Source organism: Eumetopias jubatus, unplaced genomic scaffold (assembly GCF_037043125.1).
Source record: "Eumetopias jubatus isolate StellerSeaLion01/CBP00866 unplaced genomic scaffold, mEumJub1_p1.0 scaffold_2, whole genome shotgun sequence".
Lineage (NCBI taxonomy): Eukaryota > Metazoa > Chordata > Mammalia > Carnivora > Otariidae > Eumetopias > Eumetopias jubatus.
Genome location: NW_028274808.1, coordinates 100,612,613 through 100,684,701, shown reverse-complemented (window position 1 = coordinate 100,684,701; position 72,089 = coordinate 100,612,613). Strand labels below are relative to the sequence as shown.

At 37.7% G+C, this 72,089-nt stretch overlaps 1 protein-coding gene and 1 pseudogene across 1 annotated transcript; one reads left to right on the top strand and one right to left on the bottom strand.

Annotated features, from left to right (window-relative positions):
* The first annotated feature begins 17,428 nt into the window (after nt 1-17,428).
* On the top strand, nt 17,429-22,355 carry SPRY1 (sprouty RTK signaling antagonist 1). Its single transcript, XM_028102273.2, has 2 exons — nt 17,429-17,520; nt 20,366-22,355. Exon 2 carries the CDS (start codon nt 20,421-20,423, stop codon nt 21,378-21,380), a length of 960 nt encoding a protein of 319 aa, XP_027958074.1. The 5' UTR covers nt 17,429-17,520; nt 20,366-20,420; the 3' UTR covers nt 21,381-22,355.
* Nucleotides 22,356-42,772: 20,417 nt separating this feature from the next.
* LOC148164872 (cytochrome c oxidase assembly protein COX20, mitochondrial pseudogene) lies at nt 42,773-67,141 on the bottom strand (annotated as a pseudogene).
* Nucleotides 67,142-72,089: the final 4,948 nt, after the last annotated feature.

Sequence of the window (72,089 nt, the reverse complement as noted above, 5' to 3'; positions counted from 1 at the left end):
AGTTGTTATAACATGAAGAACACAATCTATTATTTCTCCTGTCTTAGAGTTAAAATATTTTTGTTTTTAAAGTAAATATTTCTTTCTGTACAATTGATAGTTTAAAGAAAACTGATTTTCACATTTTAACAAAGACTTTAAGAAATTTCCTTATAACTCAGACTCAGCTAGGGTAACTGCAAATATACCCTGGTAGATTTGACAAAACTACCTCTTCTTATCTCAGTATTCGAAGAAGAGGCAAGATAGGCAACCAGCTTTGATGGTAGATGGAAATGAAGGAGATGGGACAAACTCCTATGTATTATACCGGTTTCTCCCCATCAGAACCCCACACATCTCCTTCTAAAACATGTAAACCTGATGTCAAAATAACATAATATGAACTGATTTGTGCAAATGATTGCAACTACTTTATAATTAAACATCTAGGGAATTATATATATGAAATAGATATCTCTACACATACCAGGGATTTAATTACATCCTGGATTAAAAGAAATTTTGACCCAAGATTGAAAACAGATGGTCAATCACCTCATGTCCCAATGGTTGCTTTGTAAGCAAGTGACACTGGATTCTGGGCCTCAAGAACATTTTCCCCCACCTCATTGTTTTTGCCAAATACTCATTAAATAAGAAACACAAAGCACTCCACTGTTAGATTTCTCCTGGGTTTCTTGAATGGTAGAAATCAACAGGATTAGCAATGTTTGATTGGAAAATTGTCTTAAGCATTTACCCTTGTGATTTGTCTCTAATCTGAAAGGAAACAGCAGACTTATTAAATCACCATGTTACATTTTGTTCTTCCTTCTTGGGAAAACCCCGTATCTGGAATTTAGATTGTGGTTTGTCTCATTTTCTACCTTTGTTTTTAACGTTATGCAAATGAGCAAATAATGTGAGAAGGGGATATAGTAGATATACTCCCGATTTTGTTGATGGTACAATGAGTCCCATCTCCCACAAAAGATGCAAAATGTATTTGAACAGAGAAATATACAAAAAATTCTTGTTAATAGTTTGTTGATTTCATTGTTATAAAAAAACAGAAGTAATTGGAATTTTGCTCCTTAGTCAATGAATTAGATTTTTCCTGTGAGTGGGAGATTCTTTGTTTAATTGCACAAATACATGGATTGAGCCTCGGGCACTATATGGGTGCTGGGGATATAATGGTGAACACAATAGGCACATCCTGCAGCCTCACAGTCTAGAAAGAAAGATTTTAAACAAATTATTCAAAATAAAAAAATAATTACAACTGTGCAAAATTATGCAAAAAAGTACAGTGTGCTGGAGCATCATATAACTGAAGGAAAAATAATGTGCAAAGCTTCTGAGGTTAGAAATACTTTGGCACATTCAAGAAACTTACATAAGTCCAGGGCGACTGCAGCATAGAGGACCAGGGTGTGAGTGAAGAGAGAGGCAGGGCCAGGGCACAGAGTGACCTGAGGCCATGTTACAAGTTGAGACAGGGGGCTGTGGACAATAAGAAGCAATTGAAACATTTTTATGTAAAGACATAAGTAATCAGATTTGTGTTTTATTGCTGTAGTTTTTTAACGTAGGTGAGGTTTGGTGGGGTCCAGAGCCCGCCGCCAAGAATGAAGTCTTGAGATACCTTCAGTACAAAATGGTGGTTTTATTAAAGCACAGGGACAGGGGAGAGGATGGGTGGGCAGAAAGGGCTGCTGCCCTGGGGCTGTGAGGAGCAACTGATTATATACTTTGGGGTTGGGGGAAGTAAAGATAAGGGAAGTGCCAAAAAGATTTTCATATGCTAAAGAAGACTCCTGGAAACCTGAGGCCTTACTATTGTCAAACCAAGGTTGTTTTCCCCCCCTAGCAAGGCATTAACATTAAGACAGGAGCTTCCTGGAGGAATATTCTACTCTGCCTGCCTCAAGTATTTGTCAACAGGCTGCAGGTTATAAGGACATTTAATTTTATTTACCTTTCCTCCTGCCTTCGTTTTCCCCAGCATTGTGAAGATTGCACCGGCTGCAGCCAAGAAGCTCGTTGGGGTAAGTGTTGATATAACAGGTTCTGGGGTGACAATAGTGTTGCTGGAGGGAAGTGGAGGGCTCAAGGTGGGTATAGGAAATAGAACTGCCAGAACTTGGTGATTAAGTGGATGTGAGTGGGCAGAAAAGGCTTTTGATTTGAGCAAGCAGATGGATAGAGCTGCGTTTTTACAGAGATAGGAAATGCTAGAAGAGGAGCGAATTTGAGTATGAATGTGAAGAGAGGATATTGTTTGTTCTCTTCTGGAGTTAATGAGTTACAAGGGCCTGTAAGATATCCCAGTGGAATAAACCTTTATCTTTATGGGTCTGATGCTCAGAAGTGAAGTTCAGGCTGAAGATATTTGGCATCATTTGGATAAATATGATAAAGAAGCCACTGGAGTGGTTGAGATCACTTGGGAAGAGCGTGTGGAGTGAGAAAAGAAGACCGGCCCAGGAATTGGATGACCATCAATCCCAATTTGCCTAGGATGGTCCCGGTTAACACCCATTGCCCCAAGATAATTATTAATTGCAGTCCTTTCATTCTCAAAAGTTGACCCAGTTTGGAAATAAATATATAGTCATTCTATTTAAGGCAGAACCAGAAGAATGCCAACATTTAGAGCTTGAGTGAAGCAAAGCCAAAAGAGAGAAAGAAGGAAAGAAGCCAAAAGGAAGTAAACAAGGGCAAAACGCTGCTGCTGAAGCCAAGGGAAGACAATGTCTCAAAAAATTTTGCATATGGAATTGCACAGTGTTTTCTCTTGGATTCCATGAGGATGGAATTGTATGACAGTCAAGAGCTCTGAGAGGAAACTAGAGAGGAACAAATGTTAGTTCTGGAATTAAGGCAGAGGTGGGGGCAGTGGTGATCATTACTGGAGCAAGATAAGTGCCATTGGTACTGAAAGAAAAATGTGTAGAGCTTAGACACTAAAAATACAAAGTACTTTTCTCATCTTGGCAAATACACTGGGGAGACTGTTCAGAATGTTAACATCAGTTGACAAGAATAGTACTTAACTGCTTCTAGTTCCTCACTCAAGCCATGCCATTTCTTATCTACATGACTTTGTTGTGATTTTAATCCAGGCTGAAAATCCGCCCCCCCCCCATCTTCTTCTTTACTCTCAAGATAAGGTACTAGTGCTCCAGGCATCTTCCTTACCTAAGCATTCCACTGTGACTGGGTTCCCTCCTCTGGCCCAGCTCTGGCCCCACAGCTCTGTTAAGGTCCCTGCTACTTTACAGCGAAATTTGTCTCTCTTCTTTACCAGACTGTAAATTCTCATTCTTAGACTTTAAATTCCTTAAAGTCAGGGACAGAGTCTTATTTTTGTATCCTTGGCCACTACATAGGGTTTTTATGTAGTAGAAACTCAATAAATGTTGAATTAAAGAAAGACAGAGGAGAGAAGTCAGAATCCTTTTACTGAGGATAATCTATTGAGGATAATCTGTTCTATTCCCGAGATCATGACCCAAGCGCAAGGCAGAAGCTTAACCGACTGAGCCACCCAGGTGCCCCCTATAGTGCTTTTGTGTCCTCTCTATGAGAGTATTGCTTTTCTCAAGATCATGAAGATACTCTATGCTTTCTTCTAGAAGCATTATAGTGTTAGCTTTCATATTTAGGTCTATGAGCCATCTTGATAAAATTGAAATTAGAGACCTTTTTAATAACTTAAAAAGTGCAATGGAAGACACCTGGGTGGCTCGGTCGATTAAGCATCTGCCTTCAGCTCAGGTCATGATCTCGGGGTCCTGGGATCGAGCCCCACATCGGGCTCTGCTCAGCAGGGAGTTTGCTTCTCCCTGTCCCTCTGTGATATCTCTCGCTCTTCCTCGCTCTCAAATAAATAAAAATAAATCTTTTTTTTAAAAAGTGCAACGGAATCACACTCCATTTGGTTGACCTTAGGAAAAAAGAAATGCCATTCTCTTATGAAGAGACTCTGGTCATCATTTTGAATATTGTGGGGCTCTACATGATAAAATATAATTTTTCCACTTTGTGAAAAAATATTAATAGGCCTGGGCAGAGAAGCAACAGACTGGAAGCTCAATCACTGTTTTTTTTTTCTTTTAACCTTTTGTATTAGTTAAGACTAAGTTCACCTTGATTTTTATATCTGAGTTTTTAAGTAAAATGTAATGTTATAATCAGCTTACTTCACAGCACTGGAATGAGCATATAAAATGGTCATAAAGCTTTCCTAAAATATTGAATTATGTTATAAATCTGCCTCAGGTAGTGAAGATAAGTTGTGAACTGTATAGAAGTTGCTTAAGTTACAGACTATTCATAAATGTCCACAAAAACCCCAGTTTTGTGCTTAGGTATCTCTTAGACTCCAACATAGATGAAACTAACATCTTTTAAACCAACAAAACTGCATAAACTTTCTATGGCATGGCTACATAATGAGCAGTTTCAACCCAGAGTCTCCTCTAACGAATAAGGATTGCTACAGTGATGTATGCTTATGATCTTTACTGTCACAATGAACTGAGAGGGAGCCCGATTGGTGATGTTTGCACAGGGCCTTATAAAAATACACCCATCAAATGGCACATTGTCATGGAGTGCAGGGCCACTCATTAATAACACTCTTACTCCAGGATCGAATTCCCTGTGTAGTATAAAAAACTCTCATTAATCTCATTAATTCAGAACCCACTTTGTAATAATTCAGACCTGGTATATGTGATTCTTATTCAGTAGAAAGGTCACAGTTAAAAATAGAAGGTGGAATTCAGAATGACTGTATTAAATAATTATGGGACAAGAAACTACTGTGAGTTACTCTTTTCGGATCTTTAGTTTTTAATATGGAATGTACAAGACATAAGCATAAATTTATTCTTAATTGTAATTTACTGGTTAGCCTTTTTACTAGAAACCTGATTGTTTTTCCTGTATTGGGTCTCACAAAAATAGTATTTTTTTTAAAGATTTTTTTTATTTGTTTATTTGAGAGAGAGAGAATGAGAGATAGAGAGCATGAGAGGGAAGAGGGTCAGAGGGAGAAGCAGACTCCCTGCTGAGCAGGGAGCCTGATGTGGGACTCGATCCCGGGACTCCAGGATCATGACCTGAGCCGAAGGCAGTCGCTTAACCAACTGAGCCACCCAGGCGCCCTCACAAAAATAGTATTGAATTGAATGGTCAATTTGGGATATTAAGAATAATACTTTAGCCACTAACATGGTGCATGAGAGGTCTTAAAGAGGAATAAGATATCTTCAGAAGTGTGGGTTGTGCTTGTGATCTGCCTCACAGGCACAATTCCCTATGATGGGCAAGGCAAAAGAAATAGGTACCTAGGAAAAATCCAAGGAACCAGAGCCTCAGGTAGGTGCTCTTTGATGTGAGAAATTTGCTATTCCCAATGACATCATTGTTTCCACTCCTCTGGCTCAGCAAGCAGGGTTGTGGGATGGCATGAGGTAAGAAAGTGAAAATCAGTCTCATGAAATCTTGGTATCAGAGTTGAGATCCAGCACCATGGAAATTTGTGCTTTTTCTTCTTCAAATTCGAAACTGGAATATTTTGGTAAATTGTAATATATTACAATATATCAGTGGAATATCAGTATTTAGTGTTTTTGGAAGGTTTTTAAATAATAGCATAAAGAGCTGGTGTTTGGGGTACATTTTTTAATCTCAGAGGATCAGCGTCTTCCTCTATAAATTATAACACTTAACTAATATGATTTTTGTATGGATTAAAAGAGATGATACATATAAAATTCTTAGCAAAAGGACTGTCACACAAGAAACTTATAGATGTAATCTATATGATGTTAATGGATTATCATAATTTTATAACAATACAGCAGGAAACAAACTCATATATCCATTTTCATCTCATTACATAAACATCAGAAAACGTTCACAGAAAAAAGAAAAGGACATCTACCGTCATTCTGTGTTCCTGCACTTCTGCTTTGTGTAGAGCTAATTGTACTTTGTTTTCTGTCCTCAGGTATCTGTGGTCATCTACTGTACTTGTATAAGAAATCCCTCTTCCCCTAAACTTCTCTTGCAGTCTAACAGTGCATACCATGTGGCATTCCTCACTTCTCAGTCTCGTCCCCGATGGTTGTGGTGGCTTCCTAGTGACAGAGAACAACGATCTCCTCTGCCCCTCCATCCTCCTTACCACTGACAAGACGCTCTTTCTCTGGACATGCATTTCTACCTCTAGAAATGAATTTATTTATTTTTTAAAGATTTTTTATTTATTTATTTGAGAGAGAGAGAATGAGAGAGATAGAGAGCACGAGAGGGAAGAGGGTCAGAGGGAGAAGCCGACTCCCTGCTGAGCCGGGAGCCCGATGTGGGACTTGATCCTGGGACTCCAGGATCATGACCTGAGCCTAAGGCAGTCGCTAAACCAACTGAGCCACCCAGGAGCCCTAGAAATGGATTTAAAGCTGTGTTGTGTGGAGCTGCCTTTGGAGAGTCATCTTCGCCCACTCCATCCTTGTTGCTTTAGTGCAGTGCCACCTTATCTCTTACATATTTTGGAGTTTCATCTGGCATTATTTTTGAAACAATAGGTCACTGCTAAAATAAGTTTGAGAGTCACTCTTTTCCTGGATAGCATGCAGTTTCTTTCCATGACACAGAGTCCCCGTGTGTTCTGACCCCTGCTTTCCTACCCAGCCTTCTCTTGATCTTTTCCACCCCCTTACTTTCTACTTTAACAACTTTGAACTCCTTAAGATATTACTGGATTATTTTGCCCTTTGTACTTTTGCACACACACTTAGCTCTTCTAGAATGTCCTACCTGTGTTTCCTCCTCTCCCTCACACCCCAATTTTGTCTCCTACCCAACAAATCTAAGCTCAGTGTGCCCTTTGTGCAACATTCCCAATTCTCCCAGGCATATATCCGTGTTTATATTTATTAAGATTATTGGCTGTAAAGAGCAGATAACTGAGTAAGGCCACCCCGATCAAATACGGTAAAAAGAGAAATAGGAAGCTCATGGGAATCCAAGAAAAGAAACCACTGTATAGCTGCGCTGCCTTAAGAGCCAAGGAGCTTTGAGAACATCAACAGTAGGTGGGCGGCAGATCATCAGTGAAATGCCTTCTTATTACAGCAATTCAGCTATTCTCTTCTGTCTCCTTTTCTTTCTACCAACTAACTTCCTCACCCTATATATATTTGGGTTCAAATCCTTGTTCCACTACTTGTCAACTACGTAATGTTGGTCAAAATACCGAACTTCTTTGTGCATCATATGTACAAAGGTTAGATAAGGAAAGCCTAAGATTACTGTAAAGATAAAATGCCAGCCACTGCATTTCATCAATTCCAAGAGGCACATTATCATCCACATTGTAATACTTCTGAAATTTGCTTGCATTTTATAATTACTGCCTACCAGACAGGAGTCAAGTCATGAGGTAGTTATTGCCTACCCATGTGCAAACTTGGTTGTTATTCCTGGCTGCATGATTGGACCACCGCAACCTCTCCACGTTTGATTGGGAAACTATTTAGGGACCATTTGAGGCAAGGCTATGAGTTCTGGCTGTTGTCTGAAAACCTTCTGTTGGCACTTGTGATAAGGTAAAAAAAATACTACAGTATCAAAACTTGCAGAGTAAGTGTTAGTGGCTTGGAAGACATCCTAAAAATGGTGGAGAGCTCTTTTAAGAACTGTTGCATCTTTGAAAACTCCTGCCAGTGTTCTTGGTGGCCAGAGCATTATGTTGTATACAAAAACACTAGCACTGATGACTGAGTCAAAAGTGATTCAGAAGAATTAGACTATGAGGCAGTTTTAGGAACCCTAATCAACTTATATTGCACATATTTTCTTTTCCATGTGTGCACAAGAGTGATATATGATAAAAATCTATGTATAAGCCAGCCTTAAAAGCCCTTTTGATAAATATAAAACTCTAAGTGATAAGCATTGTGCCTTAGGTTAATCTGCAGCATTTTTTCTTTCATAGCAGTCCATAAAATAAAAGGGTATCATACAAGTATTGACATCTTAGATTTGATTAGATGCAGTATGTTGGTTATTATTACCTAATAATATTCATTTGCTAACAAATTTTATTCACTCATTGTCCTTTGTTGCCTTTTTCATGAATCTGTAGCTTTATTTCATAAAATAACTGCCTTACTCTCTCTGTGATTATCAGACTGGCCCAGCTCATTCTTTTTACTTCTTCTTTCTGTTTTTTCAACTGCGTTTAGGTCCTGAGTCCACCCATAATCCAATCAACTGTGGGGCATAGAGTTAATGGTTGAGACTGGGACTGTTAGGGCTTCTCCAGGAATTTGTTGTCATCTCTGCATCACCAGCACTTAGCACAGCACCGAGCACACTACTAATACATCCTTGCTGAATGAATGCATAAACTAAAATGGTCTTGCAGGAAAGGAAAGTCATGACTTATTTATTGCATACAGTTTGACAGTGAATTATAAAGTTTTAAATGATTTTAAAAAATCATAATAGCATCTCTAATTAACTTGCTATTGTAAGTATTTGATCTCAGTTTTTTATAAATATAGTATTCCAAGATCTTTCATGGATTGTTTCTCCAGTATTTACACAATATCCTGACTTGGGGGACTTTTTCGGTAATCTTTTCTATGCCTTAATTGATTAATTCTGTAGTGGAGCATGCATACTGCTTGATGTCTCTGAGATAGCATAATATAATCAACATTTTATTCCTTGGGTTGGTCTGTCTTGCATATCAATACTGTATATGAGGCAGTGTATATATTATAAATAATACCAGTATTAGAAAAATATTTCCCTTTTGAAGATGGATTTGGATTTTGTTAACCCATAAATCAATAAGAGCCACTATATTGAGTAAGATGAGTGCTCAAGCTGAGTAAAAGTCTGAGAAGAAAAATAAAATAACAAAACTGTTCAAAAATCTTAGAGGATCACTTACTGTGGTGGGGAGAATCAACAGTGAAAGGAACATAACATAAAATATGTATTGCTATAAAATATAAGGTACTGATTATTATGGAAAGAAGAACTTGAATCTCATTCTAGAATAAATAGGATTCATAAGAGAGGAAAAGAAAAGACAATCTCTTCAGGGCATGGCAGAAGGAAACACCAGAAGGAGAAAATAGGCAATAGGGCCATTATGATCACAACTGTTTTACAAGACTGGCATGACTGAAAGGAAGGCTTCTTTTGTGAAATCATAACTGTCAAAATTGGAAAAGTAAAGTAAGGACAAATTACAGAGGGATTTTAATGCCACGGTGAGGATTTGGACTTGATCTCAAGGAAATCAAGAGCAAAGGAATTACCTGACAAAAGAGTCTCTTCCTAGAAGATTCGTCTATGTGGATTGCCCCAAGAAAAGGCTGGTGTCAGATAACTGCCTTAGAGGTGAGTCAGTAATCTAATAAGTGGTAAACAGAACTTGGATTAGGGTGGCAGTGGAAAAGAGGAGAAAGGGCCAGATCTAGCTTAAGAAGATGATTCATTACCTGCCTAATCATTAAATGATGTGATAGCAATAGGCTGAAGATTTGCCCACAAGGCTTTAACAAAACCTTAAAGAATGGTAAAATACACCTGATTTGGTCAGTTATACTAAGGACACTTATTCTGAAAATAAACCAGTCATGGGGCAGCTGGTTGGCTCAGTCGGTGGTGTGACTCTTGATCTTGGGGTCATGAGTTCAAGCCCCACATTGGGTGTAGAGCTTCCTCAAATAAGTAAGTAAGTAAATAAATAAATAAATAAACCAAACCAGTCCTAAGGACACTTGAGCACATGAAGTTTACAGAATTTCCCCAATGTTATGAACCTTCAGAGTGAAGGAATGCATAATTCATCAGAAAAGTTAGAGAGGTATTATATACGCATCCCTTCCATCTTCTGCTCAGTTTTGAAAGAAATAGAAAAAGAAAGACTTTCAGGGAGAAATGTATTCATAAGAGATCACTAATATTTATAACTATAATTGACCAACCCAGATTGTATTTGTAATTAAGGATTTTAAAGAAAGATTTACCCAATTGTGGCATTATTGGAAGAAGTATATATCTTTTCTAAGTAACTGCTTTGAGTGGGAAAACATCTTTTTGGGTGTATGTGTTGGTTAAAAGTCAATATCATGGGGAGGGGGGTGGGGCATGGGTTATTAGCCGTCTGATGGGTATTAAAGAGGGCACATTCTACATGGAGCACTGGGTGTTATACACAAACAATGAATCATGGAACACTATGTCAAAAACTAATGATGTAATGTATGGTGATTAACATAACATAATAAAAAAAGTCAACATCATTACCTTATTATCTTCTCCGTTGATAGTTAACTTCAGATAGGTACAGTGGTTTGTTTTTGGCTTTTAGATTCTTCAAAAAGCATCTAATATATTTAATGCATTTGTTGCAGTTTTATTGAAAACTAACACCCTAAGTTATAACACAGTATTTTAATTTAAGGGAAAGAAAGACTACAAAACACTGATCAATATAAATTGATGAATTCAATTCCTAGATTAACATGCCATTTCTAATTTTTGAAATGACTTATTTTCAACAATAGGTGGCGCTTTACAGGTTTTGGGGGAGTTGGGTTTTTTTTTTTTTTTGGTTAGTTGAAATGCACTGGCTGTATGACATACCTCTTTGCTATCAATTTTAAAAATTAATACAAACATCAGATTCATATAGTACTTTGGTAATTGACAGAAACTATCTTCTACCATATCTGCCATACTCATCAAAATTAACATTCTAAGACATGATAAAAAAGAAGGAAGAGTATGAAAATACGGAGAAGTGTACCTGCTTTTTACTTTCCTTTTTCCTCTTTTTTTAAGATTTTATTTATTTATTTGAGAGAGAGAATGATAGAGGGGAGGGTCAGAGGGGGAAGGGTCAGAGGGGGAAGCAGGCTTCCCGCCGAGCAGGGATCCTGATGCGGGGCTGGATCGCAGGACCCTGGGTTCATGACCTGAGCTGAAGGCAGTCACTTAACTGACTGAGCCACACAGGCATCCCTGCTTTTTACTTTTCTATTTAATTTTCCATTTTTAAAATGTTATCCAGTTACTTTTTTTTCTAAGATTTTTTATTTATTTGACACACAGAGACAGTGAGAGAGAGAGAGAGAGAGAGAGAGAGAGAGAGAGAGCAAAAGCAAGGGGGAGCGGAAGGCAGAGGGAGAAGCAGGCTTCCTGCATGAGCAGGGAGCCCGATGTGGGGCTCAATCCCAGGACCCCGGGATCATGACCCGAGCCGAAGGCAGCAGTTTAACTAACTGAGCCACCCAGGCGCCCTTATCCAGTTACTTTTTTAAGACCTATTTGCTTTATTTAAACTGAATGATCACAAAGAGTTTACAAATTTTGTAGAAGAGATTTTATTATTTGCAATAAACTTTATCTTAACTGGAAGTAAAATATAAATGATTAAAAATTCCAGATAAATGTTAAAATGATCAGGGCTCATTCAGTTTCTAAATCTGAAATTATTAGCAGATAGCTGCTCCAAAATCCCAGTTAAAACACACACACACACACACACACACACACACACACACACACACACACACACAGAAATACAATTATTTAAACCTGAGTTCAGCCTTAGAAAAACAAAAGCAAAACTGAATTAACTTGAAACAATTATAAGATAAATTCATAATTTAAGGATGAAGCACCTAAAAAGAGGGGACCTGAAACATTTCTTCATCACAGTGTGTTTGAGGCAATGCTAACTTACAAAATTTATACAGAGCTATAAAGCTTACAAAGCACTGCATATACATTGAGTCCACAATAGCGCTACAATTTGGGAAGGTGAAGGATTGTTATTAACTTCAGGTTATTGATGAGAAAGCAGGGTAAGAGAAATTAAGTGAAGGTCACCAAGCTAGAAGGTGGCAAAGCTGGTACCTGAACTTCATATCATCTGACCCTACATTAGTTGCTCTTTTCTCAATACCATGCCATTTTCATACTTGCAATATTGGACATAAGGACATTATGGACAAATATGGCAGATTAGCTAAAGTTATAGACCATGATATAGAAGAATGATATAGCAAAAACTCAGATTTTCAATACATGTAGCCTATCAATTATTATTACCACATGAGATGTTTTTATACATGGAATTATTTAAAATGCTCCAAGAGAATTGCAAATCAAAGAAAACTAAGTATAAAGTCTTTTAAAAAATCTTCTTGTAAGTTTTTTCTTTTTTTTCAGTATAGGAAATAAAGATTGTAGTAAGTAAGCCCCAGGAGATGTTTTAAGTTGTTTTTGTTTTAATGAAAACATGATTTTGTTTTCTGGCTGTTCTCTTTGGGGGCAGATACAGGTTTAAATTAACCTACATTCTTACGCATTTGTCTCTGAAGATGAAGATAGCAGTAAATAGTTACGGAAATGAGAGATTAATAACTTTTGCTGAATCAAAGATGATACCAGGTGATCATTATAATGAGGGCATCCAGAAGTCAAATCAGCAGAAGAGATGGCTAATTTTGTTTTCTTGTGAAAAAGAAGAACAAGTCAAGGCTCAGAAGGAACATTGAATATTATGGAAGAGGAAAAAAGAGAGGATTTATTCTTCAATTGGCTAGATAAGAAATGACTGTTTTGTACTAGGGCAATGATGTTTCCTTATACAACCTTACCATGTGGATTTAGTTAGTAAAATATTCGATATATAGTAGTGATGCAGTTTGTCTGAACTCTTGTCATTTTGATTCTCTGTAAGGGAATATGACACTAAAGGAACGAATAGAGGGCAATTCAGAGCCCTTCCATGTGCATTTCTTTTTTTCTTACAACTTGCAGAAAAATAGAATCATTTGTGACAAAGTACACAAATGATTAGTTGTAGAATTATAGAGCGGACAGAAACTCTACAAATCATTCAGTGTAATTTACTCAATGTATTGTTTGATTTGCCCACTTCCAGAATTTGAAACCAATACAGAACATTTGTGTTTCAAATAGGGCAGAAGGATGAGAAGCTTCTGAAAATAAAGAGAATGTTTATGGAAAATTTACAGAATAGGTTGGTCTATTTCTGTCAACTACAAAGGCTGTTTACAAAAGGAAACTGAAAATAAAATTTCCTATCCTTGCCAGCTTTTCTTGGGAAGTATAGTAATACAGTGATTATTGCCCTAAAAGGAAAGTAGAGACTTAGTTTCCATTCCTGGTTCTTCATTAATTTATTAGGCACTTATGGGCTAACTTACCAATTTATGTGATTATTTTGTTTCTCAACAAGATAAAACATTATACTTATTATCATGACTTCACAGAAACATTGGGAGAATTAACAGGGTATTATTTTTCAAGAGCTTGGACCACATATGATTCTGCTCCTTTGGCAAGTAAAGTAGATAAATGAGTAAGTTAAGCTTCTCAGTACTACACCTTTTTTTTTTTTTTAATCACTAGCAGTTGTGAGGAGTTACCAGATTGTCTTTTCATTTTATTTTATTCTTTTTCCAAAAATCAAATCAGCAGAAGAGATGGCTGTTATTGTTTTCACACGAAAGTGAACAACACGTCAAGGCTCACTCTCCATTCCACTTTATTCTTTTAGACATATCTTAATAGTGAACTGAAAATTATTGTTAAGATTTTCCCATGCGTATTTACATTGTTTTTCCTTTCCAGGAAACTTCATGCTCCAGTTATCCATTTCTAGCTGAGGTACACTGAAATTAAACTTACTAAATAAAGAACAATGTCTATTTTAAGCTTAAAGTTTAGAATTTTTACAAATTCTTACGAGCTGTAGGCAATCAAAAGCAGAAGTAGGTTTTATTAAATGTCTTTTAGATCAGGGTGGCCAGACAATACCTATATTTATTTGTAAACTAATATTGAGAGAAAAACATACTGATGTATTTTACTGCTAAATGATCTAAAGAGTCATTGGTCAACTTGTGCATCGTAATACTTGATTTCTAAATAGAACATGATCCATGATGATGGTGTTATAGATAAAATTTCATGGATTTATTTTAATTCAAAAATACTTAATCACATGCAGATTGTAATTTAATACATCTGTGATTGAAATAGTTTGAAGCTTATTTGTAACTGAAATCTTTCAACTATATTTTTGTAGGATTTATGGAAGTGTAGAGTGTTCAGTGCTCCCTCTCCTGGTTTTATCATATTGGTGAACTGACCTCTCATCCTAAAATTGTGGTGATGGCTGAGAAGACAGTTTTGAAGAACCAAATAGTATACTCTGATGTGATATTCTAGTTCTGATTTGACTACTCCAAATCCATTCTAATGGTCAAGAAACCTATCCATCAATGGTTAAAGTTCATTACATCCCAAAATATGAGATCTAAGAAAAAATAGAAAATATGTACAATAAAACTGATTTTATCCTTTTAAAGAGCCTATTTTAATATAGTTTATATTAAGAGTGCATATGTAGATTTTTGGCTTCGTTCTTGTTCTATTTTATTTTCTAGTGATGCTTTCTTCTTGTTGATGGTCTTAGCACTGCCCTAGCTTCCAAAGAGGTTAATTCCAAATACAACTTTAATTTTTTAAAGTGCTCAAACATTTGAAAGTCTAGAAAAAAACCAGTTTCAACAGAATCACTTGTTATAGTTAAGAAGGAGCTTAAGAATTGAAAATTTCCATACCCAAATTTATACATGACTTAGATTCTGGACTTTTGTTTTGTTTGCTTTATTTTCTCCCAAAGACTTGAAGCTATTTCTGGTATCTAGTACCTGGAAAAAAAAATATTTCCTCTCCACTTGCTATATGTTTTTGGTTTTTAGCTATCTTTTAAAAGTCTCTGTGGAACCTTAAATTTCACATATAATTATCCTCACTACAGCATAAAGTACACATTCTGATAATAAATGTCTAAAATCCCGTAGTTTGTAAGAAAACAAAAAGCGAGTTTCCTACTGATTAAAATACTTTTTCCCTCCAGTAACACAACATAGATCACTAAGAATTATAAAACTTATTGGTAAATTATTTCTATCTTAACTGATTTCCAATTAGCTGATTTTTAAAAATAAATTAATTGTAGTTTTTTCCCCCCAAGTTATACAAATTACAAAATTGAAGAAAGTTGGGATTTTTAAATTTGATTTTTAGGAAATTTTATCACAAGCCAAGATAGAGCACTTATTATAAAATCTACAGCAGGAAATTTCACCTTTACGAGGTACTGTTTTATACATTTGCAGTAAGGAGTGCCACCTTTTAAACTTTCAGATTTCAAATATTCTGAATTGTGCTTTAAATAGGAACCATAACGTTATATTATCATCTTTTTTATATCAATATACATTTTCTCTCTAGCTGATCAGAAGTGATGGCTTGGCATACGACTTTTTTATCTTCTTTTATTCTTCAATATTATTTTCTAATTCAACCTTAAAGGTTGTGTCCACTAATCCTTTCACTGAGACTGATGACTAAATTTAAAGGATTCTTCTGTGACAAACTGCATTTGCAGGATTTTTAGAGGCAATCTCAAAGTTTGAGAGGATGTTTATCACAGGAGTGTACAGGGCAACATTTCCAGGTTGGTACACATACACGAAAGAGGAAACGACTGTTGGAAAAATCCTGTTCCAGGTTTTCATGCAGCCCGTGTGATTGACATATGATATCACTGGAGGCGTGTCCTGGAGTGGAGGTGGAGGTGGAGGCGAGCTGCTGAAATTCTGCGGCGCCGGAGTGGGATTGCTCTGTAAGGCACGCAGTGGTTTGCGGAGTGATAGCAGCGGACAGAGCTCCCTACCCTGGATAAGGAACAGATGCAGTCGCTGTAAATGTGCCTGAAAAGCAATTTCCAGTCTTTGCGTTAGGTAAGAACTGTTTCCTTCCTTTCATTCCGTAGATATTTTTAGGAAAGATTAGGTGAGAAATGCTGGCTTTTGCAAGGAACTGAACATTTCTTTGAACTCGCTTTAGATCTAAGATTACTGGTTGCATTTCAAATTACCAGTAGCATTCCCACTGCTAAAACGAATGCTCTTAAAGTAAATGCTACCGCTAAGAGAAAAAGCAGGGTCCTTTTCTTCTTTTTTTTCTTATCCGAATGGTAACAAGTTTGAAGTCTGAAACGGTCGGTTGTGTGAAAAACAGGGTGGTTTTTGCCGAAGAGGGGCTGGCACTCGGTGTGTGGACCAAATACATGTTTGTTTAGGCATTGTTGGCGACCGAGTCCCGAGCGAAGCAATTGTTTAAAACCTGAATTTCCCGTCTCTGTGTATTGATTTCCAGTGCGCAGAGGCGTTGCTTGAACGTTGTTTGAACTCCTAGGCATTCCAAGGGGCAAAAGCACTTCGGCAAAACGTGCAAGACTGCATGTTACTTTGGTTCGCTGCTGACACGCCGACTGTGCGCCGGCCTGTCAATCACTGGGAGCAGCAACAGCCAGCACATGGCAGCGGGCTGCGGGCGGCGGGCGAGCTGGCGGGCAGCCCACCCCGCTCCACTCTGCGCCTGGGCGGCTGAGCGCGGTACGCGTCCGAGTGCCTGGAAAGAAGGGGAAATTAATGTTTTGGTTTTTTTTTATTTTCCAATCGCTAATCCTCTAGGGCAGGCATTTCGGCCGTGGGACAGAAGGGTCGGACGACTGGGAGCGAGCGCTGCCGGGGAGAGGCTTGCCCAGCCAGGACCAGAGTTCCGGGGGACGCTGTGCCCCCACTTGCCCAGCGTGCAGGATCGGGAAAGTGCCTCGACCTGCGCGGGGGCCAAGAGACGACGCCCCGCCTCTTCCCTTGAGAAGAATCCCCCAACCGCGCTCCCTTCACTGCTACCCCTAAAAAAACGGGTAAAAAAAAAAAAAAATCCCACCCACCCCCGGGGGAGCGGCAACCTTCGCCTCGCAGGCTTGCGCTCCCGGGCCCCGCCGGGGCCTGCACGGTTCCGCGACCCGCCCGCAGACATCGGTTCGAGCCCCGGCCCGGGCGCCGCAGAGTCTCGAACGTCCGTGACGTGGATTTTCACTCGTCAGGGGGCCGCCACGCCTTCCTTTCCCGCGAGGACCGTTCGGAACCCGAGGAGGACTCCCGCAGAGCATAGCGTGTCAGTCGGTGGGCCCGTCACGCACTCTTCTCTCTGCCCGTTCCTCGGGTCGCTTTTCTGAGGGACTCGAGAGCCCTCCCGAAGGGATTTTTTTTTTTTTTTCCTGGTTCGTGGAAGGGGGCTGCAGGAGAAAAGCCCCAGAGGTGGATGTTACTGAGCTGCGCGGCGAACGCGAGCTGTGAGAGGTCGGCTGCGCTGGGCCGCGCGGAGTCTCCGGAGAATTGTCCTCCAGAGCCGGAAGGGGGCCGCCGGGAGCGCTCCTGCCCGGTGGGGGCGGGGGAGGCCGCGGGCCGGCACGCCGCAGCAGGGGCAATGCCGCCTCGTCCTCCCCGCCGCGGTTGATGCGGCGCGTGCACGTTGCCGCCCGCACGGGGACCTGGGCCGGGTTGCACAGCTTGGCCCCCATCCACCGCTTCGGCCTAGGTGAGTGCCGGGCGGCCGCTCTCGGGCGGCGGGGGGGAGGGGGGAGGCGCAGACCCCGCTGGCTCGGCGCGGCAGGTGCGGGCTCCGGGGTTTGCCGAGGGGGAGGGGAAGTGGAGGGGCGACCCCCGCGCGCGCGGGGCCGCCTCTCTCCCGGGGCGCTCGGGGCTGGGTAACCCGGTGGGCGACCTTCCGCCGCTGCGGAGGGCAAAGAGGTAGGGTCTCCCATCCCCAGTTTCCTGGAGTGGTGGCGCGGTGGCCCGGGTTGTCCTCTTGAAGGAACCCCTCCACGCGAAAGATGGACTCAAGGAGGCTTTTGGGGGTGTTCCCGGGAGGGCTCTGAGGAACTTCTCGATAGGTGCCAACGGCAGGCTTTCTGTGGAGGAGTTTCCTCAGACGGGGGACCGGGAAAGGCCGTGTGCGTGCGTGCGCGCGTGTGTGTGTGTGCGCGCGCGTGTGTGTCTAGGGAGGCAAACCTCGGAATTCGCGGGTAACCCCCTCGACAGAATTAGTCTGCGCCAAAGCGAGCTTCAACTTTATTCTTGTTTGGAGAGCAGTGGAGCGGCGAGGGGAGGGGAGAGGGCGCTGCCACTTTAAAAATGGGAAGTCCGCCCTCCTGAGGTAATGGTAACCTCAGCCTCCTCCCCTCCTCCTGCCTGAAGAGAGGGCGAGAGAGAAAACTTGTTTTCATTCATAACTTTTTCCTTTTCCTTCCTCTCCGTCAACTATTTATTCACCGCTTCTCTCGGCTCGGATTGCAGAGGGCGCAGCTCCACCGTCGTTAACTTGCAGTGTGGCGACGCTTCCCCGCTGCCCCTGCCCCCGGCTCGTTTCTGGCCGGCCCTTTAGGAATCCGGCTTTGCCTTTAAAGTATAGACAGATATTTATTGATAAACTATCCATACCGAGGGCTTGCTTTTGGCGCCTGCGTTAGCTCGGAAGGCTCTTCACGATCTGAAAGAAATCTTGGCGAGATACGCAAAAATGGGTTGGAAATCCACGGTGATCCTTAGGATGTGATGGGATTGTCCGAAAAGGTATTGGACTTGGACTCCTGTTTCCGTGGGGAAGACAGGTTGCCGAGAGCGGGCGAGTGGTGTTTGGGGATGGATCGAGGACTGTCAGTGCTTGAAAGGGGGCTTTGCTTCAGATCGGAGGGGGCTAATTTTCTATTTTACCTGGTAACCTAATTCACCAGCCAGCGTGAACTCTGTTACTACTATCATTTAAAACGCAGATGAAAGGTGTGCCTGGTGTTTTTACTACACTCTCCATGTCCTCCACGGCTTTTCTTAACAGTGGGATCTGATTCCGACCTTTCAGATACTCTGCTTTTAAAAGCACCGGGTTAAAAGTTCTTTGCAAGGAGGAATGATACTGTATGTGCAGAGTAACGCTGGAATATTTTAACAGTCCTTAAGGAATCCAGGACTAAGCCCAGCAGATCACGAATATGTTTCTCCTCGTGTACAGAGAAGGTAGAGTAAAGTAGAAACTTTGGGAGGTCTTAGTTGGGAGAAAAAGGGAGGGGGAACTCCAAGAAGTTAACATATAAGGCGTAGTCTATAGACTTTCAGTTCAGTTAAGAGATGAAATGGACTTCAATCTCCTTATTCCCTAAGCTGGTGTTTTTGGCTCAGGGTGGTAGTTGAGAATGGACATTTTTTTTCTTTTCATTCTTGAATTGGAACGGATCTGTGTGGACTTTAGAAGGAATTTGTGTGAGAAATATTCTGGTTTACTATTGACTGAAAATGGAAATGTTTTTGTGTTTGGTAGTTTGTGTGTATGAAGAGTGCATTATAAATTAGAAGTAACTTACTCTTGGTATGGAAACACATAAAATGCTTATTTTAATCAGGATTTTACTGTACTTATTACAAGAAGCACATTGATTCAGATTTGGCAGTGCTTCTGAAAATCAAGATCTGTCATGTAAATACAGATTTTTAAATTAGAGGAAATGTAGGTAATTAAAATGGCCAGGATTTCTCCATACTGCTTTAAAGGCCTAATACTTAATTTGTGCATGAAAGTTATCTTGTTACGTGAGTGATCCCTTAATTTAAACTTTTAAAAAAAAGTCCTTTCATGATTTCAAGTGTGAATGCTTTTTAAACATCATAGCATTTGTACATTAGTTTTGTGTATGTGCTTTAGGGCTATAAAACACGGAGAACTGTTGTATTCTATATTCACTTTTGTATCTTGTAGGTAAGTAATGAGAAAGCTTTAAAACCCTGGTTTCTGTGGAAAATGCTCTCATGTTGAGATTCATTTGAAGTCTCTTGGATTTTTTTTTTAATGCACAAAGCATACCTTGACCAATTTCCTCATTATTAATCTAGTGCTTGAAACAGCAAACAAATAACAGAAAGGCAGGAGCACCAAAGCCATTCTTAATTTTTTTAAAAATGGGTATTTTCCTTTATAGAAAACACCAGTGAACTGATACCGAGCTTTCTCTAGATGAGAGCTATTCCAGTGCTTATACTCAATATTCCCTACAAGGGCATACTCCATTTTAATTATTTGTTAGATTTGTAAACAGAAAGGCATTATTACTTCTTGATTCTGCTTTTTAGAAGTTGAGAAAAACTTTTAACTTTTATGGCATGGGGTCTCTTGCTTGCATTCTTCTTCCATGATGTGGTCCTCAGCCTCTTGGAATTGGACTCTGGCCAGGACCCCAGCATCATTGTAATCCGCTGATGAAGGAGATCATTACCAGTTGTAAACATAAGGCAATTTGTGACTTGACAGGATTCCCCCCCCAAAATGCTTCCTGTCATTTATTTTCTCTCTCTCTCTCTCTTTTTTTTTTTTTTCATCTTTGCTTTCCTTTTAGGATTTCAGATGCATGCCAGGTTTCCACTGATTGCCAGAATTCGAGATCACTACACATGGATCCCCAAAATCAACATGGCAGTGGCAGTTCATTAGTTGTGATCCAGCAGCCTACATTGGATAGCCGTCAGAGGTTAGACTATGAGAGAGAAATTCAGCCTGCTGCTATTTTGTCTTTAGACCAGATCAAGGCCATCAGAGGCAGTAACGAATACACAGAAGGGCCATCTGTGGTGAAAAGACCTGCTCCTCGAACAGCACCAAGACAAGAAAAGCATGAAAGGACTCATGAAATCATACCAGTTAATGTGAATAACAACTATGAGCATAGGCCTACAAGCCACCTGGGACATGCAGGACTCTCAAATAATGCCAGAGGCCCCATTTTGAGCAGATCGACCAGCACTGGAAGTGCAGCCAGTTCTGGGAGCAACAGCAGTGCCTCTTCTGAGCAGGGACTGTTAGGAAGGTCACCACCAACCAGACCAGTCCCTGGGAATAGGTCTGAAAGGGCAATCCGGACCCAGCCCAAGCAATTGATTGTGGATGACTTGAAGGGTTCCTTGAAAGAGGACCTGACACAGCACAAATTTATTTGTGAACAGTGTGGGAAGTGCAAGTGTGGAGAATGCACAGCTCCCAGGACCCTGCCATCCTGTTTGGCCTGCAATCATCAGTGCCTTTGCTCTGCTGAGAGCATGGTGGAATATGGAACCTGCATGTGCTTAGTCAAGGGCATCTTCTACCACTGCTCCAATGATGATGAAGGGGATTCTTACTCGGATAATCCTTGCTCCTGTTCACAGTCCCACTGCTGCTCTAGGTACCTGTGTATGGGAGCCATGTCTCTGTTTTTACCTTGCTTACTCTGTTATCCTCCTGCTAAGGGATGCCTGAAACTGTGCAGGGGGTGTTATGACTGGATCCATCGCCCAGGATGCAGATGTAAGAACTCCAACACTGTCTATTGTAAGCTGGAGAGCTGCCCCTCCAGGGGTCAGGGTAAACCATCATGATTTTTGGAAGTGGGTTGGACCTCCTGAACTTTTAGCTTTCAAGCTGTGGCTGTTAAAAAGATTCTCTTAGATACTGGTTTTATTTTCTTTACAATTTTCCTGCCTTTCTTCCCATGTTCCCAAGGTTTGACTCATGGATCTTATTCTTCTCAAACGGATGATCTTCAGTAAGAGTGAACTGTGAAACTGCACCTGGCTCCCACTTAAAGCAAGAGCCTCTGCCATCCACTGAAGAGGGTATTGAGAGCTAGTGGGCTTTTGTGTAGCCTTCTTGTTCTGCAGGCAACTTGTCAAAGTTGTGTACGTGAACATACCCACACACATACCCAGTCAATCTGCAATGATTTAGAGCTGTTTTTGATTGGGTACTCTGGGAGCAGGGAAATTGGTTTTTGAAGAAGCAACGTTTTTATTGCTTAAATAAGCTATGTATTAAGTCTGTCTCCAGTTAGGGCTATCTTCATAGCATTGGACCCTTAAGAAGCATGGGGGATATATTTTTGTTATAACATAAAAATTTTCCTTTAACCACTGCCCTCTACTTGCCCCTCAGAGTTCTCTCCCCTCAGTTTTTTATTCTGGAGATGCCAGGTATTTTTCTTTTCCTCTGTAATTTTAGATTTGCTTTACAATGTAAATCTTCACATTGGAGATATATTGGTTGTATCTTGCTCATCTTTATTCTGGCTTTCATATTTGTGAAGGACTCAACTGCCTTACTTTGACACCCCACATTTTTTACCAAATTTCTCATAGTTGAGGGCACTTGGGTAACTGAAGTTGATATTTATAGCTGATCGATCTATAGGTGTCACAGAACTATGCTGCCTAAAGTGATCTTGGCCCCTTAATGGTCCTTTTGGCCCCTTGGTTAGTTAACAGCTGAGTAATTCTAATTTTTTCTGTGTTTTCATTGCCTTAACCACAAATTGTGGTGCTTTTTGTATATTTTATATATAAATCACAAAGTTGAATTCTGACTATTTTTAAGACAAAAGTCTGTTAAACTTTTTTATTGTAAAGAATATTTATTATGCGAATCTCTATTATTTTATGATATTTATTGCAAAAGACTGTTGAAATGTACTCATGTCTGAATATAACAAAATATCAATACATAACGGAAAATAAGGTGACACGAGGAAAGTACATATGTTAACTATAATGCAGAAAATATATTAATTAATGAAACTGTCTCTTGATTTCTTCATTTATTAGCCTGTACTATTATGGTGATTTTTGTCATTTGCTTTGACTCTTTCTTCATACGCACCCATTTTATTTCTTTAACATACTGAATCTAGACATAGGTGAGTTCAAATTTTGAACTAGATGTTTCCTGGAAAGGCATTATCAAAATTTTGTGATCCAAATTCTGTTTCAACAAATGCCCAAGTGAATCACTTTATAAAGTGAACTTTTTTTTGCAATTAGTATTAACAGTCACTCCCTACTTTGGCTATTTTGTAAGCAAGATGTTTTGTGTATATCATAATTTCTTGGAAAGGAACGTGTCTGTAATTTAAAAAATGTTTATTTTAACTCTCTTGGGTTAACCAAAAATTAGTCTTCATGAGTAAAACTTAAAGAACTTAGTTCTATAGGCATCCTAGGAATCTCTGGCACTGTCACTTTAATAAAACATTCTAGATTAGTTAGAGTGACCAAGGGAATAGTACACATTATCAAAGAGATGTTTTAAAAACATTCCCGTCCCTACCTTTTCATTTTCTTTAAGTCTTTAATTTGGCCCGGTCAAATTACATATTGTCACGTTCTCTGGAATAAGAAAATCTGAGGGCCTGAAACTTTGTATAAAAGTAAATATTTTTATTTTTTAGTCTACTGAAACCACTCATAACTAGAATCTTTGGGTCTGATAAAATTTTGTTTATGTGAATCTTCAGACTCAGTTTTACTGACTCCCTATTCCTAAGTGATATGTCAAACCTAAATAATTCTCTGCTTTTCAGAATAAGATGCTGACATAATTTGAACCTGCGATTTAGACTACCAAAACTCTTACCCGGCTTTTTTGTTTTGGTCATTGTCTTTTGGATGATTTGGCTGCTAATTTTAGGAGTATGTGTTATTTGTAAATAAGCTTTGATTTTGTTTTAATTAGACAAGGCATAAGTGGTAGAAACTTGTTTCAATGCTTTCTCTCAAGCCACTAAACCTACCAGTTGGCATTGTGACATTTGATATAATCAAAAATTTTCTCTGTGCTCTGAAAGCGAGAGCATTTTAGAAATGAATATTTGTTTTGGAGGCTACTTCATAATCTATAGCATTTCAAAATGTGAAGTTATTTTCTCTTATATCACTGGTCCCTTAAAATTGGGTTTTTGGTTGAGATTGGCTCCTTAACGAAGTATATAAACACAGACTCCCTCAAAATGCCATGTAATTTTTTTCTGTTATTATTCAGACTCTTGGTATAATTAGGATCTGGTGTAAGGGCTGTCTGTAGCTATAATAACCAGACTAAAGCTGTAGCTTTTATTGAATGAAATTTATAACTTTTATGAGAATGAGGTATGTTGTGGAGTTTTAACTTCTGGCTATATGCAGAATACATTAGAATTACAATATTAAGATGGTGGTCTACTGCTGCTAGGGCTTTATTTGCATTCTGGCATAATGTCAGGCCCATATTTGGAAGTAGCAATAAGTATAAGTTCAGACTTCTGACAAGCTTGTCAGGTGGCAAAGTATAAACACTTTGATTCGAAACTTCCTCCTTTGTGATGGTTTAAACCTAGAAGGAAAAAATATTAGGGTGTGTGCTCATGAGTCCTTATGAGTCCTAGTCGTTTGTATCTAATATTGATCATCATTTTATAGTGCTAAAGCTTTGAAAGCAACCAGCAGACCTGAAATTTCTTACAGTGCTTAATTTGATTTATTATTTATTTAATACTTAAAAATGAAAAATAACATACCAAATAGATGGGATAGCCTTCTTTCCTTCTTATTCCATGAATTTGTTCCTATTCCTCAACTACCACAGCTTGACAGAATGAATATTTTTGTTAAGTAGTTTCTTTCCAGCATATTTTCTCACTGCCAATTTTTTCATTTCAGAGAAGTTTTATTTAGATAATTTAATTGTGAATAAAACCAATATGGGATTTCTATAATTGAGTAGTTTCCTGTCAACAGAGTTTATAAAATATAACCCAGCAGGAAAATGAAATGCGAAAAAGTAGATACGCTTCTTTTTGTGAAGGCCTAAGTTGAAACCTTATAGTCTGTAATAATTATTATACGGTTTCCAAAATCCAAACCATAGAACATTCCAGTTATTACTAAGAAAAGTGAAAATGTAAAAAACAATTCTTTAAAGTGAAAGGAAGTGAATTAAAAACTAGTCTTGTTTTTACCCTAAAATTGATAATGGAACCAAACTCAAGAGGATTCATTTCCAGAAGACTGACTTATTTTTGAAATTGTCTCCTTTCCCTGAATCCCTTCCACCCTGTTTTTAGATAAAGTGATGAATACATGACATGTTTTGTTTATAGCTCTTTAGCCGAAAAAGTACAATCTCTTTGAAACACATTTTGAAACAAAAAAAGAGGGTCTAGACAGTTCTCCTAAAACCTATCCCACCTCCCACTATATACATTTGTTTTAATTGCAAGAGAGAGTTTCATGTTTAAACATCTTGAAAACAAAACTTTAAATCCTCTCTTTGGCCAGTTGACAGGACTTTTTTCCCCATTATTTCACTGGTTCCGTATAATAAAAATAGCCATGTACTTAATTGACAAGTTACTGATTTTTCTAATGTTCTCTCGGACTATTACCAAGCCATTTTTCTATATTTATTGAACATCTGTGCATTATTCTATATTAAGAAGAATTTTAGAGCTAGAAGTAGGTTTTGTATCTTGCTTTATACTTCTCAACCACGTATAAAAACAAATAGGTCACTAGTTAAAAATTCAGAAGTCTCTTGTTCAGACCTATTATATCAGAAAAATCTCTAGGGGAGGAGCTTTGTATTCTGTATTTTTAAAAAGCTTCTTGGGTGATTTTATCAGACAATTTTGGAACTGCTTTTTTAGCTTGAAGTCTTCATTTTGAGGATATAGAAACACAAGTCTAGCTTGGAGGATAAGCTGTTCATGAGAACTAGGGTACAGCCAGGACTCCTTCATCTGATACAGGATTTTCTTCATTTCTTAGCTGTAAGCCAGTGCCTTAATGCTGCACACTAGCTTTTACCATTCCATTCTCTACCAGAAAGTTTTTACTTGGTAATTAATGTATTTGACTATAATTTAGGACATGGAATGTTTTTCTGCATATATTATTTGCCCTTAGCTATCAGAAATAAGTAGCAAATGACTTCATTGCCATGATTACTTTTTATGTTAATATTAAAGTTAACAACTTCACTGGAAAACTGAGCATGTGTGCTTCCTCTGACCAGGTGTATGTGGTAATAACAAATTGATCTAATCAGTTTGTAAAAGGTAATAGCAACTTGGCATCTAGATTTAAGAATTTAGGTGATGCTACTTCTTATCACTGTTTTGGTTGCATTAGGATCATAGTGATTAAAAAGCAAATTTAAATGTTCTATTTTGCACTGTTAAAAAGATTGGTATTAGATGGTTGAATCCTGCTAGATATGGTAATAACTGTGATTGCAAAAACTATCAACCTAGAACTGTTTTGAGTTGGGCATATTTGGGAAAATGTACGAACTAGAAGCTTCTTTCATTCACTAGTAGGCCAAGAGTTTGTTTTGATAAATGTAGAATTATAATTTTAGTGCTAGAAGGAAACTTACAGGTCATCTAATCTATCTTGAGAGATGAGAAGTGAGGTTCAGAGGTTAGTTACCTAAAGTCATGATCTAGCTGCCAAAAACAAAAACTGTCTTAAAACTACTTGCTATATGTGAACATGTGGTGGAAAATGGTTGGAAGGAAGGAAAGGTTGGTTGGAAGGGGGATTTAAACAAAAGTTCCAGGTTAATTTATAAATTATAAAACTGAACAAATTTGTTAAAGCACAATGGATGGATGTCAGTCCAAGGCAGAGAAATAAATGCCTTAAGAAGGGAATCAGACAAAACTCGCTGAATAAATTTGATGTAAGAAAACAAAGTGTGTGTTTGAGAAAACTGACTTCCAGTTTGGCTAGCTAGCAGTGAGTGGCTCTCAACTTTAGCTATACTTTAAAGTCATCTGAGAGTAAAAACTAACAATAAACAAAACCTGTGGGTTTTGATCTAAGGATCCCATCTCAGGCCACTTCAATCAGAAATCTCTGGGAGGAGGACTTTGGCTTTTGTTTTTTCTTAGCAGCACTGAGATTCCCAGGCACAGCCACAGCCCAAAACTTCTGAATTCGATTATAGGTATGTGGGGAATTGTGGGAGATTAAAATCGCAGGTATTAAGATAAGGAGGCCAGTTTAGAAAAAGAAAGCCAGTGGTATTAAGAGTCAGAAGTGGCTAAAGGTTAGTAGGAAAGGAAAGAAGGTGTCAATGTGAGTAAGAAGTATTACAAATGTTAAATCCATAGGACTTTGCAGTTACTCGTATGTGGGTTTGAGATAGAGGAAAGAATTGAAAGTGATTCTGAAGGTTTGGAGCAAGGTGAATATGCAAATAGTTCTGTTAAAAGAAATGGTGGAATTAGTTTAGGAGGTACGTGGGGTGGGAGAAGTTATGAGTTCTGTTGGGATAAACTTAAAACAGTGTGAGTGAGTTGCCAGCAGGTCATTGAAAAAACCGTCTAGGGTTTAAGAGAGGTGGGTGATGGCTGTCGTCCACATGGGGGTGATAGGGAATCTGTGGCATAGATCCCGAAAGGAAAGAATGGCTAGGGACATACCTATATTGAGGGGACAGAGGGAGAATATAGAACCAATAGATAAGAGGGTTGGCCAAAGAAGGACAGGCACCAAGAGATTGGTGTGTTTTAGAATCTAAACACTTTCAAGATGGAAATTAGTAATTAGATGTCAAAAACTGTGGAGACTCTCAACTAGATTTGGTGAGTGGTATTTAGGTGAAATTGTAATCACCGGATTGCAAGGGATTAGGACACGAATGGGTGGTAAATACATGCAGGTAACAGCTCTAAGTCTATTCATTCTAGAAATTTTGAGATGGTAAGAAAGTAACTGGAGGCAGGTAACAGCTGAGGAGGATTTTTGAATAACAAACTTGAGCCTTTTCTAAAGCCTTTTCGTAGGAAAAGAGCAAGGGTACTTGAGAAAGAAGGCGGGGGGGGGGGGGGGGGCAGAGGAAATAGCTGAAGGAACAGAATCCCAGAGGAGGGAGGAGGGTCTAGAAGAGAGCACAAAGGGGTGCTTTAATCCTGGCAAGAATGGCTCTTCTCCCAGGGGGAAGAATAAAAGGAGAGAAGGAAGAAAAAGATATAGTGGAATTTTAAGAGGGAGAACAAGGAAGTTGTAGAAACACACTCTAATTTTGATTAAAAGAGGATGGTTGGGGCGCCTGGGTGGCTCAGTCGGTTAGGTGTCTGCCTTGAGCTCAGCTCATGATCCCAGAGTCATGGGATCGAGCCCCACGTCAGGCTCCCTGCTCAGTGGGGAGCCTGCTTCTTTCTCCTCCCTCTGCCGCTCCCCCTGCTAGTGCATGCTCCCTCTCTCTCTCTCAAATAAATAAAATCTTAAAACAAAAAAAAAAAGAGGATGGTCTTCTGTTGATAGGTAAGATCCATCCAGCACTGAAATTCCTTCTTGAGGGCAGAGGTCTAGAATGCCTAGATGTGGGGATGCTAGTGCATACTCAGCAAGAACTGGGGAGGTGAAGAGCAGTGCCCAAAACTCAGCTCAGATTGAACAGAGAATGTTTTGTGGATCTCTAAGCATTTTCAGATTTTATCTAGACATTGCTTACAGCTGGTTAAAGGAGCAGTTAAGGCAGAGAATAAGGGGCCAATAAGAAATGGTGAATTTGAAAGAGGTCAGGAATTTTAGGGCAGTAGTCTGTATGCTGAAATGACTGGCCAGAATAATTGAAGTTTCCCATGAGGATGAAATGCAGGTTTACAGAGAGTACCTACATAGGAAAGGTAGACAGCTGAGGACAGAGGTGAATTTTCAAGTCAAGATCTTAGAAGGTGGGCTATTTTTTAAATGCTAAAGAAATCTGGGGTTTCTCTGTGCTGATGAGTAGCTGAGGTAGAGAGATTTTTGGAGCCAAAGAGGAAGAAAACAGCCAATGCATTAAAAGAGTTGTTAATTTAGGTATTAAGATGCCAAAGGTAGAGATGGAGAGGAAAATTTAGAGGCTGGTGTTTATGTTTGGAAAGGATGTTTTCAGACAGTTTAATTTGCTTTTAAGCTAATGGATTATAAATTAAGTAATTAGGATCTGATAAAAATATGATTTCTTAATAAGGAATGAATAAGTGGAGTAGAATTTATTTCAAACGAGATGTGCTCCATTCATAGCACGAATTATCTGTTAAAGTCAGTTATTGAATAAAGAAAATACCTTCATGAAAATTGACTGACCAGTCAATTCAGTCAAAATAATATACAGAGCCAAAGACCTTTTGCTTCCCACATTCCCTTTTTTAAGCTTTTGTGCACTTCAGAGGCACTTCAGAAGGCAGAGGGATTGGGTCCAAGATCTTAGCCCTGTCTACTTCACAGAGTTTGCATGTTGCAGATTTGCAGTAGAAGCTGTGAGTAAATTTGATTCCTTAACAGAAGTACATTTTATTCTTCTGGGCCACCCAGAATCTTCCCTGTACTCCAAATGTAGAGAGGCCTTATCTTTGTAAAGAAAACTGCTGGTGTCAGTTATTTACAGAGAATGTAGAGTTCTCACTGGTTAGTTTGTGGCTTGTAGACCTGCTCTTGGAACCACCTATAATTTCTTCTTTATATCTGCCTTTGACCGTTTTTGGCTTTTTGCCCTTTGGTACCAGAAACACAATTCAATTAGGGAAGATAAAATAGAATAAAATGAAACTAAAATATGTCAGTTTAACCTCTTGCTATCTAATACCTAGAACAGTGCTTACTGCAGTAGAGTAGAAGCTCACTAAATATTTGTTGTTGTTTGCCTTGCTAGGTTTATTCCTAAAAGCTTCAAATTAAGGAAACATGCTGAGATTAATAACCAAATTGAATTCTTGTTTTTGCAGAGTTTTTTTAAACTGTTTCTATTGTCAACAATATAGGCAGTTTTGTGAGAAAAGAATTGCTTGGCTCTGTCAACCCTTTAATCATTTATTCGACAACAGTGTCTTAGGTGCGGAGGATCCCAGGCTTTGGCTAGTAATTCATAAGTTTTTAGCCATGCGATTGGTGCTGTTATGTTGGTTGGTAACTGGGGCACGGAATCACTCTGGGAGGAGGCAACCACATCTGTCTTTGCAAGTCAGGGAAGGCTTCATAAAAAAGGTGTGAAGGATGAGTAGTTATTCATCAGGTAGACAGGAGAGAAAAGAGCATTTCAGATAAGTGCAAAGGCATGTAAGTGGGAATGAAGATAGCATGATGGGAAAATTGCACGTGATTTAGTATGTTTGGAATGTAAGCTGCCTGTGGGAAGGATGGGAGCCAGTCACGGAAAGTGTGAATGTCATATTAAAGAGTTTGATCTCTATCCTGTGGGTAAATAGAGTCACAGACAGGACAGATTATAAACAGGAGAGTAACGTGACCGAATTAGAGTTTCGGAATGATTTCTTCAGGCAGCGCTGTGGAGGATAACCTAGAGTGGAAGAGGGAAATCATCTAGATAGTTGATATAATGGCTGATACCTCAGCCAGAATGTGACAAGGATAATGGAAATTAAAAGGAAGGGATGGGTTTGAGATAATGGATTGAGGAAGATGAGGGAGGAGGAATCTAGGTGACTCGGCGCTGTTCAAGTTATTTCCAGTAACACAAGGCAGAGAGAACATTTGTATAAATGAAATGTATGGAGACCAGAATTTTCCACACTGAACTTTCTACTAATTGTACAGATTGAAGAATCTTTTGTCCCCCCTAGACCACATCTCTCTCAGAACAGTTAATGAGTAATGAAGTATACTGAACGCAGGAAACAAGGCAGAGAAGAGAATCAAAGGCTTTGGAAAATCAAACAAAAACTAAATTATTTCTTCCACCCCAGCTCCCTAGACAGAGTTCATTGTCTATCACTCAGAAAAGTGAATTATGGATCTGAGCTTTGTTGTCAGAAATACCAAATTCCAGAACTAGAAAATTCGGTAAGCCAACCATTTTCTCCTGATTATCTAAAAACATTAACCCCCTATTCCCTCTGCACTCCGCCTCCGTCTTCCCTCAGGCTTTACATCTTGAATCATTGAAGTTTAAAAACAGTGTTTGCCACTTCAGTGTCAGTTTTTATTTCCTGAGTTTTTCTCTGCCTGTTTGTCAAAGTCAAAAGTGGTGGTGACAATGGTGGACAAAGAAGGAGAGTGGTTGGGGAATATGTGTATTAGGTGATTGGGAATTAAGATTACAGAATAATTTGAAGCCACTCAAAATCAAACTTGGAAGGGACCTTAAAAGCTACTTAGTTTTCCCTTCCCTCATTTCAAAGAAATTTGACCTTGGAGAGATGAAATGACTTATCCAAGGATAAACGTCTAATGGGAAAGTGAACCAGCAGAATGAGAAAAATATATGAAAAGTACTTTTAAGAGGCCTATACTATAGACCTTGTCTATACTTGAAGCCTGGGAATTTAATTTACAATTCCTAAATAGAGTGAACTATAACAATAGGTGAAGGCAGTAAAATCCAAATGCTTGCAGAAGCTATACAAAATGAAGGACAAAATATTTTTGGGATTGGAATTGGTTATTTTTTTCTTTATCATTTGAAATGATTTTAAGTGGTGGCATTGGAATTAATATTTTTCTACATTTTATAGGTGGTATGTGGCACATGTAGAGACTTGGAAATGCTTTTTTGAGAGGTGATCATTATAAGGCAGAATAACTTGAATTTGAGGGAAACTGACATTGCTTGATTTCAAGAGTTTAGTTAAAAAAAAAATCAAGTGTGAAAGCTCCCATTTCCTTGCATCCTATGTAGATAATGGGATTTTTTTTTCTCCTTGGCAAAGAAATAGGTACCATGTGGTCCTTTAATTTCTTAAGTAAAAATTTTAATTGGTTGGGGGGGGAAGTCTCTTAATCCTTAGGGAAATATACTTCATATGGATTGTAAAATCTGGCAAATTTTGGAAAGAAGAAAAGCAGGCAGTACTCTTAAAAAAAAAAATGGTCTGCTTGAACTTGCCTTTCTTGAAAGAAAAAAAAACAAAAACAACAAAACCCAACATTCTTTCATAAAGCATTTTTTTCAAAAGTATTTGCCCTTGAGCATTTTTTCCTACTTACCTATGCTTATCTTTCAAAACAAACATTTATTTCTTTCTACTATAGAGTGTGAGGAAGTCCCTTTGAGGTTATGGCCTACAAACGTATCCAAGCAGTAACCGTCACCTCCTTCCTATGGCACAACAAATGACTAACTCAACCACAGGCAGCATCGAACATAGAGCGGTGATTTCACGATGGGGGCCATTCAGATGTTACCTATGGGGCAGTTTCTCAAGGGGGAAAAACACAGAACTGTATTTTTGTGTGCAAATAAAATTTCGGGTCCTTTTGACCCAATGGAAAATGTGTGTCTGTTGGTGGCTGCCTAGTTGGGATATGATGATTTACACTTGGAAACATTTGTGTCATTTATCATATGATGTTACCGGCCTACAGCATGACTGCATAACAAATAACCATATTAAAAATTAATCTTTTCCAGTTCATCAGACTGTATGTCTTTCTGAAGTCCCACGTTTTCGCTTTCCTTCTTGCTGTATCCTCTTCTCTGCAGTCACCCTGTGCATTAACTATAGGATTAAGTGAAAATTTGTGCACTAGGTTTTCATAGCTGCACTGTCAGACTCCCAACCAGGCTTTTCACCCTTCTCTTCAGCTTATCCTGCAACATAAATCTTCTATCTGGTAGAATTGGTTCGCTCTCTGTCCCTAAAACACACCTTCAAATCCCGACCTCAGGGACTGCTTTTACCTTTTAAATTCTAGTCTTTAATAGCTGGGTCTAAATCCTACTTCTCTGACTGAATCGTGATAAAATAATCTCTCCCAGAATCTTTTTAGTAACAACATTGTGTAAACTGCTCATTAATTTTCATGTTTACTTTTTAATGTTGTAGAGGAAGCAAAACTTCACCGCTACCATCTGAAGGTTCCTGGCTGGGCCTGAGAATTAAATTGGCATAAGACCGATTAACAGGAGAAAAGCATACAGATTTTTACGTGTACATGGAAGCCCCCTTAGAAAAATGAAGACCCAAGGAAGTGGCTAGGCCTAAGTATTTATATACTAGGTTGAACAAAGAGAGACAGTTGTGGGAAAAGTAACTAAGACATATGGGGAGACTAAAGGAAATTGAATTATCTTAACTAGGTCCGTCTGCATAGATTTCTCTCAGCCTCCACACCCCGAATCTGGTGTTAAGAATATTCCTTTCCTCCTGGTCCTGGGAGGGCATCTTTCCCAGGGGAGTTTCATCTCCTGCTTTCAGGAAGTAAAGGGGAGATCAGAGCACCTACTGTTTTTTTAGTGCCTTTAGCTAAAAATAATTCTTAAGCTTAAGTGTCATATTTAGGGTAGCATTTTCTGGCACTCTTCAAAATTTTTGTCTTGTCTCTCCTTTTATATTGTATAATTCTTTGAGATTGAGATTATGTTGTAGATTTACCTGCACCCCAAAGGTGCTTCGCTCAGACTAGGCATTCAATAAATACGTGTTGATGTTTTTTCCCCCTCATTTTACAATTGAGTTTAAAAGCCTATATTTGAGGGGCACCTGGGTGGCTCAGTCAGTTAAGTGGTTAAGCATCTGCCTTAGGTTCGGGTCATGATCCTAGGTTCCTGGGATCTGATCCCTGCATTGGGCTCCCTGCTCAGCGGGGAGTCTGCTTCTCCCTCTCCTTCTGCCCCTCACCCCTCCTCACACGCATGCTTTCTCTCTCAAATAAACAATATCTTTAAAAAAAAATAAATAAAAGCCTATATTTGTATCGTTTTTCTGACCAGAGGGACATTTACTATGGTAATAAAATATATATTCTGATATGATATGTATCCTACTTTAAACCATTTTAGTCTTGCATATACTAGTAGATAGAGTTCTAACAATATTCTGAAGTTATTTGGTGTAGAAAATTTTGGTAATGTCATTGATTACGTTAAAGTTTCCAGAAGAGAATAGTTTTAAGAATTGGGGCAGTAAAATTTTGGCACTGGAGGAGACAGACATTAGAGGTCATTGAAACATCTTGCCTTTTACCCACTGTACCTTTTACCCCACTGCATCCTCTCTATAACCTCCCAAATAGACCTGACATGGAAGGGCCTGGAGTTACTCCTTCATTTTACTAATCTACTCGTAGTTATTCATAATATAAACCACTTGGTCTTTTTCATTAAGGGTCAGAAGTATCCTTTAGAGTAACTAATATTGATTTGATTTGGGAGTCTTGGAGAATGCCAGAGCCCTTCTTAGCTTCTTAGGTACTAATGGTCCTTCTCCTAGATACTGTTGTTTACTCTTCTTGCTGAACTTGGCATAGGCACAAACTCTTCAAAACCTCCCTTTTTTCAAATGCACAATGGCTATAAATGCTTTAGAATGCTCTTTGGATAGACCTATAATAATATCATGTAGTTCAAGTCATTATGCAAATCAGAATATTATTCTTTTTTTTAAAGATTTTATTTATTTATTTGACAGAGAGAGAGGGGAAGAGAGCACCAGCAGGGGGAACAGCAGGCAGAGGGAGAAGCAGGCTCCCCGCTGAGCAAGGAGCTGGATGTGGGACTTGATCCCAGGACCCTGGGATCATGACCTGAACCAAAGGCAGATGCTTAACCGACTGAGCCACCCAGGCGCCCAGAACATTATTCTTAATAAATACAGTAATATTTTAAATTGTATATTACGTATAGTATTTTTATAAGTACTTACGTTTATAAAATTTTGGTATTTCAACAAACTTGTGAGTTAAGAAGGAGCCAGATTATTAGCTTAGCTTTATAGATAGGTTTGACACAGGGAGGACGTAGGATTTTCCCATTTATTAATAAAGTTAGGACTAAAACCTAACTTCCCTGGCTCTGTTAGCTAATTCTAATGTCTCTTTGATGCCCGCTATGTAAGAACAAATGAGTATGTCACACTAGCTGATGATGATGAAGCAGTGTTCTGCGCATGACTTTTGCTGTGTTGGAGCATTTGGTCGAAACAACTATCCCTATATTCGTACTTGAATTTTATAGGGAATTTCATTTTAAGTTGTGCTGTTTCATATGAAAGATAATCTGGCCAGTTTCCTAATTGCATGCCATTCCTATGGTTTAGAAACAATGTTGTTGCATTGACAAGGAATGTATATAGCCTAAATACACAAAAGCAAATTTAAATTGTTTTGGATTTTGATTATTTTAGTATACTAGTTTATTATAACTCAACTATCTATAGCGAACAGTTGGCCTTTTATTAGGTTGTCCCCTCCAACTCCATCCCTGCTCAAATTATTAAGTGGAAAGTCTTCTAATTATATAGTCTCATTTTGGGGAAAATTGGGAAGGTGGAAATCTAAATGATGCGTGTTACTCTCAGAGCTAGGAAACTAGAGCCAGGTCTCCTGGTACTCTAATTAAAACTTTTATTTCTGCAGATTTATTCTGTGGTCCTTACTGAACAGATCTGCCTTGGGTTTCTGCTGGTGAGTTTTTCAGCAGGAATGCGGGCTTTGTTTCTTTGAATAGTTGAGTGCAGATTAGTGGTATGCCAATTTCCTGTGGCCTTTCAGAGCTGCAATTTGAGCCCTGTTTGCTCCTGGCCCTTGCACAATTGAAAACAATGGGTGACTTCTTTTAGGTTTCACTTCAGGGCTCTTAGAAACAGGGGAAGTGGCTAAAGCCCTACTTTACAGGTAATTAACAATAGATAATGTTTGCTCTGCATTTTTAGAGTCGATAAAAGGTAGACGAACATATTCAGCTCCTGATTTAGACACTGTGCAGTGGTTTTATGGATACAATAGCTGTCTTAGCATTAGCAAGGTGGCATTGAATATTTGGATCACATATATGATTGGACACAAAACTTGTAAACAGCACAAGAAAAAAGGATATAACTGAAACACAGAGGGGTAACTTCAAGAAAGCACTCCTTAGAGATGCTATGGAAACTGTCACTTTAAGTCATGCGTTTTGGTTCAGGGTGCATTTATTATATCTATATCTGTTTTATGAGGTGAACAATTTTCATGACTTGATCCTTATTCAAAATGATTTTTTTGTTCTATAAATTGAACTCTAGAATCCACCTGTTTGTTAAAATGATACTAGCTTAAGAAGTTTTTATTCGCCATCACATTTAATTATGAGCCACATATATTATTATGAACTGGTCTAACATGTTGTAGAAGACAGTGTATTTTGCCCCTTTATGGTATATTTGGTAGGGTTTTTGTTTTAATACCCTAAATAAATAATTTTTAGACTACCCTTCTCCCTGAACATACTATATCCACTTCTTGATAAACTAGGTTGGTAGCTATGTTGGCAGATTAATTGATTTATTCAATCTTCAACAGTTATAAAATACCTACTCTGCCCTACATACTGGCCAAAGCATTAAGGATGGAAAGATTGGTTGGTGAGGGGTTGGGGGGGGGGGCTGTCTTTGAGGAGATATGGCAATCTCTTTCCCAGCACTGTTGCCAGAAGTGGAGGCTTCTCTTTGGGAAAAAATAATCTCAATTTTAATACTTAAACTTTACATCTACAGTGGTAATGTGGAGGCAGCATTCTTGATAAAAATCTAAAGACTGGGTCATGTCTGAGATCCTCAAGTAACTTAGTTTTAGAGCAAATCTTCACTCTAAACCAAAAGATAGTGGCTTTTTGTTCTGAGCAACTTCTAACTAGCAACATGAAAATGTCACCTCACTCATCTGCTCTTTAGAGATGATGAATATAGAAAAGTTACTTTAGTAGAGAATTTATGTATCATTTAAAACCAGAGCAGCTTTTTCTAAGTGTGTTTAGACACCCTTGAGAACATGTTTTAAGTACAGAGGTGTACAAAAGTGAAGGAGCCCTACATCAATTAATTAGTCAGTCCAGACTTGCTGAACGCCCAGAACGTGTTCAGCACTGTGCCAGTAGTGTGGTTTTGAGGAAAAAGTATAAGCTCTTGATCTTCACTAAGAGCTGGATCAGGAGGCTGACCTGGCAACCGGAAATAGAAAAGCACTTAAATCCTCTTTTCTGCTGATAAAAGTAACATGTGTTTATTGTAACACTGTTTTTGAAAATTTAGAAAATCATGAGGAAGAAAACAAAAGTCACACATAATCCTGCTACCCATTTCTTAGTTACAGAGGGATTTTAACAATTATTTGGATACTCTTTACCTATCTTCTAGTTTCTTTACCATTAAAATAAAAATTACAAGTAAAAACACTCCTCTGCTTTTATTCTCCCTTTATTATTTTCTATAACTCATTGACTCTTTTAGAATAGAGGCATTGATTCCAAAATACGGTATAGACCAGAATGATCTCTCAGAAAACAGTCATTCTGAAGAGAACCAGAATTTGTATTTTATTTCATTTACTTCCTTTTCTATCTTCTTAATAAAGTGGAGCTCTTTTCAGAGAGTTGTGAAGGGGAAAAATTGAGCTTGTCCTTTTCAGCTTTCCAGTACTTAAACCCAGCTAAGCACATTTATTGGAGGAAAACTAAGGCACTTGATAAGAAAGAGCTAAGAAAATTGGGATCACCAGGGAAAACTTAAGGGCTCAGTGACAAGAATATATGATTTTTACTTAAAAGAAACTGTAATTATATCATATTGCCAATAGTTACAGCAAAATAATCCTGTAAAGAAAAGCCTTTAAAAAAAAAAATGTCAACCACAGCTCTGCTGTGAGAGCTAGGTTCCTTCTCTTCCCCATCCCCCACTTTCTACGTTAACCACATTAATAGTGCTAATAATTTCTCTTAAGAAACTTTGTCTCTGAAGACTAATGCTCATCGTTTTCCCCATGGTGACTGGCTTGGAATTACGTAACCAACTTTATTATCACTGTCATTAAAATCAGTATATATTTCATTCCGGTTGTACAGGAAGTGATTACTTAAAGTATCCATTTAAAAGATGACTTAATGTTTAGATAGTGAACTTGTATGTTTATCATGTCAAAGCCTCAGAGAACTATTTTGTTTTCCTTAAGTGCTCTAAATGGCTGCTCAGTGGCCTACAATTGTGATTAGCTATGTGTACATCCACAGAGTTATCGGCATTAAAATAGTATTATAACGATACTGTTAGAATGTTCACATTCTATTATTCTCTTGTTACACGAACTAAAGGAACTTTTTGAGTTGTGAGCAAAGTAACTTCTTAAGTGTACATCATTTTCACAGGAGAATGCTGACATCTTTCATCTTTTCCATTGAAGGAATTCATTTGCTATGACAACTTAGGATGCACTTAGGAAGAAGTGACAACCCTATTTTTATTTTATTTAATTAACCTTTTACAATGACTCCTAGATAGGTAAGTGTTCTACCAAAAATTAAGGTATTTGAAAGCAGCAATGAGCTCACTTAATTTCTCTATTTTAAACAGACTGCTTTTGATGGTTTACTAGACACGACATCACAGTTTCCTGTTTCATATTTGAGTTAAGCAGGGTTGGAGAAAACCATTTGCCCTAGGTTTTGAAACTTTAGGGACAAAAAGCCCCTGGCAAGAAGCTTCAGAAGCACAGTAGCTTTTTAAAATTGTAAAAGAGAATTAAAACCACAATACTGATGAACCAAACAAATATACAACTTCCCTCCCACTGTCCCCCCAAAGAAGCGTAAAAAGCTAAAAAAGGAGATTGGATGATGGAAATGATTATTTAAGCCTTTCACTTTTAAGGGCTCACAGGTTTTTATTATTTTTCTTCTTCCTAATAACAACTAGCCTCACACTCTGTATGTTGGCAAAATTGTTTTGTGTTCTCAATTGAGAAAGGGAAATTGAAGGTAGAGTTAAGCTTTTAGGCTCAATAAATCACTTGCAGTTAGAATTTAGTGTTGATGGTAGTTTCAGGACTGAGGTATTTAATGGTGTGGTAAATAAAGAGAAAATATTGAGTCTTTTCTGCAATCCGTAGGGAATAAAAAACATACTTGGCATTATGTATTACTCTTGTGCATGCTTACTTATTACTTTATTACTTTTTTTAAAAAGCAGCAAAACAAATTGCTCTACAGAAAACAAGACACTTCTGAAACTTGCATAAACTATTGGTTTCTTAAGATTCCTAGAGAAGAAGTTCGAATATGTGACAAATTAAAGTTATAAAGTATGATCATTTTTAAAGGTGGAATATAATAATTTTAAGTAATTGAGGAATTTAGCAAAAATGTATTTTCTAAGTTTTTATTTAAATTCTAGTTAACATATACTGTAGTATTAGTTTCAGGTGTACAATATAGTGATTCAACACTTCCATACAAAGCCCAAAATCTACATACCCATAATGAGGAATTAGAGTGCACTAAATTCTCTTAGAGAAGAAAACTGAAATACTGAGACTTTGGAGAGACAAGTAATTATTTCCTGAGCTAGGGCTGAGGGAGCAGACATGGGCTAGGGAGGCAGTGAGCCAGCTTCTGAGGTTGTGGTGGTGAACAAGGACAGACCTATTGCTTCCAGTTTGATCTCTTCTCCTCTTAATTACAGAAGCAAAAAGATTTTGGGGCAAAACCTTCATAAATTCAGTACTAGTACCCTCCCAGCTCTGTATTCCAGATATCACTACCCTTAAGAGATGAAAGTTCTCCTTCTCTTCTGAGATTTATTCTTTCTATGGAACTCAAAAAGACTAGCCATTTCCCCCTTTCCATACGGGAACCCCGGTCACAGAGCAGTAGAGCCATTGACTGAGGTTTCTATCATTTCAGTTCTTATTACCAAATATGACATTTGGACTCTTTGCTTACATTGTGATTGTCTCCTCCGCAACAAAAGGCTACTAGCATTGCTCCTGTAATCTCCATTTCCTGAAGTTTTAGTTTGTAAGGTATATATTTATTTTTATGCATGTTAATATTCATTCCCATATAATTTATTTCATTTATGGTTTGCTTTTCTCACTGTATTGTAAGTTCCTCCAAAGGATAGATCTTTCTTTTTATATCCTTTCATTATTTTCATAACTCAAATTTATTGACTGCTTACCATATGCTGGGGTAGCTGGGTACTGTTCTTTCATGAATTATTTATTTGATCTTCTCAACAATTGTATGAAGTAGGTACCATTATTATCCTCTTTTATAGATGAGGAAACCCAGGGGAAAGGAGGTGAAGTAACTAGCCCAGTTTCTTCACAGCTAAAACTGGGGAAATCAGGATTTGAACTCTGTACCATCTGTCTAATTATGGTCTGTCTCCATACAAAGTTATTACGATATTATTGACTCTGTTTCCTATGCTGTACACTGCATCCCTATGACTTATTTATTTTACAACTGGAAGTATGTACCTGTTACTTCCCTTCGTCTATTTTGTACCACCTACAGCTCCTTTGGTAACTAACAGTTTGTTCCCTATATCTACGACACTCTTTCTGTTTTGTTTGGTTTTGTTTATTTGTTTGGTTTTTTAGGTTCCATATATAAGTGAAATCAAATGGTTATTTGTCTTTTTCTTGTCTGACTTATGTCACTTAACATAATGCCCTCTAGGTCCAACCATGTTGTTACAAATGGTAAGATTTCATTCCTTTTTTATGGCTGAGTAATACTGTGTTGTATATATACACCACATTTCTTTATCCATTCATCTATAGATGGACACTTAGGTTGCTTCCATCTCTCAACTGTAGTAAATAATGCTGCAGTGAATATAGGGGTGCATATATCTCTTAGAATTGGTGTTTTCATTTTCTTTGGATAAATACCCAGAAGTAGAATTGCTGGATTGTATGGTAGTCTTATTTTTAATTTTTGGAGGCACCTCCATAATGTTCTCTATAGTGGCTACACCAATTTACATTCCCACCAAGAGTGCACAAGTTTTCCCTTTTCCCCATGTTTTTGCCAACACTTGTTATTTTTTGTCTTTTTGGTAATAGCTAGTCTGACAGTGTTAGGTGATATCTCTTTGTAGTTTTGATTTGCATCTCCCTGATGATTAGTGATATTGCACATCTTTTCATGTGCCTGTTGGTCATCTGTATGCCTTCTTTGGAAAAAGAAGTGTAGTCAAGTCCTCTGCCCAGTTTTTAATTGGGTTTTTTAAGTATTAAGTTGTCTAAGTTCTTGCGTGATTTGAAAATATCTTCTTCCATTCAGTAAGTTATCTTTTCATTTTGTTGATGGTTTCCTTCACTGTGCAAAGCTTTTTGATTTGATATAGTACTGTTTATTTGAGCTTTGTCCTGGTCTGGGGAGACTGGTACAAAAATATATTACTAAGACTAAAGTCAAAGAACTTATTGCCTGTATTCCTCTAAGAGTTTTTATGATTTCAGATCTTACATTCAAGTCTTTAGCCCATTTTGAATTTATATTTGTGTATGGTGTAAGAAAGTGGTCCAGTTTCATTCTTTTGCATGTTGCTGTCCAGTTTTCCCAACACCATTTATTGAAGAGACTGTCTTTTCCCCATTTTATATTATTGCCTCATTTGTCATAGATTAATTGACCTATATGCATAGGTTTATTTCTGGACTGCATCTTCTATTCCATTGATCTATGTATTGATTTTCCTGCCAGGATCATACTGTTTTGATTACTATACCTTTGTAGTATAGTTTGAAATCAGGGAGTGTGACACCTCCATCTTTGTTCTTTCTCAAGATTGCTTTGGCTATTTGGGATCTTCTGTGGTTCCATACAAACTTTAGGATTCTTTGTTTAGTCTGTGAAAAATGCCATTGGTATTTTGATGGGGATTGCATTGAATCTAGATTACTTTGAGTAGAATGGACATTTTAATGATAGTAATTCTTCTAATTCATAAGCATCATATATCTTTCCATTTATTTGTGTTGTCTTCAGTTTCTTTCATCAGTGCCTTATAGTTTTCAAGTCTTTCACCTGCTTGGTTAAATTTATTCCTAGGTATTTTATTCTTTTTGATACAGTTATAAATGGAATTGTTTTCTTAATTTCTCCTTCTGATAGCTTGTTATTATTGTGTAGAAACACAACCGATCTCTGTATGTTAATTTTGTATCCTGTAACTTTACTGAATTCATTTATTAGTCCTAATAGTTTTCTGGTGGAGTCTTTAGGGTTTTTTATATATAGTAGCATGTCATCTGCAAATAGTGACAGTTTCACTTCTTTTTTTCTAACTTTATTGCCTAATTGCTGTGACTAGGTCTTCAATACTGTACTGAATAAAAGTGGAGGGAGCAGGTATCCTTGTCTTTTTCCTGATCTTAGAGGAAAAGCTTTCAGCTTTTCACTATTCAATATCATGTTACTGTTATATTAATTAATTAATATTAGCCTATTATTATGTACATCCTTCTATACTCATTTTGTTGAGAGTTTTTATCATAAATGGAAGTTGAATTTTGTCAAATGCTTCTTCTATATCTCTTTAGATGATCATGTGATTTTTATCCTTTCCTTTGTTAAGGTGATGTATCACATTGTTTGATCTGTGGATATTGAACCATCCTTGCATCCCTGGAATAAATCCCATTTGATCATGGTATATGATCCTTTTAATGTATTGTTAGATTTGGTTTGTTAATATTTTGTTGGGATTTCTGCATCTATGTTTATCAGAGATATTGGCCTGTAATTTTCTTTTTTTGTGGGTCTTTGTTTAGTGTTGGTCTCAGGTAATGCTAGCTTCATAAGATGGGTTTGGAAGCCTCACTTTCTATTCAACTTTTTGGAATAATTTGAGATGGATGGGTACTAATAACTTCTTCTTCTTCTTCTTCTTCTTCTTCTCCTTCTTCTTCTTTTCCTCCTTCCTTCAACTAACACATACTTTATTTATTTGATTGAAAGCCTTATGGTACATACGAGGTTTAATGAAGTTGACCTCATTTTTTTTTTTAAGATTTTATTTATTTGTCAGAGAGAGAGAGAGAGCACAAGCAGGGGGAGAAGCAGGCAGAGGGAGAAGCAGGCTCCCTGCCGAGCAAGGAGCCTGATGCAGGACTTGATCCCAGGACCCTGGGATCATGCCCTGAGCCAAAGGCAGACACTTAACTGACTGAGCCACCCAGGCATCCCAGACCTCAGTTTTGTTTACACTGATTCCATGAGTTGTATTTGGTTTTTCTATGCTTGAGACTGCTCAATTCCTGCTGTTGCCATTGGTTTGTTTACTTTCAGGATCAAGGTGGATACTTTCATACAACATCTTATTTTTATTTTTTTATAGATTTTTATTTATTTATTTGACAGAGAGAAAGACAGTGAGAGAGGGAGCACAAGCAGGGGGAGTGGGAGAGGGAGAAGCAGGCTTCCTGCTGAGCAGGGAGCCCCACGCGGGGCTCGATCCCAGGGCACTGGGATCATGACCCAACCCGAAGGCAGATGCTCAATGACTGAGCCACCCAGATGCCCCCAACATCTTATTTTTAATTCCTTCTTTGGCAGTTTTTTCCTGGATTCTTAGCTTTGCATAATTATACCTACAATGGAACCAACATCCTAAAGTCACCAAGATAAATCCTCCTACTCCAACATCATACCGTCTTCTAATTCTATTAGTTAACAAAAAATTTCCAAGGCCAACCACAACAAATCCTAAGGAATTATACAGTATCGAATCCCATGCACAGGGAATATTTTTGACATCTAAAATTCCTAGGAGCTTAAAGCACTTCCCCTTGGCAGGCTTGCTGGGCTCCCATGTAGGGCCATGGGCTCCAGTGGGTGCCTGGTACTAACTCTTCTTTAAATGTTTGATAGAATTTACCTGTGAAGCTGTCAAGTCCTGGACTTCTGTTTTTTGGAAGTTTTTAAATTACTGATTCAATTTCATTATTTGTAATCAGTCTGTTCAGATTTTCTATTTCTTTATGATTCAGTCCCCAAAGGTTGTGTGTTTCTACAAATTTATCCATTTCTTCTAGGTTTTCCAATTTGTTGGTGTATAATTGTTCATAGTAATCTCTTATGATCCTTTGTACTTTTGTGTTAACAGTTTTAACTTCTTCTCTTTCATTTCTGCTTTTATTTGAGCCTGCTCTCTTTTTTTCTTAATGAGTTTTGCTGGAGGTTTGTCAATTTTGTTTATCTTTTCCAAGAACCAGCTTTTAGTCTCATTGATCTTTTCTATTTTTTAAGACTCTATTTCATTTATTTCTGTTCTGATCTTTATTATTCCTTCCTTCTATTCATTTTGGGCTTTGCTTGTTCTTTTTTTTTTTTTCCTAGTTCCTTTAGGTGTAAAATTAGATAGCTTATTTGCGATTGTTCTTGTTTCTTGAGGTAGGCCTATAGCACTACGAATTTTCCTTATAGAATTGCTTTTGCTGTATCTCGTAGATTTTGGAAAGTTGTGTTTCCATTTTCATTTGTTTTGTGTATTTTTTTTTTATTTCATCTTTCTTTGTTGACCCATTGGTTGTTTGGTCTATAATTTTTGTTTCTGATCTACCTGAATCTCCAGTTTCCAAATAGTCCTTTACTACTTTAAAAGAAATACAATTTCAAGACTTTTTAGTAACAAATGGAAGACATCCTCAAATACTCAGGCAACTGCCTTTTTCAAAAGTTGGCTTTACCTATAGTTTTTTTTAATGTTACAGTCAAAGTAGATTTTTTTTTTAGGAACTTCATATAGTATGGTGCTTAGAAATTGCTCAACTGAGTCCTAGGTTTGCCATATTACCAGGTGAAGGAATACTGGAAAAATAGAGTAGATAATTTGATTTTCTTTCTAGGTTCCATTTCTTCCTTGGAAGCTATTCCAAAATTAATTTAAATATGTAGATTAATTTAGCATATTTCTATTCTCCTAGTATTGAATCACTATATTAAATAGGGATCACTGGGGCGCCTGGGTGGCTGAGTCATTAAGCGTCTGCCTCCGGCTCAGGTCATGATCCCAGGGTCCTGAGATCGAGCCCTGCATCGGGCTCCCTGCTCCTCCCTCTCCCACTCCCCCTGCTTGTGTTCCCTCTCTCGCTGTGTCTCTCACTGTCAAATAAATAAATAAAATCTTTAAAAATAAATAAATAAATAGGGATCACTAACTTTCCAAAAAAATGTAATGCTAGGTGCTGTACTTATTTATAGAATGTTCACTTTTGTTACTACAGTGAGTGGAGGCAAGATGAATATTGGCTGCAGCCTTTTTTTTTTTTTTTTTTTTTAGATATAGCACTTCTCTCATCATTTAAGTTGGAATTGAGTCATTCAATTCAACAAACTTATAAAAATACTTTTAGAGTTCTGGGGATATATCATTGAACAGGATAGCTATAGTCCTTCCCCTGACAGAGCTGATGCTCTAATAAAAGACATAGATGATTACAAACAGGCAATGATATATGTTATAATAAGTGCCATTGTGCAGTGGAAATAGAGTGTGGGATATGAGCACAGTAAACAGATGAATAGCAGTTTTTTCTGGGATTCTTGGCTTTCCTATCATGACATATGGAAAAATAAATTTGTATATTTTATATATCTCCTTAGTCCTTTTGGGCTGGTATAACAAAGTACCATAGACTGGGTGGCTTATACACAATAGAAATTTATTTCTTATAGTTATAGAGGTTGCGAAGTCCAAGATCAAGGTGCTGACAGATTCAATATCTGATTGAGGATCTTCTTCCTGGTTCATAGAAAACCATCTTCTTACTGTGTCCTCACATGGTGGGAAGGGTGAGGGATCTCTCTGAAGTCTCTAATATAATGACACTAATCCCATTCATGAGGGCTACACCCTCATGACCTAAAAACCTTCCAAAGGCTTTACCTCCAATTATCATCATGTTGGAGATTCGGCTTCAACATATGAATTTGGGGGGCATACAGACATTCAATAGCAGTAAGCATATATTTAACTTTGTAAGGAAATGCCAGACTTTTCCAAAGTGCTACGTCAGTTTTGCATTCCCATCAACAATAAGTGAGACTTCCTATTGCTCCATATCCTTGCCAGCATTTGGTATTCTGCTAATGTACCCTTTCTTGTTTTCTAATATGCTTCAGGAGTTATTCTCTCCCATGTTATCTTTCCTATTTGTTTTAGAAGGTTTTAGATAGGGAAGGTAGTTGCTTATGTTTGGTCTCCATCTTGATGTAATTTTCCATACAGAGTTTAACCTAGTCTTTCTCACCTACTTTGGGAAAATTTGTCCAGAGACTTCCTATCAGTCCCCTATCAGAATGTAATTTGCTTTACTTAATTTTTTTTTTCCATTTAGTTGGGACCATAATACAAGGCAGAGTTTTTATGGAGGTCTGCCACACTTGTGAAGAATTTCAGGAAGACCTTACCCATTTTTTGGCAGATCCAACAACATATTGTTTTCTGACATCCCTACATGATTGATAGATTTTAAATATTATCAACACATGTTGCCGATATTTTGTCAATGCATCCTCTGCACTTTTACACAGCATGTGTAAAACATTTGCACAGCATAGTGCAACATGTTACTCCAATGCACTAATTCTATACCATTATAAAAGAGCTAAATATTTTAGTTTCTGATTCCTTTGGCCTTTTGTTTCATAAACTGCTTTTCCAGAAACTACAGTTTCTTTCTAAAACTTAAAAGACTCAGCCTTGGGGTGCCTGGGTGGCTCAGTCGTTAAGTGTCTGCCTTCGGCTCAGGTCATAAGATCGAGCCCCGAATCGGGCTCCCTTCTCTGCAGGAAGCCTGCTTCTCCCTCTTCCACTCCCACTGCTTGTGTTCCCTCTCTCGCTGTGTCTCTCTCTGCCAAATAAATAAATAAAATCTTAAAAAAAAAAAAAACTCAGCCTTTCCTTAGGCATTAATCTTACCAGTGCAAGGCCTTAACATCACATCCTAGCACATGCAGAGACACAGGGCATCTGTCCTTTTCTTCCTAGATGCTGCTACTGCTGCTTTTGTTTGCTCTTTAAGCTGCACTGTCCAGTGGTATACTGCCCGATACAGAGGTCCAATGCAGAAAAAGTGGGCGCATAGCAACAACAGAGTAGAACTTACTTCCTAGTGACTATTGCTAGCCAATTTGATTTACTACCAACCAGTATGAAAGTTAATTCGTATGTAATGGCTCAAAATTATCTATTTATTCTGTTGAAAGCTTTGTTTACACTTTTAAATGTGTTTTGCTGCTTATGAAGCTTTATTTTCATAGTCATTGCTAGGTATTCATTTTCTTGGGTATGGTGAGTGAAAACTTAAGGATAAATCAGAATTCTCTTCTTTGGTGGCTCCTTTTTAAATTTTTTTTAATTTTGTAGATTTTTTTTTTTAAGATTTATTTATTTGACAGAGAGACAGCAAGAGAGGGAACACAGGCAGGGGGAGTGGGAGTGGGAGAGGGAGAAGCAGGCTTCCCGCAGAGCAGGGAGCCCAATGTGGGACTCGATCCCAGGACCCTGGGATCATGACCTGAGCCGAAGGGAGACGCTTAATGACTGAGGCACCCAGGCGCCCCAGTTTTGTTTTTTGTTTTTTTCATAGAAACTGGTATCTGCCATCTGATTTTTAAAAATCTGCTTTAATTTTATGGAGATACTTTTAGTGCCAGGGATTTCTTTAAACACTTATCTTTTTCATGAAAATATGAAATATGAGCCTACTAAAAAGGATATTCAGAGGATTTTTACTAAAAATGTATAAGAGAATCAGGATGAAAAGCAAAACATGTAAGTAAATAAGTTTGCTATGTTTGAGCGTCCAATATGAGCCAAAATTTCCTGCCAGACTAGAAGTAAAAATGAAAATATTATAGTATGAGGTTCTTGGTATTTTAAGGAATTATAGGAAGTTCTCACGAAGACAGTTTTGTCCCTGGTACTAAATTCTAAAAGACAAATCTTACATAGAGCTTATGTAGAAGGAATTGAATATTGGGAATAGACAGTATCTTCAAAAAAAAGAGAGAAATAGTTCATGTGGCAAACTTCAATAAAAGCTAGAGCTATAAAACTAAAGCATATTTCACTGGAAACTGATTTTCTTTTCCCCCAAGGAAATTTACAAGGGCCTAAGTACCATAATCTCCTGGTAGTCTTAGTCTTCCATTAACTCTCTCAACTTACGGTATGTATTATGGACCGAACTGTATGTCCCCTAAATTCATATGTTGAAGCCCTAACTCACAGTATGACTGTATGTGGAGCTAGGGCCATAAAGAGGTAATAAAAATTAAATGGAATCATGAGGATGGAGCCTTATAATCCAATAGGACTGGTGTGATGTTCTGATGTGACGAGGAAGAGACATAAGGGAGTCTCTCTCTCTCTCAGCCACACAGAGGAAAGACCATGTGAGGATATGGTGAGAAAGTGGCCATCCACCAACCAGGAAGAGAAGCCTCACCAGAAACCAATGTTGCCAGCACCTTGATCTTGGACTTCAAGCCTCTAAGACTGTGAGGACATAATTTCTGTTGTTTAAGCCACCCAGTCTGTGGTATTTTGCTATGACAGTCCTAGCTGACTAATGCAGTATGGCTTCTAGATAGAAGTCAGTCCTTCCAACGTTATGATAAGGATCCCTTGGTCTGCAGGCACTTTAGTGACTTACCTGTGTATAGAGCTAGGTGATGTCTTTATACTAAACCTCCATTAGGTAGCTCCTCAGCTTTCACGAGAAGTTGTCAGCCCTAGCAATGCTCCCGACTTCAAAGCAAATGGATTGCCTTCAGTTGGCAACGTAATGTTTACTATACATTAGTTCCAACTCTTCAACTAGTGAATAAGCTCCTCAGGAGTGGCTCTGGGCCATATATAACTAATCTTCGCCATGCTAAACACTCTTCTTCACTATTCAGCAGGAGAAGGATTGTTGAGCTGCATATTTTTTGTATTGCTGATGTACTAAGACAGTGAATAATGAATATTGCCTCCCATACCTTCATCAGCATAAGTTGTTAGAGAGACCAAAGAGATGAAGGCAGGAAAAAGAAGCCATGGGGCAAGAAGCTGTGACTTCAATCTTCTTCTTCTTCTTTTTTTTTAAAAGATTTATTTATTTATTTTAGAGAGAGAGCGAGAGAGAGTGTGTGTGGTGGGAAGGGGCAGAGGGAGAGGGATAGAGAATCTGACAGATGCAGGGCTTGATCTCACAGCCCCGAGATCATGATCTGAGCCAAAACCAGGAATCAGGTGCTTAACTGACTAAGCCACCCAGGCACCATGACTTTAGTCTTCTTAATTCTTCTTTAGTCTTTTGAATAACAGATTTTAGGAAATAAGAATGACAGTGTACCATAAAACTTATACTGAGTTTTAAAAAATCTTATACATCACTGTGGCCTTTACTATTTTACATTGCAAATATTGGCAGTGAGGGAGGTTTTCAAAGTTTACTGAAAACAGAAGAATTTGAGTCCAAATTTACACAAACCTGAAACTAAAATTATGTTAAATCTGGCAAAATTTTGAGAAACTCAAAAATGCTAGGGGAAAAAAATTCATGAAATGGACCTGTTTTGACACTTTAGGTATTACTTAATTAACTTTGTGAATGTCAGATATGGCCCTTTCCAAATACTAGCTATTTTAAATGTACAGGTTGTAAATATTTGGTCTGTTGGGTAAAGATGGGAGACTTAGGAGTAGAAGATTATACCCTAAATCTCATGGTGGTAAAAGGCACATTGATCAGCTTCCCGTCTGTTTGTCTATCTTTCCATCTATCCCTAATCTGAGTTTTTATCTGCAAAATTCTTCTTCCTCACTGTGTGAGGTTAAAGCTTAGTACTTGTGCAGTAGTATAGTTTACAACTTAAGCATCTAGAATAGTGTGAACTGTATACAGAAAACATACCCAAAAAGCCTATATACACAGAAAACATAAAATTCCCTCAAACTCTCTGTATTAGAAGCCAATTATCAGTGAGATAGACAGGGGGAGGAAAGGAAAAGTTGCTTAGATAAACCCCTAAAATAAGTGTATCAGGCCTTGATTGATTGCTAATAAGTTTTACAATTTATAGCAAAAAACCCCACTTTGATTTGGCTTAGTTTGATTTAACAGTTTTGTCAATGTCTCACTAGTAGATTCAAGCAGATAAAATGTAGACTAGAAAATGATGATGTGCTTGCTTTGTCTTATGGAATGAGAATTACAGGACTGGCCATGCCAAAACCATGCCTCTTTTTCTAGACTCATTATAAGTTGTGAAGTGGCATGATGCAATGTGAATGTCTGGACAAGTATCCCTTTTGTTGTTTTCAAGGGGGTTATGTCCTGGATTTGTTCCTTTGCAAACTCTCTGCAGTTTACATAGCTGGAGAGACTTAACGCCTTGGCAGAGCTTGGCAGGGGCACAGGTTTTATCTGTGGGTTTGCCCTCCTAGACTGGGAGGCCGTGAGTGTACATAAAAACTGCATTCTTTTTGCTTGTGGTTACTCTTAATGTTTTATCACTTATTTCTTCTTCTAATCACATGAGAAAAATAATATTTTCTATGCCTACTAGGCTTTCTGAAAGAGAAAACAAGGAAGATTTTGGATTTTTCCTGTCCTCCCTAATCTTCCCTTCAACACTCATTTCCTCTTTTAAGAATGTGCAATTACAGATTTGATTAAATTCTTTAAGTATTTGAGCATTTGCTACTGAAAATACTAGGTCATGAACTTCATGTTTTTGGGTGAGAGATGATAATATCACAAGCCTTTCTGAAGATGGTGAAATAAATAAAGAGAGCATACATGTTCTCCGTGCTCTTTCTGGGTTGTTTTTCCTTTAAACAAATCGTTGTTGCCACTGCCATCAATACTTTGGTCAAGAGCAAAGTCAAAGTCACCTTGAAGAGAAATTGTGGAAATCACTAAGTATCAGTAAGGATTACCATACCGACTGTGAGAGTTCTCTGCGTCATTAGCTACTTTGTCAGTCACTTTAATGATGTACCTTAGAGTCAAGATTGTCTTAATCTGGTTAATACTTCTTCAGAAAATCTATTTGAGAAATTTAATAACCAATATATCTTGGGTCAAATAATTTTGCTTTGCAAATATTCTAACATATTTCTTCTGAATTTCTAGTATATATCTGAACCAAGCAATTTAAACTTGGTGATATTCTCCTTACAGTTAATTTTCGTAAGTGTTTTAATGACTAGGTTAAAAGCTTTCAGTGTCTCAGCCATCTTTGATTCCACCATAAGATTTAATATGTCTTGACTCAATATTTTGAAGTGCCTGAATTTCAGGCAGTTCAGTTCCAGTTTTCCAAAACACTTTTGTGAACCTGAAGAACAAATTCTTGAATGCCTGTAATAATTCTTTGGATCAAAGCCAATCACTTTTTCCCTGTAAAATACACCCTGAAAATCTTATTTTACTAACAGTCATTGACTGTCTGGATGTTCAATACTCAGCAATTAGAAGCAGGATGAAGGATGAAAGGGTTTTTTTTTTTTAATTTGTTTTGTTTTGTTCTTTTGTTTTTTGCAGCAGAAAAATGAGAGTAGTAGCAAGAGAAAGTAACAAATATTGACCTAAAGATGCTCTGTGAGCTTTGGAGTGAAGGATATGAGTAGTTCTGAGCACCAAAATTTTTCCTGAGAGTATTAGTATATTGCAACACAGTATGATATTTTATTTTCATGGTAAATGAATTTGCATATATAAGAAAATTGTCTTTATATTTTGTCACAATAAGAATATATTTTAAAGTTCAAAATAAAAATGTTAATAAATTAATAAATTTCAGTTATTCAGAAAATTATCCTCTGTGTAGTAACTTAGTGTTAATAATGTGACTAATGAGTATTGATAATGAGTGACTGAATTAATTAGTTCAAAACAACATGAAATGCATATTTCTTAGATAAAATGATAAATTTATATGATAATTTAAATGATAATTTATATAAATGATATGTTGTTCAGGTGTCTAGGATGGTTCCTGTTTATGTTGTATATAAAATCTATATTATTATTTCCTAAATTGGCTATAATAGTCACCCAATAGGATGGCTACTTGGTTCACATCTCCTTTCCCAGTGGCTATCTCCATCCTCCCTCCTTCTCTTGGGCTTTCAGTGGGGGTGTGCTTACTTTCCAGCCACAGTGATTGGGCTAGGGGTTCAGCATGTGACCAAGTCCAATCAGAATCTTTCCCCAGTATTTTTTCAAATATCAGCAAAGGAAGAGCTCTCTTTTTATCCAGTTGTGAAAGCATAGGAACATGTGTCTAAAATCCCATTAGTAATATTCTCTAGCAGTCAGAGAAACTACTATACAGAAATGACAAGTCAGATTAAAAGAACTTGATATTATTGGATGGCAGCTTAGTTCCAGTTGTTCCTAGTGCCAGCATCGGGCCTTGACCCTCTGGTAGTTTGCCTCAATAAGCCAATAAATTCCCAAAGGTAGGTCATTTGTGGTTCCATTTCTTGCAACCAAGAATTTTAGTTAATTCATACTCTCAGTGGTATTAGGCACTTTACATTATTTCTTGTATTTAGAAACTTGTATTGTGTGTGAATTTTATCTCTATTCCGCAGTTGAGGAATTTGGACCTCAACGAGCAAGGACCTTGCCCATGGTCACATGGCTATTCAGTGGCAGAGATTGTTGTTAAAGCTAGCCTCCTTGACTTTGAAGTTCATCTTTTTTCTTTTTAAAATGTTATCTTAATGCATTCTTTTTATTGTGATTAAATATATATAGCATACAACTTACCATTTTAACCATTTTTTAACTGTACCATCCACTAGCTAAGTACATTTACTTTGTTGTACAATCATCACTGCTCTGCATTTCCAGAATTTTTTCATCATTTCAGACCCAAACTGTATACCCATTAAATCATAACTCCCCATTAAACTCTTACCCAGCCCCTAGCTATTATTCTACTTTCTGTCTCTATGAATTTGTCTACTCTATGTATCTCATATAATGGGAATTATACGTTATATGTCCTTTTGTATCTGAATTATTTCATTTAGCATGTCTTCAAAGTTCATGGGTGTTGTAGCATGTGTCAGAATGTCCTTCCCTTTTAAGACTGAATAATATTCCATTGAATGTATATACCACATTTTGTTTATCTGTTTTTCTGTTGATGGACATTTGAGTTGTTTTCTACCTTTTGGCTATTGTGAATAATGCAGTTTCAAACATGGACATACAGGAGTCTGTTTTGAGTGCCCACTTTCAATTCCTTTAGGTGTAGATCCAGAAGCTGGATCATAAGATCATTCAATTCATATGTTGAATTTTTTGAGGAACCACCATGCTTTTTTCTTTAGTGCTGTACTATTTTACATTCCCACCAACAGTGCACAAGAGTTTCAATTTCTCCACATCCTCACCAATACTTGTGGTATTTTAAAAATAATATCCATCTTAATGAGTGTCTTGTGGTTTTGATTTACATTTGAAGTGCATGACTTTTAAACTCTAACCTTTTGTGTGCCCTACTCTCCAGCAGGCCTTGCTTTCTAAACTGTCTTTATTGTGTCTCTTCAGGTCAGAGCATCAAATCCAGTTGACCAGACTCAGATTTTCTCATCCCACCTTTAAACTTCCTTGGCTAGAAAGACCAATGTCTTCTTTACTCTGCCAAAGCATGTGTTTACCCATCTTTAAAATTCTGTTTGAAATTCATCTCACCATTAATGTCTTTTCCCAAAGGATCTCAACCTAATTCAGAGCACATTGTATTCTTGTATCCCTTAAGCATTAAGGAATATTTGGTATTGGACTTATCTATATATTCTTTTGCATGTTTTCTAAGTGGGTTTATCCCACCACTTTGAGTTGATAAGCTCCTTGAGGAAATGGATTCTGGATACTTCTCCGTGGCAATCCCGTTATATCTACTACTCAGTGATTGATGTGTAGTGGACATTTAATAAATGTTGACCACCACCACCACCATTATTATTATTACTTGTTTATGTATAACATGGCATTTAAATTCACCTATGGTATTCTTCATGAGAGGAAATCTTAATATATCTTTGTATTATAATTTTTTATAGTATTATATCAGTATTTTTCTCATGACTATGAGGATACCAAAAAACAAGCTTCTATTTTATCTACGTTTCTGTTTCCTACTTATATGAAATTTCCTCTGTAGAATAGTTTCTCAGTGTGTTCTATTGGGACAAAGGTTTAGTTGACCTAGGAGAAGACATTTAAAGCTCTATTTCCTTTCTAGCAGTACTGCTGGAGTGGTTGGCAGACATTTATTCCAAATCCCAATTCTTGGACTCAGCCATTTTTAAAAGATGTTCATATTTAGAAACATGAATATCATACTGTGGCCCACCCTGAACTATCTCAGATCAACCGGTCTGTTAGCCATGCTGTACTCCTCCAGAAAAAAAAAAAAAAGAAGAAGAAGAAGAAGAAAAAAGTCTGAAAATGATTGGACTTCCTGTCCTGTGGATTTTGAATTACTATAATTAGGATCTCATGTTTGCAGCCACACAGCCAGCAGTGGTCTCTCAGCCTGGACACTTTCTATTTCAGTTGGTAATTACCCTGTGGTAAAAAAAAAAAAAAAAAAAAAGATAAAATCACAGATGAGAAAATTGAGGACATAGTTTACTTGGTACTGACTCTTGTTGGGGGTAGGGAGTGGGAAACATAGGGTACACTGTAATTCTAGCTTTCCCCAGACCAAGGCATCTAGGCTGAATGTAATAGGGCCCCTGGCTTACCTTGTACCCATTCCAAGGTGCTTCAGCAAGAACAAGTGAGAAGAGTACTGAAGGGATTGGAGAGGGTGGGGGAGGGGAGGGTAAAGTAGAGGAGGACAGAGGAAGAAGTTAGGACCACTGTATCATTAAAAGAGGATTTTATATTCTTTTAAAAATTATGTGTGTCTCTGTGTGTGTATTTTACCTTAAGGTTAACTTTAAATAATACTTAAACGCTATTTGCTAGATCATCTACTTAGTACTTATCAAGAGAATTTATTCACTGAAAAGCAATGCATTCTCCAGTTAGCATTTGTGAAGCCATCTCCTATTTGGAAAAAGATTTCTCCTCTCTCTCTCATTTTTCTATGCCTGGGAAAGCTGGTTTTATGTTATTAAAATTTGAATTGCACAGCCCAGAGTCACTGGCCCCTTTAAAGGGGGCTTTCTCTCTTGTTTTAAGAACAGACCTCAGAAGGAGCCAGATGGTTCCCGTCTGCTGCCTTGAGTCAATGCACTTCCTCCCACAGACGAGAGCCCTTTTGCCCTCCTTCCTTCCCAGCTCCTCCCCACTTTCTACCCCCCACCTCTAGGCCTCTCTGTTTTGTCCCTAGAAATAATCTTTTATTGCCCAGTTGTTCGGAAGTGACCTTTTGCCCTTGATTAGATAGCACCAGGCTCTATCACCGGATTGCTTTTGAGCTGGCAGTTGCTTTTTTGTGTTGGTTGATCTGGTGTCAGGGAGAACAATGCAAGGCTTTGCAAAATTTTAGTATAGCTCAGGCCTTGGGTGGAATAGGTGGGGGTGGGGAGATTGGGGGTTATATGAAGCAGCCCAGTGGATCCTGGTTGCAAAAATATCTTTTCTTTCATAAACTTAAAAACAAGTGGTGTATTTTAAAATTCGTTTGTACATATTGAACTCACTCCTGTTTAATAACCATGTATTTCAGAGGAATAGGAGATTACTTCAGGATTTCAGTATATAGTGTTTAACTATATTAATATACTATTAAACTGACTTGAGTGTATAGTCTTACATTAAAATATTAATCAAATGGACTATTGAATTTCTCAGAGGGCAATTTTCCAGAAGGCCCCAATTATTCTAAGTAACAAGTGTAATAAACCATATAATAGAGATGTGCTTAATCACTAAAAACTAACTCATTTTTTTATTTTAAAAATTAGGGAAAATATCCATGGCTTTACTTGCTTCCTGGATTAAGTGAAAGAATTTGTGATTTTTGTATCCTTCATAATAATTCTCAAATTCTTTTGATTTCAAATTCCCAGGCATATCTGCTAGAACTATAGAGTGGGTTAGTTTGAAATTTTTGTTTTGAAACTTTTAATTTTACTCTAGAGGTGAATACTATGCTGTACAGGTATAGAAAAATTTTGAGATTCTTTTTGAAGCTTATTAATACATTTATTAACTTCTAAAACTTTGAAGTTTCCTAGCCCTCATCCTGAGGAGGAAAATGTCTTCTCTTCCCCAACTCCTACCTTCCAACCCATGCAACCCTACATTTTTACTGTAGGCAATTCTTAATGCTAATACTGTTTCTTAACTCTTCGTCTACCAGTTGTGGTGGCTTAAAATGAATGCCACCTTTCTGCTTAATTTCAGGTGGTCTTGTCCATTTCTTGTTTCAAAGATTTGTAGTGATGGGCTATACCTGAGAAGTTATTGTAACTGTTTTCCATAGAGGGACTATCTTTGCTACACAGTGTGGAAATATGTATGTCAGCCTTCACCGCAAAGGAAGTTAAAAATGTAAAGTGCAGAGTGAGTAAGTATTACCAGTTCCATTTTATAGACAAAGTAGCAGAAAACTTCATAGTCATGCAAATGTCTAGAGGGACCCAGACCAACTCCAAGGTTCCTAATTGCCTTGTTTCTATGCTGTAAGAGTGATTGTTTTCATAAATATTGTGTATAGGGATGTCACAAAGAAAAATGATTTTCAGTTTTTGTTATTTGTGCTTTCCTGGTTAGGTATATTTCTCTCAAAAAATCAAATGAAACATGCAAAATTTACCAATTAATAATTTTGAGGATATGGTACATATCTTTGTGTGTAAACATACATATGTGTGTGTACATATCTCTCCATGTCTTTAAAAGAGCAATGGATATGGTTAGTCAGTTTTATTAGCAGACAGGATAAACAGTTTGCCAGATAACTTGCCATTGGTGGGTTTCCTGGTTGAGCCTAGGAAAGTGGGAAATGACCAAGGAAAGATGGCTGTTTGGGACATCCCTGAGTGAAATGAAAACATACCATTCACATGTTTGTAGATTTCTTATGGTTTTTTAATAATTTTTAAGACAGATTTTTTAATAATCTGCCTATTAGCAGTGGAATACCTCTATACATCCCTAAAAGGGTGGTGGTAGATTTGAATGGTAGCATTTGAGTTTTTAAAAAGGATCAGAAAATGGTTTTGAGTTCTTCCACTTTTCTCCCCCCCAAAGAAGGGGATCCTCAGCTCTAGTACTGTTCTGAGACTTGTTCAGACTGCAACAGATGGCAGGGAAGAATATTGGAATGTTTCTTTAGGGCCTCTGGGTAGGTAATAAGGGAAATGCTGTCTGTTTACCATTGTGGCTTACAGACAATAGCAGACTGGGTCATCGTAGTGCTTATTGCATTTTATTTTATTTAAACTCCTCTTGTCTAAAATAAGGATACTTCTCTTTTTATTTCATGGGGATATTGTGGAATAGTTTCATAAATAGAATAATAAATTCTTTTTTTATTTTTTATTTTTTTAAAAGATTATTTCTTTATTTGAGAGAGAGAATGAGATAGAGAGAGAGCATGAGAGGGGAGAGGGTCAGAGGGAGAAGCAGACTCCCTGCTGAGCAGGGAGCCTGATGTGGGACTCGATCCTGGGACTCCAGGATCATGACCTGAGCCAAAGGCAGTCGCTTAACCAACTGAGCCACCCAGGCGCCCTAAATTCTTTTTTTTTTTAAAGATTTTATTTCTTTATTTGACAGAGAGAGAGAGTGAACACAAGCAGGGAGAGCGGCAGGCGGAGGGAGAAGCAGGCTCCCCGCTGAGCAGGGAGCCCGATGTGGCACTCGATCCCAGGACCCTGGGATCATGACCTGAGCTGAAGGCAGACGCTTAACAGACTGAGCCACCCAGGCGCCCCAAATAATAAAATCTTTATGAGAGGAATTTAGCTTTATATGAACTTCAAAAAGAATAGAGAGACTAGAATTCAGGAGACCAAGATTCTTCTGTTGATCATCTTTTAAAAAAAGATTAAAAATTTCCCCTAATTTACACCATTATAAAAGTAGTGAGCAAAATATATATGATGGTCATTACAACCACCGTTACATGGGTGCCAGGGTGGCTTAGTCAGTTAAGCGTCTGCCTTCGGCTCAGGTTATGATCCCAGAATCCCGGGATTGAGTCCCACATTGGGCTCTCTGCTCAGCGGGGAGTCTACATCTCCCTGTGCCTGCCACTCCCCCAGCTTGTGCTCTGTCTCTCTCTTGTCAAATAAATAAATAAATAAAACCTTAAAAAAAAAAAAAACACAGCATAACCACCATTATAGCAACAAAAAGACAAAAACAAAGAAGCAAACAAAAAAAATGTAGTTATAGAGTTCAAGTCAACAAACATTTATTATGTGAGTATTAGTATATTAGTATAGCAATGCTATAAAAAGTTTATGTTAAAGCTGTGAACTATATTCTCTAATTGCCATGCCCAGAAAGATGATTATCTGCATACTTAACATATCAGTGTCTACTTTTGACTTGTATTGTGAATGCCATGTAAATGCAAAGATAAAATTATACTTTCACTGAAAAAAGTAATGTACTAGCAAATTATTGATAAGGTTAACCTTACGAGGTGCGTAAAAGCTTGGTAATAAAGCCACAGAGCAGATTTGCTGATTATTGTGTTTATAACCATAAAAAGTCATTAAAGTAAGCCCAAGTAGATTCTTCTGATTGGGAAGAAAATTATAATCCATTCCTAAAAATTGATTGAAAATAAAAGGATAAATTAAAAATAAAGTCATAGTAAAATATCATATAGAAATGGCTGCCTTCAGCCAACTAACTGGATATTATTTTTGTCATGAAATAAAAAAGGCATTTGTTAAATTATTATAATTGCCAATTTCTTAATATTTAATTTCACATATGCCACTCTACAATTTGAGTTTCATTGCCATCACTGACATGCGTCTCCCAAGTGCTTGGAAATCCTTTTGCAGGTCCAATTCTAGATCTCTCTGTGATTACCTCTATGACCTCAGGATGTTTTGTCAGCTCTGTACTTTCTATCAGCCATATAAAAGAATCAGTTGCTTTATTAAGTCAAGCTGGTCAGCAACTTAACTGGCCCATATTAGTGAGACTTTATTTTTGCCACCTATTATATTCCCTTGGTATCTGAGTTATGCCTTAACAATACGTTAGGCATTTAATATGTTAGATATATTTTGGTGGTACTAGATAGCTGGATTTATATAGTCATAGGGAGAATGGAGTTTTATTTTTGCTTTCTTAGTCTGATATTCACAAGTGGCAAATTTTGAGAGCTTAAAGTTGATTATACATTTTATTGATTTAAAAAAATACTTACTGACCATCCACTAACCAGGTAGCACTAAAGATAGATGATAAAGAATATAATATCACTTCTCTCAAATGGAGAAAAACCTGTCTGATTCCATGAACTTTAAACTCTAATGATACTTGGGAAAGAAAATGACAGTTCCTTACTAGTAAGAATGAACAAAGAATAATTTTAAAAGATTCCAAATCCTCCGCCTAATATAAATGAATCTGAACTGTAAAATATGTTACATTGTTAAACATGTAGAAGAAGTAACATTGATCTTTAGGAAGATAATTCAATTTTATTTGTTGGTGTTTTTTTTTCCTGGATTATTTTGGATTAGAATGACTTTTTTAAAAAGGAAAAAACTTCAAATCTATGATTACTAAATTCTCTTAAATTAAAAATCATTTATTAAGGAATCTGTGCACAGTTAAATGGAAAAAACTCAGATGAAAGTGCAGAAATAACATTTTTATGAAAAAATTTCTATACATTAACTTTGTAAACTTAAGTTTCATTTTTCTTTGTTTTAAACCTTCAAAGTAGGTAAATCTAAGTGAGGCTTTTGAACATCTTTAAAAGTAAGCAATTCTGAATCTTCCCATGAGTTTTGATGTCCTGGGTTCCTTGAATCAACCTATGGCAAAATTAAACCATTCAGAATGGAACAAACTATGTCTGATTAAATGATAATTTCCTAAACTGAAAAGAAGTTTTACTACATCAGATAGTAGGTGATATCCACTGCTCACTGTTGGATCATGTGCCATTCCAGGAGAATTGTCAATGCTGCTCTCATCGCTGGTACCTAGAAAAAGGCGTCATTAAAAGATTTGCTTGTAGGGCACCTGGGTGGCTCAGTTGGTTAAGCAACTGCCTTCAGCTCAGGTCATGATCCTAGAGTCCCGGGATCGAGTCCTGCATTGGGGTCCCTGCTCAGCAGGGAGTCTGCTTCTCCCTCTGACCCTCTCCCCTCTCATGCTCTCTCTCTATCTCATTCTCTCTCTCAAATAAATAAATAAAATCTTTAAAAAAAAAAAGATTTGCTTGTAGTGCTGCTCATCATTCGCAATTTGTATATCCGGTAAGTAGACATAAACAAAAGGCTCTCTCACTGATATTTTTACCCTCCTCCATTCTGGCTGAGCCCCTTAGTCTCTCTTTGGATCTCCTCAAAGTTGTGCTGGTCTGCCGGAGCTGGTATTTCAGACGCTGCGGACATTTTTGGATGCTTGATGTAAGCACATGCACCTTGAACTCATCCACTCCTCCTGACCATCTAAGCTAAAACAAACAAAAGTCTACCTCCAGCCTTTATCACAATCTTCACTTGTCTCCAGCTAAAATTTATAGCATACTTTATGTGTTATAAAGTGTTTTTCAGTCCTAAGGTGGGTGGAGTGGAAAAGATGACCGCAATGAAAAAAGGTCAGGTCAACTGCTAGTGACAAACATTGCCCTCATAGAGGTTAGTGGTAATGAGGAATATTTTCTGAACAAATTGAGAGGAAAGAACCTACAAAAAGGAAAATGGCTCTGTTAATGGGAATGAAGAAATTGTGGTGACTTTAGAATGGCGAAAGTACAGAATGACTTTTTAAATTAAAGGCATCTGAATTGAAAATGAAAGAAAAAAACTAGCTTATTGAAGGAAGGGGCGAAAACGTGAAATGAACATAGACTGAAGAAGGAATCCAGTTTATGCACAGCTTTGAGGATGAGGAATGAGCTAATGAACCATTCATCATTACATGTAAAATGCTGTGTGACACACCAGGGAACTGCTGTTAGTCACAAAAGAGAAATTATGGTACATCTTTCAGTCTCCGAAGGTCCTGCCGGAGCCCATTAGCTCTGTGCCAGACTCCCTTGTGAGAGGCAGTAGGCAAACTTATTTAAAATCTTTCTTTTTTTTTTTTTCCTGTGAGAAGCTGGCCACATGGGACAAGGAATTCCTGCTCCTCCTGGGCACCCTGGAGATTTCAGTGCAGCACCCTTGTGTCTTTATTTCCCGTCATGTTTTCTGACACAGAAGGTAGTGGGGACACTTCTGAGTTCACCTAAAATCTATGTTCCTGGGGGACATTTGAATGTAGTTAAAAAAGTCCAACGCTGTGAAAAGTAGATTCTGTAGCTCAGTTTTCTTCCTCAGCAAAATAATGCAACCATTCTGAGGAGAAGTTTTCTATACTTTAACTTCTGTTTTTCATAACTTCAAGAAGCTTAGAGACCTTTCCAGAACACCACAGCCCATGGTTTGAAACCACTGTATCTCTAAAATGCACGTAAATTAGAGATAAGGGATAAAGATGGAAAGGTTGGGCTTAGGAATGGACAAATATAGGTTCAAGACCAGTCTCTGCCACTTGCAGGGGCCAGTACTTATTTCCAATACAATCCTTAGACCTTGAGCACCCAGGTCTTATCCTGGCACATTGCCCCTTCCCACTTTAGAGGACCTTGCTCTGCCCTTTCTCTGACCTTATCTACCATGTGACTGGGAGTCTGTGGGTCCAACAGGATATGGTTGGCCACTCTCCCTGAACCTGTACCTCCCCATATTCTGGGTACCTGGACCCCAGAATTCTAGACTCAAACAGCAGGGCCTGCCTTCAGACAGTTATAGGACTTTTTCTCAGGTCTGTCCTCTTAGGGTAGACAAAGGGGCTATAATGCTGCTATTAAAGGAAAGGGTCGGCAGAGGTGGGTGGAAATAGATGGAGCTAGGACATGGTGGGGGGCTTCAGTGTCCATATGCATGTGTGCAATGCCTGTGGCATAGAGAGGGTTGGGTATGGGAACGAAAGATCCATTCATTTATACTCCAGACCCCACCTACAGATATTAGAAGTGGGCCTGTCCCTCTAATAAAGTTATCATGATGTTTAAACGAGCTAATGCATGTAAAGTGCTCAGCATAGATTTGTAGACTGTGGGCATTCAGTAAATATTTTTGTTCTGGGATGGTTTCTGTTTTAAATTAAACCTGATTGGGGCACCTGGGTGGCTCAATCTGTTAAGTGTTGGATTCTTGATTTGGGCTCAGGTCATGATCTCAGGGTTGTGAGATGGAGCCTGTGTGGGGCTCCAAGCTCAGTGGGGAGTCTGCTTCTCTCTGTGTTCCTCCTTCTGGCCCCCCCATCTCTCTCTCTCTAAAAATAAATAAAATCTTAAAAAAAAAAAACTGACTTAGCCTCTTCTAAATGCCCAAGAAAAACATGTATCCAGAGGCCCAAATAAAATAAATCTCTTTAACAACACTGAAAAGTAAGACTTAATAGCCATCCTATTGTCAGAGTCTGGGTGGAATCTACAAACACCACAAAAACTGTAGAGCAGGATAAAGAGTCAAAATGGGTATTTTGGGTCACTTTACATTGATGAAAAGCACAACCCATACTATGGAAAAAGAAGTCATAAACCTACAAAAACTGAGTTATGCAAGTATTATAATAGGAATAAAAATCAGTATATAAAGTAAAATATACTAGAAGTATGTAGAGCAATGGACAAAACAATTATTGTGGAATAATACACTTTTTTAAAGCTTTTGACAAATCAAGTAGCTAATATATAGGTATAGAAAATTAGAATAGAGAAGTTGAATTTATAGCTAATTATTGAACTTTGTGTAATTCAAGCAAAGAACATACTTTTTAAAGTGTATGTGAAATATTTTCAGAAATTGATTATATTGTGCTATAAAGAACATCTCAATAAATTCTTCCCATGTAGAAAGTGAAGAGGCCATATTGTCTGATCTTAATTCTATAAAACTAAAAACTAATAACAAAAGATTAAACAAAATGATCAGTTGTTCTGGAAATTAAATACCACATTTTTGTGAAACTAAGACACCTTTGATTATCAGACATATCTCAACCTGAGAGATGTTAAATTTGCAAACACGTGTGTTTTACAATTGATGAAATGCTTTACCTTCTGGGTGAAAGAGAAAATGGAAAATTTGCCAAAGGAACAAAAATACTAATATGACTATGGTATACGACCAAAACTATACAATGAAGCATTCATAATCTTAAAATGCTTTTGTTATAAAGAAGAAAGAAAACAAATGAACTAATACTTTATTCAAGAATAGTTTCATTTCAAAGTGGACCCATTTCCTTTTCTTAGAGATTGTTATTAAATCTAGCCACCATGTCAGACTTCTTCTTTGTGAGTTTCTTTAATCTCAGAAGCCCCACTGTCTTTTCTTGAAATTGATTTCTGTTGTTCAACTTTTCCTCCTTCCAATCCTATTCTTCAGGCATATTTTATATGGTTAACCTCAATTACATAAAAGATATAGATTTTTTACAATGAAGACTGATACCAATCAAATGGTGTGGTTAGACACTATCATAGAGTGAATATTGCTTAACAGTACATGTTGTCTTATCTAAGTTTCAGTCCTAATTCTATAGAAACCCTAAATGATAAAGAATTCCCATCCAAAACCAAGATTCAAGGTAAAATCTAATAATGGAACGCAAGAGGCAAAATCAGGAATAAGACAAGGATGCTTCTATAACTCATTATTTAGTATTATTCTGTCTGAAGTAGAAATGGGAAATACAACTTCCAAAAAAGGAAAAGACTAACTTATTGTTATTTATGATGATGTATATCTAGAAAAATATAAGGGAATCAACTTTGAAACATTTAATATAGGAAATTTCCACAAAGCAGCTAGGTAATGGATAAATAATGAATAATTTGCCAGATAAATGTCCCCAGAATAGCTTTCCTATTTGGCAGCAAAAACCAGAAAGAAAAACAAAAAACTCCACCCAAAATGAAAAAAAAATCCCCCAAACAAAGAAAATATAATGGGGGGAAAAGAGTTAATCAATAATAAAAATCTTTACTAGAACATTATGGAAACATGAAAATTTACTTTGCTTCTGGATGGAAAGATTGAATGTGGTAAGGTTGACAGTTATTTCCAAATTAATTTACAGATCTAATGCATTCCTGATCACAAGACCAACATGGTTGCCTTTAGGAACTTGAATAAATTATTCTAAAGTTTATCTAGAAGACTAAACATGTGAAAATGTCCAAGATTAATTTTTTTGAAAAGAGTGATTAATGACACTCTATCTCTTAAGGGAAATGACACAAATTAGAAAGCATGGGACCAAAACAAGAATAGACAAATAAGATAATTAAAGAATAGAGGGTTCTGGAAAATTCCTCATGTCGTTTTTTTCTGTTTGTTTGTTTGTCCATGGAGCCTGAACTCACAACCCTGAGATCAAGATCTGAGCCAAGAACAAGAGTCAGTCGCTCTAGTGACTGAGACCCTCAGGCGCCCCAAAGTTCCTCATATTTTAAATGACAGTTCATGATTTAAAAATAAAGTCTTGGGGGCGCCTGGGTGGCTCAGTTGGTTAAGCAATTGCCTTCAGCTCAGGTCATGATCCTGGAGTCCTGGGATCGAGTCCCGCATCGGGCTCCCTGCTCAGCAGGGGTCTGCTTCTCCCTCTGACCCTCTTCCCTCTCGTGCTCTCTATCTCTCATTCTCTCTCTCTCAAATAAATAAAATCTTAAAAAAAAAAATAAAGTCTTGGATAAAGGATGATTTGGTTGGGAGTCCAGACCAAGAATTTGGAGAAAAAAATAAAGTTAGAGTTTCATTCTTTTACTATATATTATAGTAAATATTAGATGCATTAGAACTATAAAATCCTAGGGGCTCCTGGGTGGCTCAGTCAGATAGGCGACTGCCTTTGGCTTGAGTCATGGTCCTGGGGTCCTAGGATCGAGCCCCACATCAGGCTCCCTGCCCGGCAGGAAGCCTGCTTCTCCCTCTCCCACTTGTGCTCCCTCTCTTGCTGTCTCTCTCTCTCTCTCTCTGTCAAGTAAATAAATAAATAAAATCTTAAAAAAAAACTATAAAATCCTAGAAAAACATATATGTATTGAACTGATTTTGAGAGAAGGATGAATTTTCTCAGCATAAAACAATGTAGTAAATGCAGTGGAATAAATTATAAAAGAAAATTTGTTAAAAAAAGTAATTAAATGACAAAATGGAAAAAATATTTGTAAAAAGCAGTTCTGTTACAGGTTAGTTAAAAACATTAAAAAAAAAGCTATTATTATAAATCAATAAGGAAACCATGACTACTCTACTAACAAAAAATCTCAACCTCACTGGTAATCAAAGAAAAACAGATTAAAGCAATAATGATACATTTAAAAATAGGTATGTATATACTATCTATATATTTATATTTCTAAATATATAAAAATACTTAATATTTGGTGTTAGCAAGTAAATACATTGCTTGTGGGAATATACATAGACAATCCTTTTGGAAAGTAATTGTGCTTTCAGTAGAAAGATACCTCAAATGTATTTCAACTCAGTAAGTTTTCTTCTAAAAATGGATCCCAAGGAAATAACTAGAGATGGAGTGGAAAAGTGCATGGGCTTATATAAACAATGATAACCCCCTTCAGCATACTTATATTTATTTATACACATACACATTTGCATAATAAAAGCCCTGAACCCGTGGTTGTTTATGGATTTTAAGATTTTAATTTTTGTATTTTTCAAATTTTATATATTTCACATGTAATGAGTACTTTTGTAATTAGAAAATCAATTGAACATTATCTTTAAAATAAGAATATTCTTTTCCATTTCCATATAATCTAAAAGCTGTGAATAAGTGACCCGATCTCTTTTTTTCTGGTCTCTCACCTTATCTCTCAAGAGGCATTTTACATTTTCTCATAAAGTCCTATAGCTCCTTAGTAAAGACAAATAAATGATATTCTTGTAACTATGAATTTTGGCTTTAACTGCTTTATGTAATCATCAGGAATTTCCAATTCACATTTCAGTTCAATATTGTGTCTTCAGTTAATTGATCCCAGTGGTAACAGCCACATAAATACTTAGGTGAGATTCTTTTGGCAAACATACAAAGGTAAAATTAAATATTGCTATTAGAATATTTTTTTTTTGCTATTAGAATATTTTTAAAGGTAATTTATACAAATAATTCTCTTGACTGGTAAGTCCCAAAATGTGCAGCAAAGAAGAAACTTTCCAAAATTCAGCTTAATCTAGTCTCTTTCTCACTTTCTTCATGGTCTCTATTACAGTCAATATCCATAGTTCTGACTATCATCTGTGGTTTAAAAGAAAATCTTGATTGCAACTATGGCCTTAAAGCTAATCATTAGTAGAAGTTTTTTCCTCTATAGCAGGTTCTTGGATTTCACTGAGGCTAAAGGGGCAAGTTAGGTTATTACAGATAACTTATGAGATGAGAATGTGGTAAGGCATGTTCCAGGCTAAATTCAGCCAAAATTGTAGGTGCTGCTTCAGTTTACAGAAGCCCTCGCAGGTTGGGATGTGGGGGTCCTTAGATACCTAGGAGATTTTATAATTTCAAACAACTTAATGGAATCATCTATGTTCCCATGGGAGGATGGTTTATTTCCTTCCTTCCTTCCTTCCTTCTTTCCTTCCCCTCTCTCTTTCCTTCTCCCTTTCTTCCTTCCTCCCTCCCTCCCTCCTTTCTTTCTTTCTTTTTCTTTCTTTCTTTCTTTCTTTCTTTCTTTCTTTCTTTCTTTCTTTCTTTCTTTCTTTCTTTCTTTCTTTCTTTCTTTCTTTCTTTCTCTTTCTTCTTTCTTCTTTCTTCTTTTTCCTTCCTTCCTTCCTTCCTTCCTTCCTTCCTTCCTTCCTTCCTTCCTTCCTTCCTTCCTTCCTTTGCTTTTGGTTGTAATTCCAATTTTTTAACCCAGGTAATCTTATACCAGTTAGATAATATGGGAGTTCTATAGAACTCTGACTAATAAAAGACTGCAAATTTTATCACTTCAGTTTGATAGACAATTTCAAAACCTGTGATCATTGGATGAGAGTGGAATTTGGACCCACTGACCCACCCTTTCCCCTGTGTCCCACTATACCAGTCAGGAAAATTCTTCACTTAAAGGGTTTTAGTTTCTCTATGGTAGAATTGACTTATATGTTTTTCATAGTCAAATGTTCAAGAGACTTAACAATTTGTGTATAGATGAACCTCCCTTTATATGTATCTAATATGTGAAAACATGGATCTGCACCACAGATACCTTTTTCTTGGACTGCCTTTGTGTGGACTGCCTAGAGTTTACTTATTCCTCCAAGAATTCTTTGTATCAGGAATAAACCTATGTTAGTCTGACTTACTTTGGGGATATTGTTAATGGCCGTCTCAGTTGCACTGATGAAGGCGTACGTTTTTGGAGCTGGAAGTTTCATGAGTTCTCAGAATCACACAATCAGATCAATAGGCAATTTCCTTTTTGGTGAACAATTTGTAAATCTTCAGTAGATATTGGTGGCTCTCGAAGCAGCTTGAGACAGATTTTCTCCCCTAGGAACCTCCAAAGTTTACTTTGGTACTACATACTTTGGTTGGCTATTTATGAATATAGAAATGGAAAATTGAGAGAAAAAATGTTAGTATTAAGCTATAATCAATTATGCAGGAGACAAATGGGACAATTTATAGGTAAGAATGGGGTTGATATGATTAGAAGCTAAGTTTTTAAAAAGTAAATGAGTTTGAATACAACATAATCAAAGTTCCAAATCTTTATGTCATTTTCGCCATCAACTCCATCCTGACTTTTCTTCCCATGACAAAGTAAAGAACAAACACTTAAAAATAGCAAATAAATAAAAGAGAAATTTCTCAAGTGAGCTTTTTGACTCATGGTTGCTGTTATTGTTGGGCCCCACTTCCAATAGTTGCTTTTTTGAGCTTTTTTCAATGAAATAATTTATTGAAAATTATCATTTTCTTCTTGAATCAACTAAAAGTGTGTGTGTGTGTGTGTGTGTGTGTGTGTGTGTGTGTGTGAAAAATGTTCCTAGGATCAGCTCTATTTGCATTGGTATTTCCAGTGGAAATGTCAAGTGTGACCTTTTTCTTGTTTGGGTGTCTAATCCTATTTTAAAGCCCTGTCACGCCCCTGCTGAGGGTCAGTGCCCTTGTGAATAGAACTTCTGCACCTGCTCCCCCTTTCTTCTCCTCTTCTTCCCCTCTGCATGGAACTGGAGGATGTTTCGGATGGCAAACAAAACAATAGTATGCTTCAGTGACTGCAGTGACGGAAAATAATTCTAGACTCGGGAATTTGGTAGAGTAAGTTTTGAAACCATGAGAAAATAAACACAAAAATAAGCAAACCTGAAAAGAGGAAGAGAAAAAATGTGGAGGAACATTGCATTTCATTGCGACAAATATCAGGGCTAACATACCCTTGAACTTTTCAATTGATAAGATAGAGGCTCTGATAAAAAATCAGTTCCTGAGAATACAGGCTACTAAAATCAGTATCATTGACATTTTACCTGTAGGAAAAAAAAAATTATTAGCCTGAAAGAACTGTGGGAAATATAACCAATTACCATTGTGACTGGATTGGTTTGCCTGTTTCCCAAAGTAGAATTTTGAATAATTATGCTTAGTGGAGATGAATTAAGCAGTAAATGAATGTAGACAATTTGAATAGTAAAAAGATTCTATCTTCAGGCTTATTATCATTTAAAAATAATGTTCTGTAAAAATTATCTCTTTGTCAGTACTTGGGTTGGATTGTTCTTTCCCATCATGGGAATTATTAGGGAGTTAACAAAGAATTTCTTGTTGGATCCTGACCAAATTTAAATATGTAATTTGTCTTTATATTATATTTGTTTTTAAAGCTAACTATGAGGGAAAAAAGCTGAATTCACACTGAAACTCTGCTAAAACTATAAAACTCAGTATCAATAGTTTTTCCTGACAAACCCTTCACTGCAAAATCCCTAAGTGGATCATATTAATGTTCTCACTAATTTTCCAAAACTCATGCTAATTTCTACTTTTTCTTGTGAAATAAAACCTTAATGGTGTTCTCCAAGCTTATAATACAAATGCATTTTATCTTTCATTTGTACCATGCTCCCAAACTCAATTTAGGATGCAGCTCTTCACTAAATATATCTCTACTCTTCCCTCATCACCTTATATCTTAACCCTGGGGTTCTTTACTAACTGGTTTCCTTGCCTTCAGCTTCCTACCTCCACCCAATCCATCCTGCATACTGACATAAGAATCATCTTCCTAAAGAATAACATGACACTCTTCCTCAAATACCTCCAAACCCTAGAGGCAAAAAAAAATGTCCTCAATTTCACAAGGAATAAGCAAACTAGTTAGAAGGTAAGTGGGGGAGATGGGAAAGGCTAGGGTTTAGAATGCTTCGGAGGTCACTGGAAGTGAGAACTATTCCAGAATTGGGAAGAGGTAGGGCTTGAAAAAGCCTTGAAGAAATAGGGAGTATTTGACTAGAAGAGAGGTGGAAAGGGAGCATTTGTCTTCTTTTAGGGAACAGTGACTGAAGACACCAAAGTATTTTGGAGCAGTTTAACTGGCAAGGAAGGCTGTGGGGAGTGGAATCTGAAGGGTATGGTAGGTATATATGGTAAGGGTATTATCAACTTCTAGATCTTTGTACTGTAGGTTTTGGGAAGCCGTGGAAAGTGTTTGGGCATGGTAGTGATATTATTATCGAGAAAGACTCACTTACTGGAAATAGACCAAACAGATTGGGTGGAGATGAATGTTTGAAGGCAGAGAAACTGGTTAGGAGGCTGTGGCCTAGGTGTGTATAATGGCCTTGAGGAGGTGAAGGCAATGAGAAGAGAAAAGTGGAGGCAGATATGAGAAACCCAGGGAAGGAACTATTTACAGAATTTGGAAATGAAATGGATGTGAGGGAGCAGATTAAAAGATGACTCTAAGATTTCAAGTTTGATGACTAGGAGAAATGGAGCAGCCAGGAGAAGAATCTGGGGTTTTATGTGTGTATAATTAGCTTTTAGATGTGATGGTTGAAATGACTGCATTTCTTTCTTTTTTTTAAAGATTTTATTTATTTATTTGACAGAAAGAGAGAGAGCACAAGCAGGGAGAGCATCAGAGGGAGAGGGTGAAGCCGGCTCCCCAACGAGCAGGGAGCCCGATGTGGGGCTCAATCCCAGGACCCTGGGATCATGACCTGAGCCGAAGGCAGACGCTTAACCAACTGAGCCACCCAGGCTCCCGAAATGATTGCATTTCATTTCATCGAAAATGTCATGTAGGTAGTTTGGGATGCAGGATTTGGGTTTGAGAGAGAGTCCTGGCTAGAAATACAGACTTGGGAATATACTGAGTGCTAGTTGAAGCTTTGGAAATGAGTAAGATCACTCAACAAGGACTAGATTTTCGGAAGTATTCATGTTTCTGAGGTGGGAAAGGAAAGGAAAAGCAAGGAAAAAGATTCGAATTCAGTGGGAGCCAGGTGAGCATTGTCTTATAAAGGAAAATGAGGAGGTGTTGGCAGGAAGATACATGGCAAAGGAAAGACACGAGAAGTGTGTAGAGAGGGTCACCACAAGAAAATGCAGCCCGAGAATCGACCCGTGGGTTCGTAAACTGGAAGACCATAGTTGACTTATGGAAGTACAGGGCCAGAAGCCACATTACAAATGATTCAGGAGGGGATGTCTGATGTGAAAGCAGAGGCAGCAATCATAAAAACTCACGAACTTTGGTGGTAAATGAAAGAGAAGAACTGGCCACCTGACTCAAAGGATGGACATCAGCAGGGACAGATTGTTTGGTGTTTGAAGTCAGGGAATCAAAAGCTGGAAGACGTGAACAACTGGAGGTGGTCAGAGAAAGCAGCATGGGGTTGGGAAGCACATTTGAATGAATGACTGTTCCTGCGTCCGAGTCACTGCATGCTGAGTGAGTGTGATGTATCACTGGACGAATCTGAGGTGACTTTTGAAGTTCGTCCCCGCAGGGGTGTGTGTGTATGTGTGTGTGTGTGTAGGGGACATGGATGGAGGTGGGGATGGGTACTGCTGCTGAATGAACCAGAGTGGAATGTTCAGTGGTGGGTAGAGCAGGTTGTCAAAGTGTGGAAGGGCTGAGGTTTTCATTTGAGCCTCCAGGTGCCAGTTGTGCCTTGTGACGCTGGCGAATCTGCTATGTTCTTAAATTAGCAAACACAATCCAAATGAGAGGACCCTAGAAGGCAAAAGTTTCATTTTTAGGTGGTTTTATCTTTTGGTGTGATAAGGTGGAGGGACGGAAAATCATATCACATTGCTAGCTGGTTTTTTGTTTTGTTTTGTTTTTTGTTTGTTTTTTGGTTCTCATAGGCTCCCGTACTCCCTTATGTGTACCGCATTGTCTTGTGATCATATTTGCTTGTCTATCTTCCCTAACTGTGAGCTCCTCAAGGGCAGCACCTAGGTCTTTTGTCTTTGAATCACTGGTACTTTGAATGGTCCTGGCACATAATAAGCTTTATGAAGTAGGGAGTGGAGAAGTAAGCTCAGGATAGGAGAGATATGTCTTCCTCCAAGGCAGGAGGGAAAGGAGAAGAGACCAATGTGGAGACATCATTTCCCTCATGCAAGATGGTTTCAGTTTCTTCAGTAAAGTGGTATCCATGAGGATTTTCTGAGTGAGTGAGGTGGCAGGGCCAGAAGAAAGCCACCTAGTGTCTTCTATGAGTGAGTTACTATGTAGACACTTTACATACACTTTCTTTTAAAGTCCATAACAGTACTCTAAAGACATTATTATTCCCATTTTGCTGATAAGGAAATCAAGGCTTAAATAGCAATACATTTATTTACAAGCTCATATTAAAATCTCAGTCCCTTGATTGCAAAACATATATTTCCTTCCATATGTCCCATTACTGAAGCATTTGTCAGAAGTGTGTGAAGGATTGGGGAGATGAAGAAAAATATTATTGAGCAGCAGCAAGGGTCTAGTAAGGGTGAGTGAACTTAAACTTGCTTCAAGTCAAGGCAGCAAAGTTCTGTGACTGAGAAAAATAGAAGCAGCAAAAAGCTGTGGAATCTGGGCTTCATGCCTGGTATGGCAGAGGAAGTTTAAGCGAGGAGGGTGTACCAAGGACAGGGCTGAAGGGGCTGTTCATGACTCATTTTAGGTCATTAAATCTCATCTCTTTTGCAAGATTGGAAGTCTCTGAAATGTTTCCTCATTGTGCCTTGGAAGCTGGTAAGGGCCAATTCAATACTCAATAACTACTTGTGGACTGATCAACATAAAACACTGTGCAAATTGAGAATTAAATGGAGATGTATAGTAACTAAATCCAACATTATTTTGGAGTTGTGTGCTTTGTTTAT

Coding starts and splice junctions, on each gene's coding strand:
- SPRY1 (XM_028102273.2), top strand. CDS start 20,421: ATGGATCCCCAAAATCAACATGGCAGTGGCAGTTCATTAGTTGTGATC.